The 60,948-nt window shown below is 47.7% G+C and overlaps 1 protein-coding gene across 2 annotated transcripts; it reads right to left on the bottom strand.

The window, feature by feature from the left end:
- Positions 1-1,614: 1,614 nt before the first annotated feature.
- TBC1D24 (TBC1 domain family member 24) lies at positions 1,615-14,795 on the bottom strand. 2 transcript variants are annotated; one of them, XM_080618697.1, is made up of 7 exons: positions 13,673-14,795; positions 11,840-11,857; positions 6,862-7,020; positions 5,827-5,890; positions 3,630-3,725; positions 2,808-3,042; positions 1,615-1,832 (listed from the first exon to the last, which is right to left on the bottom strand). In XM_080618697.1, the coding sequence occupies exons 1-7, from the start codon at positions 14,629-14,631 to the stop codon at positions 1,678-1,680; spliced, it is 1,686 nt and encodes a 561-aa protein (XP_080474823.1). In that variant the 5' UTR covers positions 14,632-14,795; the 3' UTR covers positions 1,615-1,677. The 2 variants fall into 2 exon arrangements, with proteins under 2 accessions (XP_080474823.1, XP_080474824.1); XM_080618698.1 differs by lacking the exon at positions 11,840-11,857.
- Positions 14,796-60,948: the final 46,153 nt, after the last annotated feature.

Below are 60,948 nucleotides of genomic sequence, written 5' to 3'. Positions count from 1 at the left end.
GTGAAACAATCTAACTGCAAATATATGTGGTGCAAAAGACATCTTAAACTGTTATATGTGCAGTTCAATATTTCAAAGAGCTATTCTGACAAAAGTTTAAAATGTCACCTGAAGAAGAAAATCACATTTTTTGCCAAGTTTGTTCAACTGCTTCACAAAAGGCAACACTTTACCAAGATACTTGGTGTTTTCACTGATGGAAAGCTAAACAAGCCAACACAAGACTCACATCACCCTTCAATGCTGATATGACCCTGTCCAGCCTCACTGAGATTTTATCACTATAAATGAACTTCAAGTAATCACATTTCCCCCACTCTAAAACAATTTTTTAGGCTGAACTGCTGAAGGAAAAAAAATAAAAAACTCCTCCTTCCCTTCATTTCACCTGTGGTGGTACTAGCAAATTACCCACTGAAGATTTGAGAGCATCCTGCTGTATGCTCTGGACTACCATCGATGTTTATGGACTTGTGCTTTGGGTGGGAGTTGTTCTACAGCAGATACCACAAGTTTTAAATGAAGACACAGGGCTGTTATCCACAGACATCCCATGCCCAAGGCATGCTTGAGAGAGCTGTATGAACTCTCAGGAATGAGCAAAAGCCTCTCTGAATCATCCAAAACCTGCAGAACATTGCTGCCAAAAGTGTTACCTTTTTCAGGATACCATCACTGGGAAGACTCACGATATAGAGAAACAGTGTCACCTAGAGTTATCCTGGGAAGCCTGTCCACTTCCAGAACAACATTACACAGAGGATTTCCCTCCCACCTCCCTTCATTTACTTGTGGGGAGAGCATTAAGCTTCTGTACCACAATGTCTAATTCCCCAAACACATAGGGATATCAGCAGTTATTCTCAGATTTAAAGCTCTATCTCAGCTTCCAGGAAAGATGAAGAAAGAGAAGTTTCTGAGCAGTGCCTGGTACAGCTGCCTGGTACATTAGTCACTCTTGAAGTCACTATACTGATATGGAATAGAAATGTAAACAAAATCAAGCCTTCGAGATATGGTTGTCCAGTCTGGATTCCTTTCTCAGAAGCAGACTTCTCAAACAGATGCAACTGGAATGTGTCAAGGTTTCAGGTACAAGGAGGACAATGAGCAATCACGGTTCTTGTGGGAATTGAGGGCTTTCAGGACTAACAAAATGCTGCTGATTTGTCTGCCCAATCCCTACTTATAGTAGGGCAGTGATTTCATGAGCTACTGTTCTATATCAAATCGGAGGTCATCAATGTTCCCTGTGAGCAGATATTTGATAGTACTGGCTCAAGCCAGGTACTGGTGCCAGTGGCACATAGCTCTACAGTACACCTCAGCCAGCTCTGGGCCTCTGAGGAGTTGCATCAAACTACAAATCTAGTCTTTTGATAAGGACTTGTATCCATTTAGGATGGTTTAAAATCATTACATTTTCACTTTATCTATTAACAGGACCTGAATCCAGATCTTTAGAGGTAAAGAGCACAGGAGTTAATCAATCAGATATATTACTTCACCTTGACCTGTCTTAAACAAAATAAGAATAAACAACTAAGCCCTGCACTCAAGTGCAGTAATGGCTAAAAACCACTGACCCCAGCAGCAATTGCGTTCTAACTTAGCTCCTGCATTAGAATTTGCCTTGGGAATCCTAGATCAACTGAAAAATTAGTTGATTAACGACAGTCAACCATTCATGGTGTCCAAGAAGCCCCACACCTCCAAGAGAGAGATCTGGAAGCTTTCAGAGCACAACGGCTGATTATTGAAGGTATTGCAGTGGCTGGTTCTTCCGTGGTTCAGATCCGCATCGAGGTAAAGAGCCTGGCCATCACCACCTCCTTCAAGAAGACAAAGAAAAGTGTAAGCAGATCTCTGCGCTTCTTAGCACACAAAACTGCTGTAACAAAAAAAGACTTAAGTGCTTTTCTCATGGGAACAACTGGAAGCCCTAAGTGATGTTTGCTTCCCATCTCAGCTGTAACAGGTATGATCCAATGCACAGCTTTTATGCAATGCACACCATCAGAACTGGTTTTTTTTTTTAATAAAAAAACCCAAAACAGTAATGCAAGTCAGTAAGAACAAGACTCAAATGCCTGTGTTTCAGATTTGGTTTTCAGTGCTGGAGGATGTTGGAAGTTACCAACTGCGCATTTTCCCTCCAATAAAGAAAAAAAAAGGAATTGTGTTGGCAGTCAAAAATCAAAGGTGAGAGAAGAACAAAATCAGCACAGGCTTTGTCTTCTAAATTACTGCAAACCACGTCAGAGTTGATTAGAGCATATGCTGCTTAAATGTGAAATCAGCCAACACGATGTTAGACGAGATCAGCAAGGCTAGGTGCTGTTTCAACAAGTGTCAAGTAAAGCTTTTTGGGAAAAGGACAACTATGATTTTATACCCATTCCTTGTAAATCCCATTTAGGTGACCACATTACTGAGCAGGCTTTTGCCAAAGTCAGCAGCACCACAGATTCAATAAAGTTCCACAAGTATGAACATGTTCTATAGTTTACCCCATGTTTCAAAAGCTTCAGGGCAAAGTAAGTTCCCCTTCAAAAACTATTTCTCATCATGAATTAGGCAGTGTGAAAGTACGGCTCTGCCCAAAGCTATGAGTTATTACCTTCCTCTAAAGCTCCTGATATACAAGTTTTCCCACAGAAAATTTCTGTTGGGTAATAATACCAGGTTTTGGCCACTTTTATCTCTAACTGTAGTGATCTGAATTACACATATGGCAGATACAGGTGAACTCTTATATCTAAGGAAGAGCTGGTAGGACATATGCTTAAATTCTTACACTGACTTACCTATAATGATGCATTCGCTGCTGCCAGCCATGAACATGGAGGCTGTTTTGGAAGGCAACTTGAAGTGCCGAGCCGATAAGAAGGGAGAAAGGTGATCTGAGGAGTGTGATGGGGCACTGGTGGAAGAGAGGGTGCTGGAACTTGGTGAGGTGTGATTTTCTGTCTCTGACCCAGGCCTGGCCAGTTCTGGGTGTTTTATGATCACCCATTCGTAACGTTCCACTTCTGGCTTCAGCTGCATAGGGGCAGAGAAAAGCAACACTAAAGTTAGTGCGCATGCACTACACAGAAAGCTCTGCACAGCAAAGTACACTCAAGCCCCTCAGACTCCACTCACACAATTAGTAGTAAAGATTGGATCAAACTGGGATCCCTCATCCGTGGCAGCATTCAAGGCCAGGTTGGATGGAGCCTGGAGCAACCTGGTGTAGTGGAAGGTGGCTCTGCCTGTGGCAGGGGGTTGGAACTAGAGGAGCTCGAAGGTCCCTTCCAACTCAAACCAGTCTGGGATTCCATGAAACTGCCTTTTAGGGCAGACTTTTTTTCTTTCTTTATACCTTTGCTTTTTAGGTGACTGAAGGCATGAGGCAGTGTTTTCTGAGCTACCTTATTACATCTTTTAAGAAACCATTCTGTGCAAGGGAAGAAAATGGGTTACAGAAACATGAGAAGATTTTCTCCTTCATATTAAGAGTTCAGGAGACTTTGTAAACTAGGAGGGCATAGAATCCAGCCTCTTCAAGTGGAAGGGAAATAAGAGTTACTCACACCATTATAGCGGCTCTGCTGTGCTACTGGGTAATTCCATGAAATTTTACTCACCCTAAACACAAAACATTCCCCAGTTCCGAAGAAACTCAGCGTGCTCCCTCCTCGCCTGCGCTCGCTCCAGTCGGTGGACAGATAAGCACCACAGACCTAGCACAAACAGCTTGGTCATGAGGCTTTTACTGAAGGAGAAAGTCTGGTAAACCAACTGATGCAAATGTTTTAGAGTCTAGAACTGAAGGTTTGATTTTAGCTTGATTTTCAAAACCTCTGTATCAGTGGATTAAGCCAGCACAAGTACTTATATCAAGATAGATTTAAACTGCTTTAATCCACTGGTGGGTACTCTTAAATCCTAGAGTTTTATAAATTACTTCATATCTCTGAGGCCTTAAAGGAGAAATGATCTACCATAATGCCAGGTACCAAACCACAAATGACTCCAAACTTGTGAGGCCTGACTCTACTTCCTCAGTTTGGCGTCCAAAGCAACAGTACTGTCACAAGTTACAGTATGAGCTGTTCTGCCTGAATATTTTCTGGTCATAAAAAGCAGTCCTGGCTTTCTCCAAACTGGAGGTTATAACCAGATTAGCTAAGCCAATGCTGAACTAGCTCACGTATTTAAAGCAGCCTATTCAGACAGCATGGGGCTCACTAGTTTCCAATAAAGAAAAACAGCTTCGGAGGGCTGAGCTTTTCTGTGGAGTCTTTTGTTTGCACTACAAGGACTTCTTGCTACCAGCAATAAGCATAATTGTCAAGTAGACACAGACCAAACAAGGAAGCTCTGAAAATGGGATGAAAGCAACCCTGCAGAAGGGTTCTTTTACAGAAAAACTGGTTAAACAGAATTGTTCTCAAGCACATTTGCTGTTTAGCCCCCACCAGCTTTACAAGCAGAGCTCCTAGAACAGAATTACTGAAGAGCAGGTTTTTCATAGAGGAAAATCGTGTGCATAAACAAAAAAGATGCCCAGAACTCTATTTGATGAGATATGCCTGAGCACGTGAGAGCTGGAAAATGTGACAGCAAATTTTATTCTTTCTAAAAATGTAACTACAGGCATATAAATAAAGGGTGAATGTAACCCTTTGCAAAAAACCAAAACTCACAAGCAAACCCACCATATTTTTCTTCGACTTTTTTTTGTTTGTTTGTTTGGAGTATCTTTGGTTTTTTTAGGAGTAAGAAATGAACCACACTATAAAACCCAGCACCACTTACAAGGCTGGACTTTTGACGGTCTCCAGGACAAGAAGCAAAACCATAAATAAATATTTTCCCTTTTTGTAAGTCACTGGCATGTCAGCGCAGGCCTGGGATGACCAGAAACTACACATGAGCCTATGAAACAGTCTGGAACATTAGCATTAGGTAGATGCAAGTAAGACTAGAAACGGGCTTGTTTCATGGGCAGTGATCCTGCAGGAACATAAGCAGAAATATAAGCCCAGAGGCTGCAATAAGAGCCTGAGGTTATACACAGAACATGTGGAACTCATGCACAGTGGTGCAGACAACCAATGCTCATTACAAGCAGCCCTGGGCACCTCTTGGGATGCTCTGCGAAGCTTTCTTGATTTTTTTTTTGTTTTCTAAAGAAGCATGAGATGAAGCTAATGTTTTACATTGTGTTGTCCAACACTGTCACGCACAGCAGAGCAGAGAACCAACCCTCATTGAACCAACCCTCATTAGATAAAGCACATGTTTGCACTCCTCAGGTTCTCAGAGCTTTTGTGGTTTATTTTGTTTTTTCAAACAAGAATAAGATGAAGCTAAAGCTTTTGTTTCCTATTATGTAGTCCAGTATTATTCATACTATTTAAATGTGGCTACTTTCTCTCCTCATATCCTAGAGAAAATGAAAACATCTTCTATGAATCACAAGTTTCTTAACACAATTCCTCAGCCTCTCCCTCTGAATCTGCAATTAAGTGTCTGTCCAAGAGCAAAATGAGTTACTCTAGTCCCTCCTCTCACACTGCTTACAAGAAAAATAGCTGATCAAGACCTTGTTTACAAGATTTACCCATGAAAACATAGTCCCATAATCAATAAATCACTTAAATATAAGTGATAAATCAATAAATCATAAATATTGTTAAAAAACCCCAAAACAACCCCTTCCCTTCCCCGAGCAATTTCAGGTCTCTTGCTTCTTCATTTTAACAGTGGTGTGTTGCAATACAGCATTAAATAAGTGCCTAATCCCTAATTGAACCAGTTGTCTTTTATCTCACTTACCTCTTTTGCTGTGGTCTTGATGAGGAGAAGAGTTGGTTCATGTCCCTCGCTGTGAGAATAGAATCTGAAGTGCAGAGTTCATGAACATGAGCACTCAACTACCACCACCTGCAGTTCTGCTCTTCCTTAAGGTCATGCACCTCCTCCCCCTCCAGCTGATGACATGGCAAGAAAGCCATCTGAAAACTAAGCATGTTTCTGCAAATGCTTTCTACAGTCCCCTGTAAATATGAGTTGAGTGTAAACAAGTATTATCAAGTAGTTCTCCTCTACTTTGTTCTCTGTACAGTTGTTCATGCCTCTTGCAGAATAACTTGAAGACTATCTATCACAACAGGCATTTCACAGTATTTTGAGTGAAGATAACCTAAAGGAAGTTGTGTCCTGAGGACTGATGGCTGTATGTGAAGAGCTTCCGGCTTTCACAGAAAATAATTATGATGTGTTCTCTTTGCTTGCTTCTGGTTTTTCTCATAGGCACATGGGGATGGCACAGAAGACCACTCCCCACCTCAGCACCTCAGCTGCAGATGTCAAAGTCATTATTAGGAGCTATAGGATTACAGTCTTCTGTGTCAAGTGCAAGGAGAACTCATACCTAGTTTATCTCACCTCAAAAATAACAACAAGCCGATTCATTGGTAGAGGAACTGCCAGTTTCCACTTCCCTTATTCTCTGGATCAGTTGTGGTTATCTATCAAAAGAACCTGCTAGCAGCTGCTGAATTAAACCATTCATACCCAGTGGGGAATGAACCAGTCTCAGACCAGCACATTCTGGGAACCGATGGAGGTTCGACTCTTCCAATTGGTCCTGGACAGTTTAAAATGAATTGCTGTGGCCTGCCATATGAAGTACCCTGGTCAAATGCTGCAGCCAATAGGAGGAATTTGTCACATTTACTTTCTATCTCAAATAATATTCACTAGATCGAGTTCTGATGAGGCATGGCCTTTTTGTAAATCTGGTGAACAGTTCCCCTGTTGCTCTTTTTTGCCCTACAGTAGAGAAGAATAGGGAAAGGTTTTCCTTACCTGCTCAGACTACAGCCATGTTCCAAAGTGGTGAAAAGCAAGAGGGGCTGGCAAAGTGCAAACCGCTCTGGGATCCATGACCAGATATCTCGCATCTCTTTCACGCTGACAATTCCAGACTTGAAGTTCTCGGCATGAACTGCTAAATGCACATTCTGCCTGAGAAATACAACACAAAACATTGAGAAGCAATAATTTATCAACAAAACAAGTGTCAAACTACTGACCAATAACACACAAAGACATGTTACACTAAATGAATGCTATACGAACACTAAAATGTTCACTACAATGAACACTGGAAGACTCTAGTAGATATGCTGTTGTTCAATGCTCCAGCCCATGGGATTAGAAGGCCATAACCTAGTGAAGACAAGAAACTACTGCAGTTTAACATAATCCTCAAGTGATAGTGATCTGGCCCTAATGAAATATCTAGAGCATTTCCTCTGTATGACAGCTATGGCTTGTACCTTTTATAGAGAGGACACAGAATCCCATACTAGTTTGGGTTGGAAGGGACCTTAAAGCTCATGCAGTTCCAACCCCCTACCATGGGCAGGGACACCTTCCACTAGAACAGGTTGCTCCAAGCCCCGTCCAACCTGGCCTTGAACACTGCCAGGGATGGGGCAGCCACAGCTTTTCTGGGCACCCTGTGCCAGCACCTCAGCACCCTCACAGGGAAGAACTTCTGCCTAAGAGCTCATCTCAATCTCCCCTCTGTCAGGCTAAAGCCATTCCCCCTTGTCCTGTCCCTATAGGCCCTTATAAGATGTTCACAATGGTGAGAAAGCAAACCCCCCCCTGCCCTGAGGGGTCCAATACAATTGTAAGAACTGTTTCATGGCTTTTAAACTTTCATTATTACTTGAAGGTAATGATACTAATCACCATCATCATTTCAACCAGCCTTCGTTTCTCAGATTAAACAAGCACAGATCCCAGAGCCTGGGGATTACACCAGTGTTATTGCAGCCACGGCTGACGTTAAAAGACATTTAAAATGCGGGAGTGACAGCCAAATAAAAGTGTAAGTGACACAGGAACTTATGCAAGACACTAAATTACTGGGCAGCTGTTAGTTACCAGAAGCTTTAGGCAGCTTGCTCTGCATGCAGGGTTTCATCTTCCAATTTATTTTTTCTTTAGTTTTTTTGACAATCACACAATCTTTCAGTGTTTGACAATATTTGACAATCTTTCCTCTAAGTTTCACAGAGTGTAAAGAGAATCTCAATGCTACATATCTGCATGTATCTGAATTGCTTAGCTCACTCCCCAAAACACACAAACTATACGGGTTTTATTATCTTTCTTTTCTGTAGTACCAAGAAATCAGTGGCATTTGCACTGCTCTTGACTGTGGTTCTTGCCTGGTGCTACCTTAATGTCAGCACTGCTACTGAAGTGCCCCCTTAGGTCACTTAGGAAAAAGAAGAGAAATAAAATGACTGCTTTCTCTAGCAAAATGAACCAAACCACTGCTTGCATTGCTGCCCCGTGTTATTTAATTAGCAAGGAACTTATGTGGACACCTATTTAAGCAAGCTGCAACTACTTTAAAATACTTCAACTACTTTAAAACTTGCATTATCACTACCTAGGACACTATTTGTGCAAGCAAATAAGCCTGTACAGCAAGCTGAAGGATCAACCGAACAAAGTAAGAGCCAAGACTTGAACCCACATCTTCAGAACCTTACTTCAGGTCTCAGCCCTCCTGGTCCTGTCTGGTCTACAGTTAAAGGCTGGCGGCACTAAGGAACAGAGCTGAGAAACAACGCCTTGATTTCCATTCATCAGGAATTCTATTTTTCTCACATTCAAGGAATTAATAAACATTCAGGGCAGTCAACTAGTTTATTGCAGTGGCTTTCTGGAGGAAAAGTAATGATGATAAAACAGGCAAACCTCGTAATTATTTGTATGCTTGCTCTGCGCATTTTCACACTGACATGATCTGTTTAGGCAACTAAACTTAAGTACTTGTTCCTAAAAGGCTCTCAACCTCAGCGTACCTTTTCTTTTGCCTCTGTTCCTTCTCCTGGCTACTATGAACTGGATTTAAGGACTTCCCTACCCAGACCCCACTCAAAGCCTGTGTTCAGCAGCATTCATAGTAACACATCACCTTCAGTACCCTGTGTCTTCCTACAACTTTTCCTTGTGGGTAAAGTATCACAGAATCATAGAATCAAAAAGGTTGGAAAAGAACTTTAAGATCATCAAGTCCAACTGTTCCACCAGCACTGCCAAGGCCACCACTAAACCATGTCACTAAGGGCCTCATCTACATGGTTTATGAATACTTCCAGGGACGGTGACTCCACCACTGCCCTGAGCAGCCTGTTCCAATGCCTGACCGCCCTCTTTGCGAAGAAAACTACCTCTCAGGTAGTTGTAGAGAGTGATAAGGTCCCCCCTGAGCCTTACCTTCTCCAGACTAAACTCCCCAGTTCCCTCAGCCATTCCTCATCACACTTGTGGTCCAGACCCATCACCAGCCCCATTGCCCTTCTCTGGACCCACTCCAGCACCTCAATGTCCTTCTTGTAGTGAGGGACCCAGAACTGAACACAGGATTTGACATGCAGCCTCACTAGTGCCCAGTACAGGGAGATGATCACTGCCTTGGTCCTGCCTGGCCACACTATTTCAGCTTTATCAGCTATAGCTTTTTCAGCTATATCAACTCTACAACCAGATCTTTTGAATCAACTAGAAAGCATTTATCATGGTGTTGGCCATTTAAGACTATTCCTATCCCTTGGATGTCATGGCAAATCATTTATATTTAATGTCACCATTCAGTTAATAAACGCACACCATAGGACATGAAATAAAATGACATGAAATAAAATGACCTGCTATTGGCCCAGGCATAAGTCACAGCTGCAAGTGCTTGTGACTAAAACCTGTGTCGAGACCAGTGTCAGCACAGCCTGCACCCACATCACACCAGACTGCTGCTTCACAAAAATAGCAGGGTTTTTTTGGACAGGGGTCAGAAAATTGCAACCTGAGTTACAAGTGTCTAACCTGTATCCATCCTTGCATTTTGGACAGTATTTCTCTAACGACACTGAAAATCATCTACTTCAGTTGGGTAGCTGCTATTCAGAGTAGCAAATGAGTGAAAATGAACAGCACAGTCTGGCAAAGAAAAAACCGCAATGTTCTGGTTAGTATTTGTTAATGAAAATTAAGTTTAGTCTTCACCACTCCAGAGGCCTTTAAGGGTTCTCTAGTAAGAAACCAGCACTTGGATAAATTCGGACTGGCACTGCCACCGAAAAGTCCACCTCTAGAACTGAACAAAGTCACTAATGTTTTACCCTGCATTAGTGTTTTCCTCAAGCTCTTCATGGTGGCTTATTGGGACTGGCATGACAACTTGCTATCAAGTGCTGATGCTGGAAAGATGTGCAACTTTATTATCCCAAAGGAAATTCAATTTAGAGAAGAAGCACAATTTAGAAGTTTTATAAAGCAGCTTATTTGCTATTTTCATAGGAATGTTGTTTTTTACATCTATATCATAAATATAGATGTCCAGAGACCTCAATGTTCCTGAAGATAAGCCAACGCTGCTGATGTGCGGTAGCTGCTGTCACAGTGGATATCTCTGTGGTATGCCAAGACAACAAATACCACAGTCAAAGGTCTGACTCACTAAATTTCATCTTCTTGCTCTGTTTTGTTTTAGGTTAAATCTGATCTGGTCAGCATTATCTTTAAAATCCATTATAATTTCAGTTAGAGCATAAATACGTGGTACAAGTGATATGCTGTTTCAGTCACACATGGCAATAGAAGCCATACATGGTGCATAAGCCTGAAACATAATCCTGTGTTGACATCACTGTCAACAGACACCCTGTACCTAAGTCCCCCCAAAACTGTGTGCTTCCTCACAGAAATCAAGGCTTTCTGCTTTCAGAACCTTGTAACTGCAGTAAAATAATACATGGGCACTGAAGATTTGCTTGGCTGGAATTAACAGCCTGCTGATTTCTTAGAGGTAAAATCCTCAACACACAGAGTATGATACAAAACGTGCTCTGATAAGCCTATTAAGGTGTTATTTCAGATATGAAAACATGAGTAAATTAATTCCAATTTTGATTTTACAGATTAGTACAAGTGTTAGTGTGCATCACTCACTGAAGTTAACTCAAGGCACCTGCAACATGGCCAGGATATTCTCAAAGGCATTAATTTAAAACAATACACCTGTGGTATTTCAGACTCACAGGGCAGTCTTTCTGCTTTCCAAGTTCTCTGCTTATCAGGTATCACAATCCACTGGGTTTTGTTCTTTAAGATTTGCTTGTCAGGCCAAGACTTGATGAATGACTTCATTAACCACTAACGCTACATGGCTGAGTAACTCTGACCTTCTTGACACCGGAAAACGATCTTGTCTCCTTGCCTCTAAAACCCCTACCTACTTAAAAATAAATATAATCTAGTATGATTAGAGACAAGTGACTTGTAGGAGTGTGCCAAGTTGGGTTCAGTCCAACATCTTTCCAATTAACCGCAGAAAGCTTGCAAAGAGGAAAAAGAAAGCTGAGGATGTTTCACATCTACTGCAACACCATAAACCATGTTTGGATGTGTTTCTGAAGACATCACTTGAGATGTTTTAAAGCAATACTTTTTCTTCCAGTGTGGAAAGGACTTACATCCCACTGTTAACATTACTCTTTTCCACTCTGGAAAACACAAGTTTGTTGCATGGAAGCACTCTTGTCTGGCTGGACCCAGGATCCCTTATCTTACATCTTTGCAGGTGCTTTGAACTAACTTTTCAGGAGTGCACTCAGGAGGTGTTACACAGCAATCAGATGCTAGGATTGCTGCGCTGCTTCTCCTGCCTCAGCAGCAGCCATAAGGACAGCCTCGGAAAGAATAACCAGCCAGAAAAACCAAGAAATTAGCAAAGTGCAAAGATTCAAGTGGTTGAACCTACCTTCTGGGAGATGCAATACTGCAAACAGGAGGGGTGCAGTGGGTATGGAATTGACAGAAGGAGAATGTGTAAGGAGAAAGACAAAAAAAGAAAAAGATAGAAAAGATCAGTGATTTCCTACGTACATGACAAAGTGAAGGAAAGGAGCCTGGAGAGAAACTAACACAGTGAGGTTTGATTTGAATCACCAGGCATGAGAAAAACAGATAGGTTAAAATATTTCTTATTTCTGGGTTCTTCTCCCTCCCCCCCCCCCCCCTTTTTTTGCTATCTGCTTGTAGAATGAACAATTCATCATCTCCTTGCACAGGCCAAACACATCTGGACAAGAGAACTCACATCTAATTGAGCACCAGTGCTGATCTGAACTCTACCCAATGTGATGTTCCAGGGCCTAATGACCTTGTAATATTTGAGACCAACAGAGTCTCTTCCAAGAGATTAGCAGAATAAAGCACAAGTTAATTGTAAATCAAACTGTGAATCTAAATATAAACAGTTGGAAAAGAGTTGAGGGAGCTTTACATGTATTTAGGCATATGGAAGAGGTTCAGCTGACATTTACCTTATTTTATAGGCTGAAGTCTGCTACATATATATCTCCATACATATGGTATCTGCTTGGAACCACTGTAACTAACTCAGCAACACAACTGGCTGTAAGATCCTAACATATCACTGGCTGGTACCTTTTGATTTTTGAAGATTTGGAGAAAATGAAACTGTCTCTCTAGAATACCAAGTTCCATACATCACACCCACTGACCCCAGCAGATTTCCAGAAGTCATCCTCCCTTCAGAGGTCAGGACAGCTGATAAACTGTTCAACACTTCAACTTTGATTTCAAAAACAGCTGGGAGAAATCTTCTGCAGTCACAGAAGGCCTTGGGAGAACCAGAACATCTCTACAGCACCAGCATTTACAAGCATGTACATTTGCATTTGGCAAGATGCTGATTTTTGTTTAGGTTAATGCATTCCTGCCTTTCCTATCTACATGGAGATGTCTTTTACTATCACACTGGAGCAGGATGTCATTTACTGGCTTCACAGCTGGTTTTTCTTCCCCTCATTTCTGAAAAGAAATTCTGATCATGCAGTCACCTTTTGAATCACTATCCTCACTCTTCCATGGTTCCTTCAAAATCATTATTTCTAATGGTACAGGAGCCTGTCACAAAATAGGACAACTCCTGCGTACAATTAATATACTCAGGACTTTCAGCAGGCCTGCAGCCAAACTGATTTTCAAAGTAACCTGTAAGTAAGACTTATTTCTTCCTTGCTCTATTAAAATAACTCCCTAGTTAAGCAAACTTTTCCCAGCTGACAGTGTTTGCCTACTTACACTGCAGAAGCTGCTGAATTCACGGTCCTGGGCAGAACAAAATTGACATTTTATACAAATAATCTCATATTTAAAAATTATTTTTCACATTTTTGGGGTACTTTTCCTCTGAGTACACTATCAGTGTTTCCTCCAGCTTCGCTAACACATCTTTTAGTTAAAAAGACCTTGTGAAAGACACTTCTGAGATCTAAAACTTGCAATTAACATGTAGCTGTAAGAAGCAATTATGAATTAATCACTAAGCTATGAGAAAGTGTGTTGTTTCTCTTGTATCACAACATTTCAGTTACAGTTCTTGTTACAATTCTTAATTGTAATGCTTAATTTTCCAGCTGCAGATTCTCCTGCAGAGATCAAAGATCAGCAGATACACCAGCACATATTGTGTCCCCAGCAGTCACCCAGGGCTGAAGTGACCAACTGCTCACCACGCTGGGCAGTCTCCTGAGGTCACTTGGGCTGTCTGCAGCGAAAGCCCTACCTCTTCTGTTTGACTGTGATGCCCTTCTGCTGCAAAGCCTTCTCATTGGCCATCTGCAGCAGCTGGATCTCCTTCCGTGAGAAAAGGCGGACAGCAAAGGCCTTTTCCAGCAGCTTCTCTGGAGGCACTGACTTGGCAATGTCCCTCACAAACACTCGGATGTCCTGCTGTATGCTGTCAGACTTCATGGGCTGCCCAGCTCTGACTTTGCGAAAAAACTTCAGAAGAGCCAGTGCCACACGATAGAGAACTTTGTAGCCTTCCACCAGGAACACGTCAAAGACCCGAGCGATATACACCATGGGCAGCTCTCCGAAGAGCCATCGCTGCCAGTCAGAGTATACCTCCAGCACGTCCTCGGACACTGCCACCATCAGCTTATGCGCCGCCTGACAGTACTTGTTTGCCAGGTCTCCAAAGGTCATGCAAGATGACTCGAAAGCCAAGAACGTCTGGTCAATGAGCCGCTTGGACGGGTCATTGCAAGCAAGGATGCGACAAACGTGCTCAAAGCACTCAGCCTCGTCCTTGCTGTAGTGCAGGAGCAAAGCAACCACCGAGGGCAGCGCTGGGCAAAATGAGATATCTGGGAACTGATTCGCAATGCATAGGATGATCTTCCTGACCGCTCCAATACCTTCTGTGTTCAAGCAGTACGTGGGGACCAGGGTGTCATCCACGAACTCTGGCAACGGAAGGGAGCTACCACTGCGCTTCCCAACGATCTTCACTACAATGTCTCGGTACACGTTCGCATCCGGGGTGACTGTACGGCATGGGATATTGCTGAGAAGCTTGTGGTACACTTTGGCTCTCAGGGAGTGATTCTTGGCCCAGTAGCCTTGGCGGGCCAGCTGCTTGAGCTCTGGGAGCTCGGGGCAGGTCAGCTCCTTCATGTCCTGGCTCTGCAAAGAACTGTCCATCTTGTCCCAGTCCACAAAGCGGCTGTATTCATCCATGGCTCCAGGAGAAGCAAACCAGAACTCACGAGAATGGAGATGCTATTTAGTCATCAAACGACTTGCAGCTTTTGCTGCAAAAGTAAAAAAAAAAAAAAGAGAGAGGTTTGACTAACAGGTAATCTCCCATTTTCTTTAGAAGTACACACATACATTTAACTTGTTCCTGCAATGCCAAAACTGTTTTCTAAAGCAAAAAAAGTTAAAGATACATGCCCTTTTATTTTTTAAGTCAAGTTTTACTTCCATTCCTCCAGTAACACTTAAGTAATTTATCCATGGCAACCTAAAAGGCTGATGGTGAGGACACCTCCCCAGGAAGTGAATTCTGTAACTGAAGGTCCAAGCTGAGACATAGATCTTTATGTTAACTTCCCACTTTGAGAACAGAAGACTCCCACTTCCAAAATACCTATTGTAAAGTCTGTTCTATTTGCAATTGCTCCTCCTAATTCTCTGAGGGAAGTAGCTGTTACTTGTAGTACAAGGATGCAGTCTCACGAGCAGCTTTCACTGTCCTAACATGGTGTGGCCAGTGCCAAGAAACATTAGACCTCCTGCTAGCCACAGCCATGTGTTCTTGGCCATTTCTTTGCGCTGGTGCTAGCATTTGTGTGGCCACATAGTCACTGAGGTCATCAGTCTGGTTCAGTTTTTCTTTTCCACTGGATAAGATGCACAGCTGTCTGGTCAGCCAGACCATGGCATCTTCCTTGTGACTGCTTACAAATGTGACTGAAAATATCCTCAGTTATCCCTCTTTCCTGAAAATCATAGCACTGAGGGGTTAAGAATTAAGTATACAGTCTTTCCAATGGAAGGCTCCTAGACCTATTTATATCAATGCAGAAACCAAAGATATCCAAACCTGAACAATACTTTAGGAAAGAGTTAAAAATGAACCAGACATGACAAAAGTGCCTGTTCCAAGGCCAAGCTAGTAGTCTAGTGGACAGTATCCCTGCCTGTGGCAGGGGGTCGGAACTGGATGAGCTTTAAGGTCCCTTCCAACCCAAACCACTCTGTGGTTCTGTGAAGCAGACCACCTTTTCTAGCTGTAGTACAGGCTCGTCAGCTTAAAACAGTTTCATTAAACTGCTTCTGGTCCTGCGCTTGCACACACACTGATCAAACCACCCTCTAGAGGGCCTGCTGCCACCACAATTAAATCTCACAGATTCACACCTCTGCAATAGCACCAGCAGCTGAAAGATCAGATTCTGGCCCTCGGTTCCTCAAACCGCATGTTTACATGATCTCCTAGTTGGCTCCAGCTTTAAAGTACACCTGTGTTCCAGCAGAGAGAAGGACTCCAACCACTAATGGCCACGAATGAGCTACAACCAAGTCAGTGCAAAGCTAGAAGAGAGATTCAAAAAAAGTGAACAAATAACAGCAAGCAACGGGTCTACCCACTGCTGGAACATCAATGCCAACATGTCCTCAGAGCCAGAGTAAAGCTGGGAAGCACAATGTAGCTGATGCTTCACACTCTGCAAAGGCTATAAACCTATAAACCACAACTGGCCTATAAAACTGTTTTGTGCAATTAAGACATTATATAGCAAGGTTAAATCAATAAAAACACACACTGAAATGCTTCTGAAGAACTTTAAGTTATTCTTGTGTCAACAGACTGCAGAATGCATGGCCTTGACATTTATCAGACTGGTCTTTCATACAAGAGGTGCATTAGAATGATTTGAAACTCATAAGATAGATATCCTCCCTACTTCATTGCAGGAGACTAAAACAAACATTTCGTCTCAAGCAGACAGAAATTCATACACATACAACTAGCATTAGCTTGGATGGTTATAGATTTAATCAGGACAGTTTAAGATTCTGACTAAATTTTAATCTGGGTACTTTGGAATCACATGCTGAAACTCCAAAATATAACTCATCACTTAAAAGGCTGGCAACAACACACATTTCAGTTAACTTCTGAATGACTCTTCTCTGCCAAATATCTACTGTTTCTTTCTTATTTTTTTTTTTAGTTCATTTTTGTACCAGTCAAGAGGAATACAGCAATGCTTACCATGCTCACCATTTCTTTTTGGTGTATTCCTCCATATCTGAAATGACTTTTCAAACTGCAATTAAAGGAGGCAGCACATTGTTCTGACTTCAGTTCTAGTAGTAAGATATGTTAGGATGTTGAGGAATGATGCCTCTCAGTATGAACTGAGAGCAGGTGTTCAGGATATGCAGACAGTAATGGCAGGATACCAGTTCTTCGCAGAGTCAGTGTCAGCTCCATGAAAGTTAACATTCTTCTGTCATTCTCCACCTGGGAATCATAGGGAAACACATGATTTTGAATTCGAATTCTAGAATAAGATCCTTGTGAGGAAGAGAAATTTAACTGTATTTAGCAGTGGCCAAAGCATGGAGAGATGAACCATTCTGTTCATGGCCACTTCAGTATAAAAACTTTCCATCCTAGGCTTGCTGTAGTCTTCACTATGCAACAGTTTCCCCCTTCTGCCATCATCCCTTGGGAACTGCTTATATTTGTATCAAGGAGGGTTAAGAAAAATGTCCATCATATGAGACAACTTCTAAGCTCCTCAGTTACATCTCCACTGTGCTTTTCCCTGTAAACCTTTGTCTCCCTCCTCCTTACTCTTTCCTATTTTCTACCATTCAGAGTCACAAGCATTCTTGAAGTTTGTATTTAGAGTAATTTTTCCCTCTGGAAGTTATTGCCCTCTCCAGAAACTAATGAATTTGAAGAGTATGTGCTCCTCAGCAAGCTCACTGAAGTCTGTGAGCTAGAGGATGGAAGTCAGACTGCCAGAACTTTTGATCTGAGCTTACAGTCTTCCACAGCTGGGTAAGTGTGCTGGGCCTGCTTCTGCTGGGTCTGGCTGCTTCTGCCTTTCAAAGCTCTGGATGCTGCAAGACAAAAATGTCACCAAAGCAAATGGGCATTGCCAAGGTTGCCAGAGCATGACCAGCTCTTAACTGTGCTTGCAAATCCAACAGAATTAGTGTGCTTCAGTGTAATGGTGCATAGCTCCTGACTCTCCACCAATAGCTACTGTAAGCCAGCAGGCCTCAAACAGGAAGTATTTACTTAATCTTGTGTTGGTCTTTATCTAGGAACTGGTTACGGAGCTATATAGAATCATAGAATAGTTAGGGCTGGAAAGAACCTTAAGATCATCCAGTTCCAACCCCCCTGCCATGGGCAGGGACACCTCACACTAAACCATGCCACCCAAGGCTCTGTCCAACCTGGCTTTGAACACCGCCAGGGATGGAGCATTCACAGCTTCCCTAGGCAACCCATTCCAGTGCCTCACCACCCTATTTCTTCCTTATAACCAATCTAAACTTCCCCTGTTTAAGTTTTAACCCATTACTCCTTGTCCTGTCAATCACTACAGTCCCTAATAGAGAGTCCCTCCCCAGCATCCCTATAGCCCCCCTTCAGATACTGGAAGGCTGCTATGAGCTCCATGCAGCCTTCTCTTCTCCATGCTGAACAGCCCCAACTTTCTCAGCCTGTCTTCAGACGGGCGGTGCTCCAGTCCCCTGGTCATCCTCATGGCCCTCCTCTGGACTTGTTCCAACAGTTCCATGTCCTTTTTATGTTGAGGACACCAGAACTGCACACAATACTCCAAGTGAGGTCTCACAAGAGCAGAGTAGAGGGGCAGGATCACCTCCTTTGACCTGCTGGTCACGCTCCTTGTGGTGCAGCCCAGAATATGGTTGGCTTTCTGGGCTGCAGGCTCACGCTGCCGGCTCATGTTCGTTTTCTCATCGACCAACACCCCCCCAAGTCCTTCTCCACAGGGCTGCTCTGAATCTCTTCTCTGCCCAACCTGTAGCTGTGCCTGGGATTGCTCCGACCCAGGTGTAGGATCTTGCACTTGGCATGGTTTAACTTCATAAGGTTGGCATCAGCTCACCTCACAAGCGTGTCCAGGTCCCTTTGGATGGCATTCCTTCCCTCCAGCGTATCAACCAAACCGCACAGCTTGGTGTCATCGGTAAACTTGCTGAGGGCGCACTCAATCCCACTGTTCGTGCCACTGACAAAGATGTTGAACAAGACTGGTCCCAACACCGATCCCTGAGGGACACCACTCGTTACTGGTCTCCAGCCGAACATCGAGCCATTGACCACAACTCTTTGCGTGTGGCCATCCAGCCAGTTCTTTATCCACCGAGTGGTCCATCTAGCAAACTGATGTCTCTCCAATTTACAGACAAGGATGTCATATGAGACTGTGAAATGCTTTGCACGAGTCCAGGTAGATGACGTCAGCTGCTCTACTCCTGTCCATCATTTCTGTAGCCCCATCATAGAAGGCCCCTTCTTGAAAATGGGGGTTATATTTCCCTTTTTCCAGTCATTGGGAACTTCACCTGACTGCCATGATTTTTCAAATATGATGGGCAGTGGCTTAGCAACTTCATCCGCCAGCTCCTTCAGGACACATGGATGGATTTCATCAGGTCCCATGGACTTGTGCAAGTTCAGGTTCTTAAGATGGTCTTGAACCAGATCCTCTCCTACTGTGGGCCCAAGGTCCTCATTCTCACAGTCCCTGTGTCTGTCTGCCTTCCAAGACTTGGGTGGTGTGGTCGGAGCATTTGCCAGTGAAGACTGAGGCAAAGAAGTCATTAAGAACCTCAGCCTTCTCCAAATCCAGGGTAGCCAGTTCTCCTGATAGTTTCCCGAGGGGGCCCATGTTGTCCCTAGTTTGTCTTTTATTTGCAGTGTACCTATAGAATCCCTTCCTGTTATCCTTCACATCCCTAGCCAAGGTTAACTCTAACTGAGCCTTAGCTTTCCTAACCTGGTCCCTAGCTTCTGGGACAACATCCCTGTATTCTTCACCAGCCACCTGTCCTTGCTTCCACCTTTTATAAGCCTCTTTTTTCCATCGAATTTTCCTCAGCAGCTTCCTCAGCAGCTCCTTATCCATCCAAGGAGGTCTCCTGACCCTCTTGCTGCACTTAACTATCTTCGTCTTTCACAGTATCACAGTATCACAGTATGTTAGAGATTGGAAGGGACCTCAAAAGATCACTAGTCCAATCCCCCTGCCGGAGCAGGAACACCTAGATAAGGTTACACAGGAATGTGTCCAGGCGGGTTTTGAATGTCTCCAGAGAAGGAGACTCCACAACCCCCCTGGGCAGCCTGTTCCAGTGTTCTACATATAAAGAAAGGGTAAGACATAGGCAGAAAATACTTCAGAACAAAATGTTTTTATAAAGACATGTATAAAGATGAGCAGAGACCCATTTATACAATCTTGTTGCAACAAGCTCTCTCCCTCTGGCTAAAGCAACTTTACAGAAGTTAGCATCATGCTGTGGGAAGTATCTTTCAACTGGACACAGGATCAAGAGTATGGATCAGCACCTGAACTGCACAGAACTGAAACTCTTTCAAGTACCTGTTAGAATACAACTATACAGGATTGTAAAATTAGCAAAAAGTTTAAATGTAAACTTTTTTTTTTTAATGTACTCATAACAATAACAAAGCTTGAAAGTTTGTGTACCTTGCTTAAGGGGAAGCGGTTATTATCGTTTCTGATCAGACTTACAGAACAGTAGGGATTAACACAGAAGAACAGAACCAGGAGAAAAAGCTTTTTTTCTTAAGAACCACTACAACATTTTGAGATTGTCAGGTTTACTGGTCTATAATGGAGCTCTTCAGTGTAACATAAATAACAACCCACACAAGTGAGAAGTAGAACTAGAAAAATGCTATTAAAGATGTCCCAGAAACAGCTGCAAAGCAGGCAAGATTTCTCAAGGTTAAGTTTAAACTATGAAGGAAAGCAAGTAATCACAACAACTGAAACCCAAGCAATGGCCATGGCAACTGAACTGGCAGGATTTCAAGTCAGTGACGGAATCCTTAGGAAATATTTAGCTTGCTAGAATGGCCACATTTTCCATTCCATTCCCTTACTTCTCCCCATTGTCATTTGAGTAACTTTCACAAGACAGCCAAAACTGCATTGAATTTGTAGGGAATGTGCAGCAGAAGCCAGGGTGAAAGTCAAATTCTGGTACTGCCTGAGATGAAAAACTCTATCAAAGTGTCCAAAACTATACCAGCAGGAAAAGAGAAGATTTGAATGGCAACTTACCTTCATTATGGGGAATATAAAGCCATAGTTTTATTGAAGATAACATGGCTAGGGACAACTTTCATAATTTTTTTTTGCTTCCCAAAATGCAGGAATTGGCCAACTGAAATACCTGAAGTACAACTCCTCAGAGGACAGCTGTTGCTTTCAAATCCAGACTACCTGCAGCACCCCACAGTAGTGAAATATCTACATCCTAAACCTAAAAGTAAATTCCAACTTTGGTAAAACCTGAGATTTGATACCGCTTTTAATAAACACAAGAGAGTTTCCTAAAAAACCAGATCACAGAATCCCAGACTGGTTTGGTTTGGAAGGGTCCTTAAAGCTTACTCAGTTCCAACCCACTGCCACAGGCAGGGACACCTTCCACTAGACCTTATAATTAGTCAGGAAAACTTTGTCCCCCGTTCCATTTAGGTGCTCTTGGAACTTTGTGTCCTGGAAGTTTGACTAGAGATTAACAGCTTATTAAGATACTTATGCAAATCTAGTGTAGGTGCTCTATAACAAGAACCCTAAACCTTTGAAAATACCATTTACTCTTACCCATGGACAGTTACTTTGGATGCAGGTATTTGTACTGTACAGATACAGATGGAGACTGACAACCAAATGGTTGGCATGCATTTTTAAAAGGTCCTAACAGAAAGCAGGTGTCTTCTTTTCCTGCCCTACAAATCAAGACTAATGCTGAAATCCCAGACCTGCAGGATACCGTTTGCTGTTTATACTGTCAAGCAGTGATGCAGCCAGGGAAAAGGCTCTCATCTCCTCTTTCATAACCTCATTAAACTAATCCTTGCAGAAGCCACATAGATAATTAGAGCCGCTTCCTCAAGCCTGCTAGCTATTAGTCCTCATCGCAGCAAAAGAAAATGAAACCCAAACCTGAGTAGATGATTCCTCATCCTTGAGGAATACTCAGTCATGTCCGAGATGTTTGCCTCATACACCAAAGAATCTGACAGAAGAACAAAGCAACACAGCAGGAGAGTAATAACTGTAGAATAAAAGACAATGAGCAGACAGTTCCTCCCTTCTCTCCCAGTACTTGAGTTCATTCTGCAGTTCTCCCTCAGCTCAGCCCTACAGCAGCACACCTTGACACCTCTGCTCTATGGATCTGGAAACACAACTGGACACCATGGTGTTGTCCTCCCTTTCCCAAACACCTTCTGACTGGAAGTGTGTTCTGTCATATTTACAGCTCCAGTTACCTCCCATGCCACGTATCACTGAGGAAGATGTGTGCATCAGAGCCAAAGTTAAGCACCCCATTTAGCACCAGAAATAGCTGAACACAACTACCTCATTGGGTGTAGAAGAGCAATCTGGACTACACTGATGCATTCCCGAGTGATAATTGTTTTTGGTAGAGCACACAGAGTTCATGGATTGCTTTTAATGCCATTAAATGCAGTTGGATCCCTAGGATTTGCCTTGGGCACTGTGTGCAGCACAAGCTGGGCGCCAGGAATACGATTCTGGATAATGTTCCAATACTAATTTACCAATAACAATGGGGGGGTTAGCTCCTGCTCCCTGCTGGGCTTTTTAAATATTCTTATGGGACAAAGTTGAGAAACCTCGCCCTTTCCTGAGTAACTGGTAAAGGCCTGATATCAGAGTATGCTACAAGGCAAGACATTTTAGGCATCTAGATGATTTATCTTGGGATATCTCTGCTGCATATGAAGGCCTGTACTAGAATCCCATGCTTTCATTCTTAGGAAAGTACAATTGTCTTCTTTAAGCATGGTCTTTAAATCACCTGTGATTAATCTATCATGCACTTTATTACAATCAAAAGTTCAGACACACAAGGAGCTCTTCTCTGCAGGCCACATAAACAACAGTAGCTTATATTTAGGAGACTCTGTATCCCTTACATCTGCAAGCACTTCAGTAGAAAGCAGCATCCCCTCCTCCCCATCCCCTGCCTTGGGATGACATGAGCACTTCTGGGCATAGAATCATAGAATAGTTAGGGCTGGAAAGGACCTTAAGATCATCTAGTTCCAACCCCTCTGCCATGGGCAGGGACACTTCCCACTAAACCGTGCCACCCAAGGCTCTGTCCAACCTGGCCTTGAACACTGTCAGCGATGGAGCATTCATGCTCAATTACTGCAGATCCCGTAAGCTGTAGTGACCATTGAGATGCCACAGAGGTACCAAATACACACAAAGATCCCAAATAAGATAAAGTCTGGGGGAAAAAAAAACCCACCAAAACAACCAAAAAACCAATCAACCACAAACCCAAAATGCTTATTGAAAAAAACAGAAGAGAAAAGAAATGGTTAATGGTTCTACAAAGGGCCAAAAAGGCTAAAGAACAGAGCACTGTAAGAGGATACTGGGTGGCAAATACTATCAAAGACATAGATCTGGACCTTTTTGTCCTGTCTACATCTTAAAACCCCCAAGGATCAACTAGTAAAATTAAAGAGGAGAATTTCTTTCTTTCTCCCTTCCAAACAAAAACACCATTTCATAATGAAAAAATAATCAATGTAGAATTCCAAACTAATCGTCCATTATTTTGACTACAATTTTTAAATCAAAACGCCTTCATAATAACAGATGTGCTGCTGAGGTTATAATCTTACTTTTAGTGTATATTGCTAATCTCTAGTCTTACTGGAGGGGAAAGACTTTGGGAAAACTAGTTCTATTAGAAGGCCAGTAAGATAGTTAAGAGCCCAGAGCGCATGATATATAAGAAGGGGCTTACATATATGCTGATGGGGTTCTTCACCCACATGCCTGTTCTGAGTAAACCTAAAAGGACTTAATGTACTTGACATGCCTACTCCTCTGTCTAGTGTCACTGCACTGGCTGATGGATTCAAAGCCTCTCAACTGGAGGACAGGGCTCACAGGCATATTGAAACGTGAAGCAGGGGCAGGAATCTTGTCTCCATACAGAATCAGACTACCAAAACCTATCCAAACAAAACAAAGAACTCCAACGGTCCTCCACAGCCCCCATATTGACATGCCTTTATTAATCCTTACCTTAAGACTAGTCCTTGTATAGATCTTCTTATGACTTACTCCCTTCTGCTGGGCCTGTTGGTGAAAAACATAAAAATCAGACTGTTTTTAAATAGTGCATGGGACAACATCCATGTGCATTGTGCACCTCTGACCTCCACACCTTTAAAAAGCCCGAAGGCTGCATGGCTTCCAACCTCCATACTTGCAATCGTGGTATACAGAACAAGATGACAAATATCCTCACAATAAAGAGCAGGTAAATAACCATGTTATTGAAGTGCTTACACACAAACAACTGATTTCTGTCTCTACAAACACATACAGAATTATTACTTGTGGCACCTTTGTCATAAATACCTTTAGCTAATATTCTCACTGTAACTTACTGCTGTGTTCCCCTCAGTTTTACTGTGAAGTAAACAACTCTCATTAAACAGGCAGCTTCTGGAGCAGGTCTCTCCTCCTGGGACTAACAGGGGTATCTGCTGCACAGTGAGGGGATTTCAGACCCCAGCTCTGCAGCTTTCACTATTTAGATCCCCAGTTATGAAAAAAACCCCAACAACCCAACTATATTCTGAAGATCTGCAGTGGAGAGTGGATTTAGCTCAGCTCAGTTGCTGAGGGGATAAAACAGGCCCTTGTCCTGTTAGGTAGAAATGTTTGAACTAATTTGATGAACATTATTTTTCTTTGCAAATGAATGATATTCAGTTCAGCAGATTTTGAAATAACCTGATTTTAGTTTCCTGCAAAATACAGTCATTACAACTTCATGTTAATTCTCCCTTTAGTTGTTTTTCCCTGAAAAACGTAACAAAGTAATTTGCAATTGGTGCAGCTACACCAAAGTACATAGACCTCACAGCAGCTTTCCAATATCTGAAGGGCCCTAGAAGGGTGCCAGAGAGGAACTCTTCATCAGGGACTGTAGGGATAGGACAAGAGGTTTAAACTGAAACATGGGAAGTTCAGGTTAGATATAAGGCAGAAGTTCTTCCCTGTGAGGGTGGTGAGTGCTATCACAGGTTGCCCAGAGAAGCTGTGGCTGTCCCATCCCTGGCAGTGTTCAAGGCCAGGTTGGATGCAGCTTGAAGCAAACTCCTCTAGTGGAAGGTTAGTGGAAGATGTCCCTGCCTTTGGCAGTGGGGTTGGAACTGGATGATTTTAAAGTCCCTTCCAACCCAAACCATTCTATGATTCTATGGAAGTTAAACCTATGGGCTAACATAATGTAGACCCCAAGTACAATTAAGCATGTTCATTAATACAGACACTGGCAGGCTATGAGATTTGAGTCTCCTTCCTGAGTCAGTGAGAATAAATAACAAGTGGTCTTTCGCGATGTGTCTAAAAGCTCAGGTAATTCTCTTCTAACTTTAAAAGTTATGCAACAGGAGAACGAATGAAATATGGTAAAGCCTAAAAGTATGAACACCACAGCTAGGAACACTTTCATATGTTAATCTAATTTAAAACAGTTGATTCCACAGCTGGACATCTCCAGCACATACTTCTACCAATACACATGGACTTCAAGCAAGTCAATCATTAATACAGCGCAATTAAATCTATTTTTTATATCAGAAAGAGCGCGTGACTGCCTGGGCAAGCATTAGAAGTGCAAATGGCTGGAGATCAGCATCAACCAGCCAAATACCACTGCACCTCTGCCACAACACACCGCATGCAAATGGATACTGCAAATTAAACCTGACAATAAAGGAATCCCCAAACAAGCAGACATTCAAAAGAAACTCTGGTTCTTCAGCTCTCAGTCACAACTCAAGGTTATGTACAGATAGAATAGAAATAGCTATTTTTCTTTCAAATTATTAATACAGTTTATCTATTTTGAGTGTTACCATACAGCATGCATCCAAGACAGCCATACACCACTGTTTTAACAGCTTCTCCAACCTAACAGGTAGGGCAGGGTATATCCTAAAGAGCCAGAAGAACAGCAAGGCCTAAATCTGTGGTCTGTTGCCAATAATTTGCTTCCCACTAGCTCAGCTTTGGCAAAGGCGTTATGACAAAGGCAAATGACAAGCATTTGCTTGTCATTAACTCAGCTTCGGCACTGAAGCAAAGGCACTCAGGATGTAAACAAATGCCAGGGTAGCAGCATCAGATCGCAGTAACCTTGCTGTGGGACATGGGGAGAGACGTGCAGTGTGGACTGTTTTGCTTTGCTTGCTTGCAGAGTTGTTATAGTGCAAGACTAGCTGGTGTTTTCATTTTTCTTTACAGCTTAGATTATAAGCTTTTCTTTACAGCTTAGATTATAAGGCTGGCCAGTGAAGGAGGCTCTGCAAGATTTCAAATGAACAGAATGAAGAAGCAAAGACAGCCATGGGAAGAAAACAAATGCTGCAGCAAAATGAGAGAGCTGGGAAGAGCCCAGGTACTTAACTACGTGATGGATCCACAGACAGCCTGCTAGAAACATTTACTTGGCACCATTTAATTATTAACAGCAAAAGAGAAGCAGTAAGCTGCTTTCCCTTGTGTTCACATTCTAGCTGCAAGAAGACCTGCAAACTTTCAAATATTAATGACAGAAAAGACATTCAGTACAAAGATTCCTAATCATGGTGCAACACTATCTGCAATCATTTGCAGATTACAAAGGACATGTCATGTATTGCTTGGGAGCAACAAAGAGCCAACATAAAATGTCCTTGGATTAGAGTTATCAGTGCTGTTCCTACAAAGTAACTATCTTTGAGAGTAGTGTTTTGCAACATGGCCTTAACTGCTAGTGACTGCACAAAGAAAGAAATTCTATCAGGGAGGGAATTCCCTTTTCGGGGAATTCAGAGCCGTGGATGTGATCCACATCATTTCTGTGCTCTGGGTATTCCTGGATAATCTGACAACACTACTGGGATTTCCTGTGAGCCAGAAAAGCTTTCAGATGCTTCAGCTTCCTGCAGGAATTGCACATAAAAACCACAAGGTTTTGAGACAATACAGCGCAATATGGAACCACCCACTTCCCTCTCATCACAGTCCCAGAGCACTGCAAGATTTCATCCACCCAAGGGGCTAGACTCAGCCATGCACATAGCATCTTCGCAGTTATTTCTCTACAGTTCATGGGCCCAGAAAGGCCAAGGAACATTTCAGCAACTTCTAGCTAACCCCTAAACACTGTGTTCAGCTGAGAAACATTCCAGCAGCCCCCATATCCCAGCAGCAACCTTCTGCTTCAGGATGTGCTGTACATATGTACATACTTATGTTAGAGATAGGCTGGAGAGTATGGAACTCTGTCTGGGGACAGTTGATCAGTCAACAGAGAGTTTGTGGGTCAGGGTTAAAGGGAGAGCAGCGATGGGAGACGTTATTGTGGGGATCTGTTACAGACCGCCTGATCAAGAGGAATCTGTGGATGAAGCACTCTATAGACAGATAAGAACAGCCTCACGCTCGCAGGCCCTTGTCCTCATGGGGGACTTCAAACACCTCGATATCTGCTGGAGGGACAGTACAGCCCAGAACAAGCAATCCAGGAGGTTCCTCGATTGTGTGGAAGACAACTTCCTTCTGCAAGTAATAGAGGAGCCGACAAGGAGAGGTGCCATGCTTGACCTTGTGCTCAACCAACAGGGAAGGGCAGGTTGGAAATGTGACGCTCCAGGGCAGCCTCGGTTGCAGCGATCATGAGATGGCCGAATTTGAGATCCTCAGGACAATGAGAACAACATGCAGTGAGCTCACTGCCCTGGACATGAAGAGAGCAGACACTGGCCTCTTCAGGAACCTGCTTAGTAAGGTTCCATGGGATATAGCCCTAGAGGGCAGGGGGCCCAACATTGTTGGTTGGTATTCAAGGATCACCTACTGCAAGCTCAGGAGTGTTGCATCCCAACTTGAAGGAAGTGCAGGAGGAGGGCTAGGAGACCTCCTTGGATGGATAAGGAGCTGCTGAGGAAAATTCAATGGAAAAAAGAGGCTTATAAAAGGTGGAAGCAAGGACAGGTGGCTGGTGAAGAATACAGGGATGTTGTCCCAGAAGCTAGGGACCAGGTTAGGAAAGCTAAGGCTCAGTTAGAGTTAACCTTGGCTAGGGATGTGAAGGATAACAGGAAGGGATTCTATAGGTACACTGCAAATAAAAGACAAACTAGGGACAACATGGGCCCCCTCGGGAAACTATCAGGAGAACTGGCTACCCTGGATTTGGAGAAGGCTGAGGTTCTTAATGACTTCTTTGCCTCAGTCTTCACTGGCAAATGCTCCGACCACACCACCCAAGTCTTGGAAGGCAGACAGACACAGGGACTGTGAGAATGAGGACCTTGGGCCCACAGTAGGAGAGGATCTGGTTCAAGACCATCTTAAGAACCTGAACTTGCACAAGTCCATGGGACCTGATGAAATCCATCCATGTGTCCTGAAGGAGCTGGCGGATGAAGTTGCTAAGCCACTGCCCATCATATTTGAAAAATCATGGCAGTCAGGTGAAGTTCCCAATGACTGGAAAAAGGGAAATATAACCCCCATTTTCAAGAAGGGGCCTTCTATGATGGGGCTACAGAAATGATGGACAGGAGTAGAGCAGCTGACGTCATTTACCTGGACTCGTGCAAAGCATTTCACACAGTCTCATATGACATCCTTGTCTGTAAATTGGAGAGACATCAGTTTGCTAGATGGACCACTCGGTGGATAAAGAACTGGCTGGATGGCCACACGCAAAGAGTTGTGGTCAATGGCTCGATGTTCGGCTGGAGACCAGTAACGAGTGGTGTCCCTCAGGGATCGGTGTTGGGACCAGTCTTGTTCAACATCTTTGTCAGTGGCACGAACAGTGGGATTGAGTGCGCCCTCAGCAAGTTTACCGATGACACCAAGCTGTGCGGTTTGGTTGATACGCTGGAGGGAAGGAATGCCATCCAAAGGGACCTGGACACGCTTGTGAGGTGAGCTGATGCCAACCTTATGAAGTTAAACCATGCCAAGTGCAAGATCCTACACCTGGGTCGGAGCAATCCCAGGCACAGCTACAGGTTGGGCAGAGAAGAGATTCAGAGCAGCCCTGTGGAGAAGGACTTGGGGGGGTGTTGGTCGATGAGAAAACGAACATGAGCCGGCAGCGTGAGCCTGCAGCCCAGAAAGCCAACCATATTCTGGGCTGCATCATAAGGAGCTTGACCAGCAGGTCAAAGGAGGTGATCCTGCCCCTCTACTCTGCTCTTGTGAGACCTCACTTGGAGTATTGTGTGCAGTTCTGGTGTCCTCAACATAAAAAGGACATGGAACTGTTGGAACAAGTCCAGAGGAGGGCCACGAGGATGACCAGGGGACTGGAGCACCGCCCGTCTGAAGACAGGCTGAGAAAGTTGGGGCTGTTCAGCATGGAGAAGAGAAGGCTGCATGGAGCTCATAGCAGCCTTCCAGTATCTGAAGGGGGGCTATAGGGATGCTGGGGAGGGACTCTCTATTAGGGACTGTAGTGATTGACAGGACAAGGGGTAATGGGTTAAAACTTAAACAGGGGAAGTTTAGATTGGTTATAAGGAAGAAATAGGGTGGTGAGGCACTGGAATGGGTTGCCTAGGGAAGCTGTGAATGCTCCATCCCTGGCGGTGTTCAAAGCCAGGTTGGACAGAGCCTTGGGTGGCATGGTTTAGTGTGAGGTGTCCCTGCCCATGGCAGGGGGGTTGGAACTGGATGATCTTAAGGTTCTTTCCAGCCCTAACTATTCTATGATTCTATATAGCTCCGTAACCAGTTCCTAGATAAAGATCAACACAAGATTAAACTCGTAATAAAATTTTACGTTTGTAAAAAAGATTTCAAAATATTCCAATTTTTGTGCACTCCCAATCACAAACACAGGCTGGAGGAGACTGGATGGAGCAGCCCTGAGGAGAAGAACTTGGGGATGCTGGGTGAGGAGAAGCTCCCCATGACCCTGCTTCAGTGTGTGCTTGAGACCAGAACATCCCTGTGTCCTGGGCTGCATCCCCAGAGCGTGAGCAGCAGGTCGAGGGAGGGGATTCTCCCCCTCTGATGCGCTCTGGGGAGACCCCCCCCCTGCATCCAGCTCTGGGGCAACAACACAAGAGGGACATTGAGCTGTTGGAGTGAGTCCAGAGGCCATGGAAATGCTGGGAGGGCTGGAGCAGCTCTGCTCTGGAGCCAGGCTGAGAGAGCTGGGCTTGTTCAGCCTGGAGAAGAGAAGGCTCCTTAAGGGGAGACCTTAGAGCAGCTCCAGTGCCTAAAGGGGCTACAAGAAAGCTGGAGAGGGGCTTTGGACAAGGGCCTGTAGGGAAAGGACAAGGGGGAATGGCTTTAACCTGACAGAGGGCAGATTGAGGTGAGCAGAAGTTCTTCCCTATGAGGTTGCTGAGGCACTGGCACAGGTTGCCCAGAGAAGCTGTGGCTGTCCCATCCCTGGCAGTGTTCAAGGCCAGGCTGGACGGGGCTTGGAGCAACGTGGTCTAGTGGAAGGTGTCCCTGCTTGTGGCAGGGGGTTGGAACTGGATGAGCTTTAAGGTCCCTTCCAACCCAAACCAGTCTGGGATTCTATGAAAACACTCGAGGAAGAAGCCACAGACCAGAGGTGCTGCGTTTTGAGAGTTCTTATGTGAATAAAACCCGCTCCTGTAAACGGCACCAGCTGGCAAAATGTAGCTGTGTGTCTGGGCAGCCTCATCAGCACCCGCAGGATCCGCTGGTGGCTCACCCGGGTCTTGACCTATTTTGCAGCAGCAGCATCATGCGCTGCGGCACGCCACGAGCCGATCAAACACCTCCCCGGATCCCCTCGTGCTGTACGTCCCGACGGGCAGAGTCCGGGACACACTGGCCCAAGGAGATCGCACAGCGCCAGGGGCTGCTGCCACTGCCCACAGAACAGCGTCTCGGGGCCGCGCCGCGTCCCGCCCCTCCCCAACAGCTTTCCCCTCCCAAAACACGGCGGCGACCCTCAGCCCTGCAGCAGGAGAGAAGCCGAGGGCGGCGACCGCGGAGATGGCCTGACCACGGCAGGGCCCGGGGAAAGGCGCCCTCCGGTCCTGCCCAAGGCGCCTCCGAGGTCCCGGTTCCCAATTCCTCTCTTCCCTTCCCCAGCCATGTCCCAATGCCAACGGAGGCCTATCCGCTACGTCCCGCCCTTACCGGAGCCACCTCAGCGCCGCGGCCACTGTCTGGAGTGGGCAGGGGGGGAGCGAGGAGTGGGCGAGCAGGGGCCGCGCGCATGCGCACAGGGCACGGCGGCGGGACGGCTGCGCGCATGCGTTCTGCTGGGTGCCGCGGGCACGTGTGCGGCGTGCCGGTGTTGAGGGAGAGTGGGGGAGGGGATGGGTGGCGATTAAGGATTACATGGGGACTGTGAGGGATGACATGAGGGGTGACAGGGTGTGAGGGGTGACATGAGGGGTGACAGGGTGTGAGGGGTGACATGAGGAGTGACATGAGGGGTGATGTCAGTGGTGACATGAGTGCCTATGAAAGGTGATGGGAATTGCGACGACTGCTGGGTGTGCTTTAATGGGTTCAATGGTGATGGGGGATAGTGAGGGGCTGTAAGGGATTGGGGGGTGTGTGGTGAGAGGCAATGATGAGGGGCTCTAAAGTGTGATCGTGATGGGGGGCTTTGAAGTGTCAGTGGGGTGAGGGGGATGGGAAGTAAGAGTTACAGAGACAGTGAGTGGTGACAGGGGCTGTGAAGGGTGATTGTGAGGGGTGATAGGGGGCTGTGTTGAGGGGGTGGGAGGTGAGAGGCAGTGTGTGGATGGTGCTGCACTATGGGCAGCAGGGCTGTGAGGTGCAGCAGTGCTGGGTGAGGAGGCCTCAGGCTTGTGAGTCTCTGCTGGAGGCTGCACTGTTCACTGACCCTGCAGAGCTTCAGGTAGAAAACAAAGTGAAAAAGAACAAAACTGACAGAGGGGAGATTGAGATGAGCTCTTAGGCAGAAGTTCTTCCCTGTGAGGGTGCTGAGGCGCTGGCACAGGTTGCCCAGAGAAGCTGTGGCTGCCCCATCCCTGGCAGTGTTCAAGGCCAGGTTGGACGGGGCTTGGAGCAACCTGGTCTAGTGGAAAGTGTCCCTGCCCGTGGCACGGGGTTGGAACTGGATGAGCTTCAAGGTCCCTTCCAACCCAAACCATGCTATGATTCTATGAAATCCATGGTGCAGTTGTTGCTTTAAGAATATTTTAAGATCTGGATAGCTTTGTGCATAGTAACAATGTGACTGTTTTTTTTTTTCTTTTGGAAGGCCTGAAATGGGTAGGAGAGAAATGGGTTCATTTCAAAGATGAAGGACTTCTGTAGTGTTTATTTGACTTGACTTGGCAGTGGTGTTCTCTTTATGGCTGGATAAATAACTGCCAGATTAAAGATTATTAACTAGGAATGCTTAAGTGACCAATAAAGTACTAATCTTTTATATGGCGGTGTAAATGTACACAGCTTGGTAATGCAGACTTTTGCCAAACAAGATAACAAATCCTTTACCCAGAAGGTTTACAGTGCAAAAGAAACCACAAAGGACCACAAGGAAAGTACAAGACATGATAATGAAACATAAAACATAAAGCACAAAGAGGAGTTGTAGCCATTGCAGCTGGATTTTAAACAGGGTCTTAAGGGTTTTTTTCATATTTATCTTAGTTACTGGGCAGGGGCCAGAAGGGAGGTAGACACAGCCTCCATTGTGCCACGGACAAATAGTGAGCAGGGTTGTGGGCATTGGTGTGGCTGGGCTGGGTACCCTATCTCTTGCTGAAGGCTGGTGCTGCAGGAGGCAGGGAAGGCAGTCCACTGTTCCGAAGACTGGCTACACTCGCGGTGTTTTGGAAGCGCTAAGCAGGGGAGGCCACAGAGATGCTGTGAGGGCTGGAGCAGCTCTGCTCTGGAGCCAGGCTGAGAGAGCTGGGCTTGTTCAGCCTGGAGAAGAGAAGGCTCCTTAAGGGGAGACCTTAGAGCAGCTCCAGTGCCTAAAGGGGCTACAAGAAAGCTGGAGAGGGGCTTTGGACAAGGGCCTGTAGGGAAAGGACAAGGGGGAATGGCTTTAACCTGACAGAGGGCAGATTGAGATGAGCTCTTAGGCAGAAGCTCTTCCCTGTGAGGGTGCTGAGGCGCTGGCACAGGTTGCCCAGAGAAGCTGTGGCTGCCCCATCCCTGGCAGTGTTCAAGGCCAGGTTGGACAGGGCTTGGAGCGACCTGGTCTGGTGGAAGGTGTCCCTGCCTATGGCAGGGGGTTGGAACTGGATGAGCTTTAAGGTCCCTTCCAACCCAAACCAGTCTGGGATTCTATGAAGCCTGTATTAAAATGTGCTTTCTCCAAGGCTTCTCTCTGACTGGCTGGTACTTCTGTGAAGAGCAATGAACTCGTGTTGCAAATGCACAGGACAAAGCCATTTCCAGAAGCTGTGCTGAGGAATAATTTGTTTATCCAAATGTATTTGGAGATGTAATGCGTTATTTTGCTTTCACTTGTGTTTGGTTCTGTAGGGTCCTAGAGAGTACTTAGACACATGGGAAGGATTATGTTCCGTATGCTAACCGAACTTGAGGTAGCAACAAAAGCATGTTTAGAAGAGGATGAAAGTAGATGAAGAGGTGTGGGAACAGAGTTAAGTGTGGGCAGTATTTGAAAAGGTTTTGAAATTAAAAGCTTCCATCTGTCTTCAGTATTTATTGCATCTCTTCACTGTAGTATGTGTGTTCTCTGTATATTTGGGCTCATGGTGCCCCTCTGAGGTAAAGCAGTGCTGATATTCCCATATTTCTTCAGGGAACCTGCAGCAAAGAGAAGGTGTTCACAAAGCTGAGGACTGTCAGGCTTCAGAAATCAAGACCAGGCACAGAGAGGGAGTTTGTACTTAAGGAATTTCTCTGCTGAAATGTGAACTATGATTTGAACTGAACATTATCATTTAGCTAAAGAGCTGTCCGCAGTGTTCAGAAAGTAGAAATAATTGAAGGTTTTCTCCAAACCTCTGTACTGATACTCAGCAGTGTGCTGTCAAGGGATATTTTAGGTATATAATGGTGGCACTCTTGCCACCCAAGTCTCTGTACTGCCTGATGATTTTACCAGTCTGTAACTCAGGTGACATAGGGGATGGAGTTCAAGGAAGCACAGCCTTGCACAGCGGGATGATCAATGCAGGGAGATCTTTCAGGAGGGGACCCTGTGTGATGGCAGAGTAAAAGAAGACAGGAGCCTGTGAACTAGCAGAGGTTGAAAAAGTGGCAGATGATGGTGACATGGTTTAGTGTGGGGTGTCCCTGCCCATGGCACGGGGGTTGGAACTAGATGATCTTAAGGTCCTTTCCAAACCTAACTATTCTATGATTCTATGACAGAGTGGATGTTGTGTGCTGTTTTAAAACTTTGGAGAGATAGCTCTGTGAATAATCTTCACTATCCTGGATTCAGGCTGTTGCAATGTGTGTGAGGTGAGAGAGAGCATGAAAACCATGTTTAACTAGCTGGTTGATGGCTGATGGGAAACATGACTGAATGCATCTACTTTTGTTCCCAAGAAAGGTGTTCATTGCTGGCTGCTTTACACGAGCCAAGGAGCTCTAAGGCTCTAAGTATTGAACCCTGCAGCGGATCAAATAAAGAGGAAGACCTCGTGACCCCCTGGACACTGAAGACAATGTGCCTGCAGGGGCTTTCTAGGGATAAATAAAAGATGCCTTCATAGGGCTGCAAATCAACAACTTCCCTGAGTCTTGGAGAACTTTCTTGTGACATGGAAGTAGGTAGTTCCACAAGTGCAGTGTTTGGTGAAGCCTGTTTCCTGTGGGTTTGTGTTTTAGGCTTCTCTCTATTCTCTGAAGACTAATAATGGGTGAGCTCATACTGATTTCTTTGTGTGGCGATGCTATTCCACCTAAGCATTCATTTCCCTAAAGTGTATTGCAAAAGAAATTTCTCCAGTACATGCAATTATGTACCTCATTTTCTTACAGAACCAGGCAGAGTCATGGTCCAGGCACTGGATGTAGTGGAGTCTTTTTGGCAGGGGCAGTGGAGGAACTGGAAAGCTGGATTGGGAATGGACATGAAAGCAAGAAAAGGAAAGAGAGTGAGGAATGGCTGAGTGGGTGGAATGGGCTATCTGAGAGAAAAGCTGTCCATATGGGTGTCCAACAGCCTTGGAAAGGTGGCTAGCACTCGTAAGGTGGGCTGAAGCGTGGCTGGAGGACCGGTAGAGAATGCCAGATGCACGCAAGGGACTTAGGCCAAAACCTGAGCTAGTGAAACTCTGGCTTTGCTGGTCCACGTTTGTACTTGTTTGTACAGGGTTGCTTGAATGGGAAGCTGGTAAGCCTGGCAAAGTGTGACCTCCTGTGGGTAAACCCGGGAATTACCATGGGATAATTAAGTAAATCCTTTCCTTATCACGTGCCAGCATCTTACTGGGAGGTTTGCCCAGTGGTGTGGATCACCTCTTCCACCTGCAGCAGCCAGACCTGCATCTGCCCTGCTGGATGAGCTGCTTGTGTTCCTCCTGGCAGTGAGGGTGAAGCTAAAGCCAAAAGCGCCAAAACTGGGAGAGTGCCGCTGGATGACACTAAAAAGAACACTACTGTGAAGGCAGCCATGTGTTTCTCTGGGACTCCAAGAAGTGCTCCGCATACCCTGTGTTATCTGTTGGGTTTGATGGGTTGCAGCCAGCTTTTCCTCTCTCCAGCTCTGGTATCTCCTGCCTTCTAGAGGCTAGCTGTCATCTTGTTGTACCATGAACACTGTGGGAAGAGTTGGCTTTTGGTACTGTGTGATTCTCTTGGCATGGACAAGGGATTTGTTAAGAGGGAATTAGCATCCTCCCTTCTGGATGACTTTAATTTCCCTTTTGCATGAGGGGACCAGGACATAGCTGTGTGCTGAGAGTATAGTTCACTCTCAGCGTGTTGGGTCAGGTACTCCAGTGTATGATGATTGCCAGTTAGCACCCGGCTTTGGCTGCAGGTTTTGCTGTCACATTAGATACCCAGTAGGGTCAGGTCCACAGAGATCCTTTGCAGCTTTGGAGCACTCTTGCTAGCTCCTCACTGGGTGGAGGAAGAGCTCATTGCAGAGGGATTTTGCACATGGCAGTTTGCCTCCGCCCATGGAGTCCTGTCTGGTGACCTGCAGGATCTCACGGAATGGGTTATTTTCCCAGGACTTTTCCTGAGAGGCTGATCTTGGAAGAGTTTGGTTTATTCTCAAGTGCAGGTGTACTCCAGGGACCGTTGGTGAGTCACACACTACAGACATGTATGTACGTATGTATAACTATATGCTGCTTGATTTATGCCCTGTGCTGTCTTTGATGTTGTCTTGGTCCCTTCTTTCCCCATGTTTTCCTCTGCAGCAGCCCAAACACAGTGCTGCCTCTTCTTAGGGAACTTACTGGTTTTCACCAGTCAAAGCAGGATCTGTTTTTCCAGGCACTGATGTCCCTCATAGCATTGTGCCTCTGCCTGGGCAGCTGGCTCTGGCTCTTGGGTGCAATTAGCACAGTGGGATGGAGTGGGAGAGGTGAGGGGCCTGCAGAGTTCACAGCAGAGCATACAAGTACAAAACCAGGTTGCGTTCAGACAGATTTGCTTTCTGGAGACTTGAGAACAGGCTGAGCCCACCTGGGTGAAGGATGAGAAGAGGGTGTCATGCCCAGGGGGCCTCTGGCTGTAGTGGGTCTGACCCTGTGCCAGCCAAATGGCCAGGGCAGGTCCCTCACTCATCCTGTCATGTGAGCTTTGCACCAAACCCACGGCACTGGGCACTCTCGGACCTGTCTGTGTCTCCCCTAGGGCAAAGCAGAACCTTCAATTAGTGTTTCCAAAAGGTGTGAGATGGAGCCAGAGCAAAAGCGGGCTCCGTGGGTGCTCTGACCCAGGCCTGGTCCTCACACCTGCACCAGAGCATGAATCGCTGCTCTGTGCCGCTGACCTTCACACCGCTGCACACTGTTTTCATTAGTGTGTGCTCTTGGGTTAAGAACCGGTCTCACTTCCAGCTGAACAAACACCTTCCATTGCATGTAAAATCCAGCCTGGTGCTAATAGGCGTCTTCCCCCGCCTCCCTCCCTCCCCTCTGCCACCTTTTGTGCAGTTGGCAGAACAAAAAAGTGGTGCTATTACCTGACTTATTATCGGCACGGGACTGTAATTTATGGCATATGCTTGGTAAAGTGCCATGCTGAAAACATTTATGGCCCACTTAGAGTCCTGTGGGGTGGTGGGGAGGGCGAAGGCTGCAAAGGGGAAGGCAGTTGTTCCACCCTTGCAAAATACTGCACAGCCCAAAAGCTTCCTCTGCCTTCTGACAGCAGCGCTGTGTGCAGGCAGGCTCAGTGCCCCTGCCCATGGATGCCAGACCAGGTTGAGAGACTAGTGCCCCAGGCAGACATAAGGCCTTGTCCTTAGAAAATATACAAATATACAGTTGTTGTCTCCCTTTGGGCGTTTATCTAATTTCCCGTCTTTACTGATTCTGGTCCTGTACAGTCTCACCCCTCAGGCCAGCATCTCAGACCTTGCCTTCCTCATGTTCCTCATACATGTGGGCACCTCCTCCTTCCCCCCAGGCTACAACACCCTGTCCTCTTGTGGAAGACCAAATGCCGGCCTGCCGAAGCTGCCCCATGTGCAGCAGATCAAGAACAGGAGCTGTGAATGACTCCTCCTAAAGGCAGGCATTAGAGCACGTCAGCTGCTCTCCAGCAACCAGGTTCATGCACTGTCTGAAGCAAACAACCTGATCATTTAGTTTGCCACGTTTAGATTTGACCTGGAAATGTGCTGTGGAGAGAAGGGGAAAAATGAGTTGTCGTTGCTGTAGGTGGGCTGGATTTGAACATCAATCTAGGGGGCAAGGGAAAGTCATTCCTGGCAGCAGTGACTTTTCCAGTGATTGAAGAGACTTGTGAGAAATGGGACTTTATGCCCAATCTTGTGACGTGTATTATGAAAATTTGGCATGGAAAAGTGTTTTTGACACTGGGCTATTTGGTGATTACTGAGAAGTTAATGTTGGCTGCTGAGCTTCTCTCAGGAATCATAGAATCATAGAATAGTTAGGGTTGGAAAGGACCTGGAGATCATCTAGTTCCAACCCCCCTGCCATGGACAGGGACACCTCACACTAAACCATGCCACCCAAGGCCTCATCCAACCTGGCCTTGAACACTGCCAAGGATGGAGCATTCACAACCTCCCTGGGCAACCCATTCCAGTGCCTCACCACCCTCTCAGTAAAGAATTTCTTCCTTATATCCAATCTAAACTTCCCCTGTTTAAGTTTTAACCCGTTACCCCTTGAACCCATCCCTGTCACTACAGTCCCTGACGAAGAGTCCCTCCCCAGCATCCCTATAGCCCCCCTTCAGATACTGGAAGGTTGCTACGAGGTCTCCACGCAGCCTTCTCTTCTCCAGGCTGAACAGCCCCAACTTTCTCAGCCTGTCTCCATACGGGAGGTGCTCCAGTCCCCTGATCATCCTCGTGGCCCTCCTCTGGACTTGTTCCAACAGTTCCATGTCCTTTTTATGTTGAGGACACCAGAACTGCACACAATACTCCAAGTGAGGTCTCACGAGAGCAGAGCAGAGAGGCAGGATCACCTCCTTTGACCTGCTGGTCACGCTCCTTTTGATGCAGCCCAGGATACGGTTGGCTTTCTGGGCTGTGAGCGCACATTGAAGCCGGCTCATATTCATTTTTTCATCGACCAACACCCTCAAGTCCTTCTCCACAGGGCTGCTCTGAATCTCTTCTCTGCCCAACCTGTAGCTGTGCCTGGGATTGCTCCGACCCAGGTGTAGGATCTTGCACTTGGCATGGTTAAACTTCATAAGGTTGGCATCAGCCCACCTCCCAAGTGTGTCGAGGTCCCTCTGGATGGCATTCCTTCCATCCAGCATATCAACCGAACTACACAGCTTGGAGTCATTGGCAAACTTGCTGAGGGTGCACTCAATCCCACTGTCCATGTCACCGACAAAGATGTTGAACAAGACTGGTCCCAACACCGATCCCTGAGGGACACCACTCGTTACCGGTCTCCAGGCGGACATCATTGTTCATCTTTTAAAGGTATTTGGAGCTTGGCTGTCTGCCCTGACCAGTTGTTCTGATTCAGAGGCTGGGGAAACAGAGCATTGTCCAACCCATTTCACCAGCTTCAGGAGCACACTTTTCCTGAAGCTGCTTGGTTGAAGAGAGCATTTGCTTGGTCTGCAGTGAGCCAGGCTCTCTGTACACCATGGGGAAGGACCACATGGCAGTTTGTCCTTCGGGTTCAGTCTTTGACAGCTACTGGATGAAAAGCAGGTCTTGTGGGCCTTCTGCATCAACAGTGCTGTACGTGCATCTGTGTGCTGGTGCTAAAGGAGATGTTCTGGCTGTGGTTATGTTGGTGGTGAGTCTTGGGTGCTCTCTGCTAGTTGCTCTCTGAAGGTTTACAAGGTAAAACCTTGGGAATTGGATGAGGCAAGGAGTTGTGTCATGCCCACAATGCCAAGCTAATGCCACTTCCAAACAGGTCATCACCCCTAGCTGCTGTTATTTGCGGACATCCTATCCAAAGGGTCCCAAGGTTGAGATTTTGGTATGGGAGAATGCCTTAAGCTGGAGTTGCTTCACTCATGCTGTTGGTTGGGCAGAGCACATGTTTTGAATGGCATTCATTTCGTCAAACAGTAGCTGTCTAGAAGTTTGCCATCTGGTGTAATTTTGTCCTTTAAACTCCATCTGTGCTGTGCAGTGCAGAGACTGAAGCCTCCTGTGTGTGAATCAACTCATTTGTCTTAAGCACTGTTGGAGGGAGCAGGTCGCCCTGGAGCTGCTTCTATTATTTCTCACTAGAACTTAGATATTCAGGTGCTAGACTGGATGTTAAAATCAGAGAAGAAAGCCACCCCTTGCACTTTTTGTACAAACAAGGGATGGTGGGAAGCTCATATTGTGTGGGGCTGAGCCACATTTTGGCCTTGTTCTGTTGACTGACTTCCAGACTTAGTGCCTGGGTCAAATCTCCACCCAGATCCTAGAAAGCCCCCGCTTCCTCAGGCTGTGTGAAGTGAATGGGTGGCACAGCTAGGGTTGGATCCCTGTGATAACAGAGAAGAACCGTATCTTGAAACGCTTTAGTGTGTCCTGAAGGGTGAAAGCAGTTTGTCTGATAATAAAACCTCTGTTGAATGTGAGATTATTTGATGGGAAAAAGGGAGGGAGGGGGAAGTGGCAAAATAATACTTGTCTTAAGAGGTTCACTGTATGTGCGCCTGATAAACATCATAACATGGATCAACTTTCTTCTCTGCTTGCTTGGCTTTTGGCATGCATAACCAAGCTCTGGCAGGCAGGGCAATTTCCTTCTCCCCAGGGTCTTTAAAAAAAGACTATTTCCCCATTTAAAGAGCAGGAGAGAAGTGGAGATGGAAAGGGAAGCAGAGCCAGGCAGTGGGCTAGCCCTGCCCACGAGCCAGCAGAGCCTTGGCTGTCCCACCCACACTGCTCTCCGCGGCGTTAGGCACGTGGGATAGTGAGGGCTGAATGGGTATGAAAGCAAACACACATCTGGAAGTTCCTTCAGTTAATTGGGCAATTATTCATACCACTCGTGCTGGAAGGAGCCTGCTACTGCGGAGCCAAAACCAACAACAGCCAGTGGGCATGCTCCAGCCCTCGCGGGGCTCCGGAGGGCAGTCTGGGCACGGAGGGCAGGTCCCACTCCCGGGAGGCTCAGCCTGGAGCTGGAGGCTGGTGGTGAGGCACCCTCGGTGCAGCGGAGTGCTGGGGAAGTGTGTGTTCACAGCGCATATGGGCCCCAGGTGGGAAGTGGGAAGCTGCCTCCCTGGAGCACCACGAGAACCCAAGTCAACCTGTGTTGGGTTTTATTAGGAGCTTGGCAGGCCGTGGTGTTGGTGAAGGTAGACCAGGCCCAGCTGTGCTCTGTAACACTTTACTCCTCATAAATAGTGGACCCACTGCCATTTCTGCCCAGCTCCCACCTGAGCAAGGCTCTGGCAGCCCATGTTCACCTTTTCCATCCCTCCTCCTTCCCCTTCTCACATCCCTGGTTCCTCCTTAGCTTGACAGCAGTGCCACTGCATGTCCCCCTCCCCTGCCATCTCTGGTAGCAGTGCAGATGAAGGAGGGAGTGTGAAGCTGATGGGTCTTAGCTTTGGCAGTTCATTCCCTGTGATGTGCCTGTAGGATGGGAGCTGGGTGGGAATGTGTTTTCTCAGTCTCTGACTGAGATGGTTTCCCTGTGGCAGAGTTAATGGGCCTCAGCAGATCCTCACGGAGATGATGTGCAGGGGTACCCTGGACACAATCAGCTTTGAAGCATTGTCCCTCCTTCTTCTCATCTCTAAATCCGGTAGGTTATGGGGTTGCTTCTGAGGCTGAATTCTCTGAGATTGCATATCAGTAGGACAGACCACATCTTGAAAGCATTTCTCTGCACTGTGGCTGACTGCTGTTTGAGTGCTTTGCCATTCCCTCCTTGCTGCCGAAGCTCACAGGAAGCCTACCCCCTTCCAGCAGAATGTCTGTTACTGATAAAACCGACCCCCTTCTCCCAAGTTGTGCCTGCTGCATGGAGGTGGGGGTGCCACGTTCAGCCCATCCACTTCCTGCTTTGCCTGAGAGCACATCTCTGGCACTGGGAGCTATTGTGGCAGCCTCAGAAGTGCACGCAGCGCTGGGCTCCACCAGCATAATTGGAGCCAGCTCCAGCTAAGCCCAGCTGCAATGTGAAAGGAAAAGAGTATCCGTGGTTCCCTCTTTCCTTGTCTTTTTCCCTCTGCCGTGAGGTGGGTCTTCTGCAAAGGGCTTTAGTGCCATTAACTCAAGATCTTCCATTGGATAATGTGAATCAGACAGACAGTTTGTCTCCAGAATGAATGTGCGAACATAGGCAAGGCTGTACTTGGTCACACCCTGGAGCTGTCTTAGTGCAGGATCTTGTCCCTATCATTGCTGGAATCAGTGCTTTAGGAAAGGGCGTAAAACAATGCATGCATGGCGTGTGTTGTCCTTCCTCTTCTCCAGCAGTCCATACAGGTGATGAAAGGTTTATCTGGTGGGTGATCAGCTAATATTTTGCATCTTTGTCCTTTTTTGAAGTGTTTTAGAAGCAGCAATGGTGCTAACTCAGAAAGGCTTGGGGATGTAAAGTTCTCTGTGTGAGATTTAGTAGTGGTCTCAAAAGTGCTGTGAGGACATCTCACCATCAAGAAAACACCGGAAAGAGGGGAGTATGATTCCCAGTTTTACAGGGCAGAGCAAAGAAGTTAAACAGCTTATCTGAAATCTCACTGGGAATCCTTCACAGAGTGTGGTGTTGAAACCAGATTCTTGGACTCCTGTGACTATCCAGCCTTCCTCTTTGATAATAACCCACACAGAGATCTAAGTTAGGATGGGAACTGATTATTGAAGAACTAGTGCAGAAATAAAACTAACTGAAGTGAAAGCCTTCCTTACTGTCATGATGGATGGCCGTGCTGTAGAAGGAGGATATTGCCCAGGTGGAGAAGCCAACCAACCAAACTTGCTTTGTCTATGTTTAAACACTGGAAATGTTGCTAGGGTCCAGCTGAGTAAATATGATGCTGAAGATGCTCAGAAAATCAAGGTATGGAGTGAACAATGAGAGCAGCACAGCCTCAGGGAGCAAGGAATGAGTTTGGGACAGGATCTGTGAAGCAGCCAGAAGGGACAGAGTGGAGGCACCAGCCATGTTGAAAGGATGGGAAAAGTAGGAGGGTGTACAGAGATGGGCATTGAAATGGAATAGCCAAGATACTAGCACCAAGGGACAGCTGTCGCTCTCACTGAAATGAATGGACCAGCTCCCATTGACGTCAGTGAGGGTTCAACTGGGACCCTTGCAGGAAATATATTGAACACAGACAAATCCAGCAAAGTCAAAACAGATGATGCAGGCCGCTTAATACAGTCACAGGGAGCCTGTTGCGAAACCTCCTAACAAGGCAGTTCCGTCAAGCAGCCATCTCCAAGCCCAGTAGGCTCCAGCGTAGGAGAGGAACGTGGGTGGCTGTGGTCCTGGAGAAGGCATGCGCAAGATGGAAGGCAGAAATGGCATGAGGTGCTTCCTCATTGTGCTTGAACAATGGCAACCTTGTTTATGTGACCTCCATAGCTACCTTGCCATACTCTTTGGTCCTTTTCTTGAGGCTTCCCTGTCCCACTGATGAAGCTTTTATGAAGCTGGAGGCATAGACAGACTGGACAAGTTACCACAGGAATACGCTGCTGTACGTCGGCTGACGGTGGGTGGCATATGTGTGCACATCCTTAATCCATGGCACATTCACATGGCAAGTGAATCCAAGTTAGCCAATGTGACAGAACTGCATTAAGCTGGCTGCAATGACTGTATTTGCATGAACTAAGCAAATGCATGTGGACTGTAACGCTGACATGCAGTAACCGATTACCACGTGATAGCCTGTTCCCGTGTTTGCATTCAGCCTGTGACTCATTGCCCCAAACTCTTCCCTTTGCTGTGCTTCTCAGTCCCTTGTTCCAGGTTCCCAGTAGCTGGTTTTCTCTGTATTAGGGATGTCTGCGATCCTACCCCAGCCCCTTGTCTCTCCAGAGTGTAGTTTTGGCAGCTCTCCTGCCCTGCTCCATGGAGTCACAAGGATCTCCTCTGGGGACAGGCTCTTCTAAAACTCTCTGCAGCCAAGGGATACTCAGGCAACCAGCTCCCTATGGGGACCTAGGTCACAGCTCAGAGCATATTGACTCACTCCACAAATGCCTGTTCCTTTCCAGCCCAGCAGGCCTCCTTTGGCACCAAAATCTGCCTCTCCTCTGTCTTTGCTTATTCTCTAAACTTGGAGAAAGCACGGAGTCAAGACAAAATGCTACCCTCTGAAAGCAAGAAGATGCGAAGCACCCTACTTAGGTTAGTGGGGAGATCGTAGAATCATAGAATCACAGGGTGGTTTGAGTTGGAAGGGACTTTAAAGCTTACCCAGTTCCAACCCTCTGCCACTTGCAGGGACACCTTCCACTAGACCAGGTTGCTCAAAGCCCCAGAATCTGGGGTTGCCCAGATCTGGGCAGTATCCTCTCTTTGGCATAGTGGGAATTTGGAAAAGGCAAAAGAGTTGAGAGGAGAGGCAAGATGAAATTAATAGTATGGATTATGAAACTGAAAGGAGACAGAGCTGAGTTTCTGCATGCTCCTGAGAATGTGGGCCTCTGAAAGTGACCTTGCGCAAGACCAAGTCCTGGTTCAGGCTGACCAGCAGAGACTTCAGTGAAACCACACTTACTCTACACCATGTTGAAGCAGAATCCAGCCCTGAAAGTCCCATCTCCCCTAATCCTGTTGTCCTAGCTTTGGTATGAGAGAGGGAACAGATCTAAATCAACTGGTTTTCAGCCAGAAAATTCAAAGGAATAGGAAGAGAGCACTGGGATGGAGACAGGCAGGGGGCATTGTTGCTCTTAAAATGGTTCTGTGCTCTATGTGCAGCTTTAGATGTTTTGGAAAGGGTGAAATTTCACCCTTGAGTCCCCTGGATAGACTGGGCTGCAACTTTGGCTTCCTTTTCATCCTGGATCCACTGAAATGGCAGCATCTTGGACAGGGACCAGCTTCCTTGATGTCAGAGTTGTGTGCTGGGGAGGAGCCCAGAGGGGACTCCTGAGCCTCAGCAGTGGGAGCAGGGACAGGCTACTTGCAGTGGACATGGAGGCGTTGCCTGAGCTTTCAGGAATGGAGTGAGGAAAGCCAAAGATCAGCAGTGCTGGAGCCAGGAGAGGTGAAAGACCAAGGAAAGATTGGCTTGCTGCTTACTGGGACAGAGGACCTAGAAAAAAGGGATGTGGAAAAGGACAGATACTCAATGCTTTTTAGACACTGAGATCAAGAATGTTTAGTGTCTTTATTAATGAATTGGAGTCCAGTCTCAGTGAGCTTACAGATGATACTGGATTGGGGGCAAGCAGTTGACATGCTGGAGGGCACAGATGCTATTCAGAGGGACCTTCACAAGCTGTGCTCTGGTTTATGCTGTGATGTGCATTTCAGGCTGTGGCCTGGCTTTTCTCAGCAGCCTGTGCTCCTACTTTTCCTTATTTATGGGCATATCATAGAGTAAAGTGTAATTATTTATAAGACTGTTTTTTCTCTCTCCCTTGCCTCTCTGTAGCAAATACTATTGCTGTCCGTGTTCCACAACCATTTATTTCTTTCAGATACCTGCATGGGGATGTTTATTGACATGACAGCATGCAGCAGGCAGTGCTGCCAAAGTCAGTGCATCCTGTGTTCGTTTAGGGCAGGCTGGGGCTGTCAGCTTTGTGTCTCCTGAGAGATACCAACACTTTTTGTTGACTTTGCCCTTGGCCGGTGTTAGATCAACAGTGAACTGGTATCATTTTTGTGCTTCTTCCTATGAACTGCTCAAGTGCTGCAGTGGGCACATCAGTCACTGACGTCAATTGTTTCCCCTGGATTTTGTTCTGAGTCTTTGGTGAGCCCTGGAAAAAAACCATCATCATCTTTAAAACCTGCCTGGAAGGGTGAGAAAGTAGTGGCCCTTCCTGCTGTTCTGGGGCCAGGGCATGGTTGGTGCTGCCTGGTATTTTTGGGTGCTGAACTCCCAAGGCAGGGGGCTGCTTCTTTCCATCAGATAATGGCATTCTTGGTCATTCTGTTTCTCAGCATTAACCTGTCTGTCTTATGGTAGTGGCAGCCTCAGTGCTAAACCAGAGGCAGCAAGTCTGAGCAGTCAGCTCAAGGAAACCTCCTCTCTCAGGGCTCTGCCTTCTCTGGTGGATCCTTTGTTGTCCTGGGAAGTGTGGGTCCTGCCTAAAGCTTCTGTATGAGGAGGACTTAGGGGAAGCTCTGTGTGCTGTTTTCTGGTGTCTGATAGAAGTTGAGCTCTCACAGCAGCTTTCAGTGTGGGTTCCTCCCATGCAGCTGGTAGGAGAGAGGGATCTCGTGTCACGAATCAAGTCAGACCATTAGCTTCTTGACGCCTCTATCTGGATTTGGGTAAAACTTGCCAATGTGTTCACAAGTTGTTGGGGATGGATGAACAAACACAAATGGTGTGATTGCTTAAGTTTTGTTTCTATTGAAAACCACGCTGAAACGGCCAGCTCCACCATTCCCTATGGGATAACTCTAGAACAAAAGCATTGCAGGGGGTAATGAGAACAATGCTTCCTGGTTGCTGGACAGGACCTTTTGCTGGTGTAAGCTAGTTCTGTGCCACTGGAACCAGCTTACAGATGCTGGTCTGCAGCAATGGGACTGAAATTGCAGGTCCTGCTGCTCCAGGGTTCCAAAGAAATTTGCTAAGGCATGAACAGGCAGCCAGAGGAGAAAACTGGGGTAAGACACACTTGATTTTGGTCTGGGGTTCTATTAGCAAGCCCCACTAAGCACAGTGGGGATACAGAAGCGATACCAGTCATTTTCCCAGGGATGGAGTCTTGTAATGAAAAGAAGGGAAGGAAAGGAAAGGAAAGGAAAGGAAAGGAAAGGAAAGGAAAGGAAAAGAATAAGGAAAGGAAAAAGGGGGGTTTAGTCTGGAGAAGAGAAGGCTCAGGGGGTACCTCAACGCTCTCTACAACTACCTGAAAGGAAGATGGAGCCAGGAGGTGGCTGCTCTCTTTTCCCAGGTAACAAGCAATAGGACAAGAGGAAATGGCCTCAAGCTGCACCAGGGGAGGTTTAGACTGGATATTAGGAACAATTCCTTCCCCAAAAGATGCTCAGGCATTGGAACAGGCTGCCCGGGGCAGTGGTGGAGTCACTGTCCCTGGAAGTGTTCACAAACTGTGTAGATGAAGCCCTCAATGACATGGTTTAGTGGTGGCCTTGGCAGTGCTGGGGAACTGTTTGACTTGATCTTAAAGGTCTTTTCCAACCTGGCTGATTCTACAACTGTATGAAAGGGAGTCATAGCAGAGCAGAGTGGCCTGAGGTATGTGAGCTTGCTCCAGGCAGGTCCTTCCCACTGGACTCCAACCAACAGGAGGATGAAGATGCTGGGAGAGGTGTCCCAAGTAGTTTTTGGTCTGCTCAGCTTTCCTGGCTACCTGGGATTTTGGTTTGCGGCAGTAAAGTAGGAGGACAGCCTATCCTGGCAGCACAGAACTAAGCTTTGTTTCTTCACCCTACAGCAATGAATTCTGACTAATCTGCGGGATTAGAGCATGTCATAGTTCCCTTCCAGGCTGCGTGTCCAGCTTTCCTTCCCACAGAACTCAGCAAAGGAGAGGGCAAATCAAACAATCTGTAGCTGGTGTGAGTGATGGTGAGCACAAGCAATGTATTATAACCACAAAAATGGTGAGCGCAGTAGCTGCTCTGGGATGATTCAAGGCTCTTAAGAAGAACAGATGAGATAAGAAAAACCAGGGAAAGAGTCCTTGGAAAGATAAACAGAAAAAACAAAGCAAGCTACAATTGTGTTAGGAAGAACAACTGCCAAGAACAGCAAGGGTATTTCTAGACAAAGAATTGCAAACATTTTAAAAGGGAGCCAGATTAGAGAAACCAGGATCAACTGGGCAGGCTGTGCTCTCCACTGAGCTTGAAGCAGGAGAGCTGACAGAGCTACCCAGCACATCATCTCCACATTCCTGATCCTCTGCAAATGGTCTGCCCAGTACTTTGAGGCCTTATTAAAAGCAGCATGTATCACTGCTTAGGCCTGTGTGTGAATCCAGGACAGCATGTGGACTGCTCAGCTCCTCATGCCTTGACTGACTTTGGCATCAAGAGTGGGAGGGGTGACAATGTCATCCTGCTATGGAGCTGTGATGTGACTCGATTCCCATCAAATACTGGTGCTGAAAGATATTCCTGTCGTGCACTTACAGAGAGGCAAGTTGCTGTCTCTCTGGACCATCTCATACTTCTGATGCTCAGCACTGACCCTTTGGAGGTAGCAAAGATAAAGAAATGAAAGACCTTATTTTTAGATTACCAAGAATACTTTTTCTGGCTCCTTGTTTCCTACTATGGCTGGTCACACTGCCTATCTTCCTTTCCCTCTTCCTCTCCCACCCTCAGTGCCCATTCATTGCCCTTCTACCCCATCCTTCACATCCCTCCTATGGCCTCCCTAATGCTGTGATGCCAAAACAGCAGGTATGGTGTCAGAGATGGAGATGGCTGCTGCTATGCTGCTGCTGTGAGCTGGTTCCTAGCAGAGTTCCTGGCATAAGTCACAGTGTGGCAGCTCTATGCACTGTGCTCATGCAGCTGTTTCTGGCTGTAGCTCTCCATGCATTTTCCACTGCTTGCAGTGCCCGTGCAGTTATGGATGGCATCTGACATTAATGTGCTAAGCAGCAGTAATGCAGTTGCTTGTGAACAGTCAGCATAGTGTTGTGGTGGTTCCCTGTGGACCTGTCAGCATAGCTTTGCCCTAGATATCTGTGCTTTTTCACGTGGGCCTCCCTCCTCTCAGATTCCCACCCCGAGGGGGCTGGCAAAGTGACCTCCAGAGGTCCCTTCCTGCCTCAACCATTCTGTGATTCTATGAAGTGAAAATTGCCCATCCATAAGAAAGGATGTGCCTGTTCAGGGTGGGATGTACTGGGTACATGGGACCTGTGCCCATGAGGTGATGCTCCCCAGGTAGGGCTGATGTTCTTCAGTACTGAGAGTCAAAGAGGAGAAGTTAAGTGAGTCTTTTACCAGGAAATGAGCTCAGGGAATGCTGAATTCAAGTGATATATTGTTCAAGTGTGTAGTGGTGTGTCTTGTGCCCCTGTGCAGGAGCTGGCCCAGAGATCAAGAGTGCTTTAGAAACAAACAACACAGGAAAGATGTTATGGAGCCATGGAGCACAATCTCGAGCATCCAAATGTTTGCCCTTGTAATGCTGCTCCAGGAGCTGTGCCTGTTTGAGGAGATGGTGTGTGCCTGTTACCTCACCTGGGCAAGCCCAAACACACAGACTGTCAGATTTTTTTTGCAGAACCAACCTGAAAATCTTTCTTGGAGGTTGTGTGTGCACCAGCCTCGCATGGCTGACAACTATCCATTTATAAAACTGTTTTGGAGGACAGTGGAAAAGAGGTGCTGAGGTAACTCAGGTATAGCTGGATGAAATGTGTTCCCCCTCTAAAGGTACTGCCCTGGCTGTGGGCCTCAGGCTGTGCTGGACCACAAAGGTTCAAGCTGCTCTCAGAATCCTTGCTCTTCTGTGGCTCCACCCAAGGCCACAATCTTGACTTGTCCTCAGCTTCAGCATGCCTTTTGATCCCTCCTATCTGAGGACGTGCACTAGCTGGCTCCTACATCATCTGCAGTTGCTCTGTAAGAGATAAAGGAAGGAGATTGTAACTAATGGGACAGAAGTTCACTGAGGTCTTTTCCACCCTCCAGATAAAGCCACTGAGGCTGGCTGGGGTGTTTTACTGTTTGAACAAACTTCTGCAGCAAGTGGCAAGGTGAGGTGAGGGATGCCTGAGTACTTCTTTGTGATTTCAGGTCAGAGCACAGCGAGCTGTGTGCATGTCCAACAGAGACACCCCTGGAGCTGACCCTGCTGCAGACCAGCTCTCTGAAGGTGCAGCACAGAATCATAGAATGGTCTGGGTTGGAAGGGACCTTAAAGCTCATCCAGTTCCAACCCCCTGCCACGGGCAGGGACACCTTCCACTAGATCAGGTTGCTCCAAGCCCCATCCAACCTGGCCTTGAACACTGCCAGGGATGGGGCAGCCACAGTTTCTCTGGGCAACCTGTGCCGGGGCCTCAGCACCCTCACAGTGAATCCTACCAAAGGGAAGGATAGTATCCTGATGCTTTGCAAATGCTTTCTGTTTGGAGCTGAGGACAGCCAGAGCTGAAATAGAGGGATGTCACAGTTGTGCCATGTGCCCCAGGCTAATGCTATGTCAGGACCTGACCCTGCCATCCTGGATGAGCTCTCTGCCTTCCGTGGCTGCTCCCCTGGCTGCAGCAACCCTGCTCTGTCTCAGACACAATGGCCTGTGAGCAGGCCCCACTCAGGCCCACTGCTCCATCAACACCTCCTGTGCAGGGTTTGCATCTGCCTGGAGCCAGGTCTGCCTGGGGGAGCTGGCTGGGATGAACACACACAGCACCAGTTGTCTGCAGCCCCTGGCTGCCGCCATCCTTGACACGATGCCCTTGCTTTGCTACCAGCAGAGCTGGCCTCTGCCCCCATGTCCTCATGAACTGAAACATTAACTGACTCACACTGATGAGATGAGCTCAGCAGCAAGAGTCAGCAAAGGGTGTTTTGTCTGTTCATGCAGGGCTTGGGTTCCCACCATGCTCGCACACAGCCGTGTTACGAGCAGGGAAGGGGTACGGCATCAAGAAGATGAGGATCACCACTGACACGGAAAACACTGGAAAGCCATGGGATGGTCCCAGGGCAGAGAGAAGCAAATAAAAGCTGCAGAGAAGACAGTGAGGATCTGCTTTGGAGGAGCCTCCCACTGAGCTGCCAAAGCCTGATGCTTTCTGGGCCAAGTTTTCAGCCAGCGCAGATGTGGGCACTGAAGCACTTAGGATAGCCATGAGGGTAGCTCCCACAGACCTGCACTCACAGGGGAGTTCTGCAGCCTCTGAAACACACTCCTGTGAAGCTGTGCAGCCCTCATGGTGTACCTGCCCAGGGCCAGCCGGAGCAGAGGTCCATGCTGGTGTAGGAGCGGGACCCCAGGAGGGAGCAGCATCCCAGCCACAGTGCTGCTGGCAACACAGCCTGCCAGGGAATTACAAATTAATGTGGAACTGATCTGAGATGAAACACTTTGGATCAAGACCACAACCAGAAATATTTCAAGTCAGATCAAACTGAACCAAACAAATCTGTTTGTTTCCTGCTTTCCCAGCAGACAGTCTTAAAGGTCACAGAGCTGAGAAGCATGGCTGGGTACAAGCGGATATTCCTTTAGGCAAATTACAATGACAGAAAATTCCTGACCTGCCCTAGTGGTGAGGAAGGGGGGAGTTCATGTCTCCCAGTTTTAGGCCCCCCTTGTGAGGAGCTGAGATTGGGAGCCTTAGGAGGGAGAGAGTTGGGCATCTCGAGAGGGGAGCTGGCACAGAGGTCCCATCTCCCGAGGGCCCATGGTCCTCATGCTGGTCCCTCTGCATCGCCCTGCATGCTGAGTGCAGGCTGGGACTCTTCAAAGCAGCTCTGAGCTGTTGACTCTTGGGAAGTGGGAACCTTTCCAAACCCTGGGGACTGTGTCAGCATGGCATGAAGGTATGCAGACAGGTCTAAGCAGACAGGAACAAGAATAATGAGACTTACTACTTTTGACAGCTGTTTTTTTGATAACTCCCTGCATTGTTAGCCCACATCAGCCAGTGACTTGGAGATCTGCAGTGACAGACTTGTAACCATCCCAGCTGCTGGTCTCCTGTTATCCCGGAGAAGCAGGGCCCCATACTCTGATCAACATTCCTGCTTCCAGCAGCACAGCTCCACTATTGCTGTGGGAGCCCAGCTCTCACAGGCAGGTGCGTGTGAGGGAGCAGGACCAGGGATGCTACTGCTGGAGGAGCAAAGCAGAGGCCAGACACGTACACATGGAGCAGCTGCATGCATGTACAGATGTGGGTAAGAAGATGCTGGGTGCACTCAGCCTGCGCCCTTCATCGCTGCTGGTGTGCTTGTGTCTGATGCAGTCTAGTTTCTAAACTAAGCACATGCACTTTAAATTTGGCAATGCCTCTTTAATTCAAAGAGCAGTTTTAAGATGCTCAGATGTATTTGGCAACTGTGGTCTGTTTTTATTAGTAAAATGATAGCATATGATATCAAAGCCTGTTTTCATTGCCCTTGTTAAAAGAGATGCCAAATGCAAATGCATTTAGAGAAGTGAATCGGATTTATAAACTTCCTTTTGCTGTGCCTATTACACTGGTGACAAGCTGGAGCTTCTCTCATTTTCCAGGCTGGGGTGCTGGGCGTGCAGCAGCGCCGGCCGGAGGCACAGCAGAGGGTGCTCTTCCTCTGCCCAGAGCTGCCCAAAACACAAGCCTTGCCTTGCCTGGAGCCATCTGGAAGAGGAAGGGAACAAAGTGCTAAGCCTTCAGGAGTGGGTCTGCTGGAGGTGGCAGGAAAGGAGCCCCCTGATGCCTTCTGGTTCTATATGATCTGGCTGTGCCAGGCAGAGAGCTGGGCTGCCTGAAATGTGGGAGTGTCCCTGGGGAGAGTCCTCCCGGGGACTGGAACTGACTGCACCCAGCTCTGGGGTCAGCAACACAAGAGGGACATGGAGCTGCTGGAGCAAGTTCAGAGGAGGCCAAGGAGATCCCTCCAACTCGATTCTGTGATTCAGGGAGGCTGGGTACAGCTCGGGGTAGCAGCCTGCTTTACCTGGTGCCTGTTAATGGGGGTGACCTGGCCCTCAGGGCAGATGCTGGTCCTGACAGAGCTGAGAGCTGCCCTTCTCCATGGTGTTGTGCCCTTGCTGCCTGTCCTGCAGACAATCAGGTACATCCCGGGGAGCAGCAGCTGGCAGTTCCCAGCTGAAAACACATGCAGAGGGAAGTGATTCACTCAAAGCACCCAGTGAGTCAGCGGCAGAGCTGGGAATAAAGCACAAGTTTTCTGCTCAAACCACTAACTCAGGCAGCAACTCTGGGGAGGTCATGTGGATTCGAGGGGACCATGAACTACTCTCTCCCCTGCTTCAGGAGTTTCCAAGGCATTGGGGCTGCGGAAATAACCCTCCTGAAATAACTCTGCTCCAAACTGCACTTTCAGTATTGGTTGTCTAGCCGAAGAGGCTCTTGCTTCTGCCAGGGTGGAGCACAAGGGGCCTTGCATAGTGGGAAGGGTTGTGAGCTGGGTGCGGGGACCCTGTGTCCAGCCCTTGTGCAGTTACAGGAAAGTTGTGGTGTCCAGGGGCTTCCAGCACAGGCTAGCAGAGCAGCCGCAGCAGCTTATTTATGGAATCACAGGCTGGTTTGGGTTGGAGGGTCCTTAAAACTCATCCAGTTCCAACCCCCTGCCATGGGCAGGGACACCTTCCACTAGACCAGGTTGCTTAATGATTTACTGCTCTTCATCTTGCTGCCATCCCCATGTGCACTTGGCCCCACACTTGTCGCAAGGCTGGCTGTGGTGCAGAGAGGTGAAACTGTGCTCCCCAGCCCATCCTAACTCCCTGCTCCCACGGCTGCAGCAGGTGCTGCACACCAGGGCCTGTGGCTGGGTGCTCCTGCTCACATCTTGGGGTGTTTCCCTTCCCTAGCACCCAGAGTTGGGAGCTGCATGCCCAGGGCTGTCTGCAACCTGGGCAACATGCAGCTGCTCCACCACCTCACTGGGATTTGGCTGTTGGAGCAGCTTATCTCTGTTTCCAGTATGCATGCCCAGCCAAGATAGACATGTTTCTTGTTTGTTTGTTGTTGCAGCCGTGCCAGCAACGGAGCCCGCAGTGACCGCAGGGGTGGGCCTTGCTGAAGCTCTGAGCCCTGCTGCCAGCGCAGCCCTGCCAGCTGAAGGCAGCTGCAGTGATGAGAGACACCAGCCCTGGAGAAGAGGCTGTTTGTTTACCCTCGGCCACAGTCTGCAGGGCATGGGTCAAGCCGCAGGGTCTGGCGAGGGACTGCGAGAGGAGGGAGCTGTGGTTTCTGCCAGCAGAGGAGCTGCTGCATGGCTTTGGCGTTGGGTCGCAGGAGAATTGACCCCTGGGTTTGGAAAGGAGGGATGGGGAGTGCCCTGGCTCTCTGCGGTGCGGCTGGGCTGCTCTGCTTGGATTTCTAGCAACTGCTGCAGAAGTTGCTGTCACGTCTGTTCTCCCTCTTGCTCTACACTGATGGAGCATGGTGGGAAGCCAATGGCTCCTGCTGCTCCGCACAAGGGGCTGGGAGGACCTCAGAGGTGCTGCTCTTGTGGCTCATCGCCAGCCCAGTGAGCTTTAGCTGTAGCCGTGTGGGTGCTCTGCCTGCTCTGTGACCCTGCTCTGCATCCCAGGGCACACGCAGGATGGGTAGCTGGATGGAGACGCCACTCTGGCACAGGGACAACCATCACCACTCTGGCCATCTGAAATATCATAAGGTCTCAGGAGTGACCTTGTAACATTCTTGCAATATGCAAAGGGGCCAACAAGAAATCTGGAGAGGGTCTTTGAAAAGAGCCTGTATGGACAGGACAAGGAGCAATGGCTTTAACCTGCCAGAGGGGAGACTGAGATGAGCTCTTAGGCAGAAGTTCTTCCCTGTGAAGATGGTGAAGTGTTGGAACAGTGTCCTGGGTTCAGCAGTAGCAGTTATTTTTCTCCTTCTTAGTAGCTGCTGCAGTGCAGTGTTTTTGACTCTCAGCCTGGGAACAGCGCTGATAACACCAATGTTTTTAGTTGTTGCTAAGTCATGTTTACTCTGACCAAGGATTTTCTGAGTCTCATGCTCTGCCAGGGAGGAAGGGAAGCCTGGAGGAAGCAGAGACAGGGCACCTGACCCAAACTAACCAAAGAGGTATTCCATACCACAGCAAGTCATGCCCAGTATATAAACCAGGGGCAGCTACCTGGAGGGCCCAGATCACTGCTTAGGTCAGGCTGGGTATTGGTTGGTGGGTGGTGAGCAATTATATTCTCTTCCCTTGTAATTTCCCTTATTATTATTATTATTATTGGTGGTAGCAGTAGTGGTTTGTGTTATACCTTAGTTACTGGACTGTTCTTATCTCAACCCATAGGAATTACATTCTTTCTATTCCCCTCCCCATCCCTCTGGGAGTGGCGGGAGGAAGAAGGAGGGGAGTGAGTGAGCGGCTGCGTGGTTCTGGGTTGCCAGCTGGGCTTAAACCACAACACACAGGTTGCCCAGAGAAGCTGTGGCTGCCCCATCCCTGGCAGTGTTCAAGGCCAGGTTGGACGGGGCTTGGAGCAACCTGGTCTAGTGGAAGGTGTCCCTGCCTGTGGGAGGGGGTTGGAACTGGATGAGCTTTAAGGTCCCTTCCAACCCAAACCAGTCTGGGATTCTGTGATTCTATGAAATAAGCTGGCACATGGCTCATTTCTCCCTTTCCAAGGGAAATCAAAGCACAGCCCATTGCCAGTGACTGCAGTGATGTTTGGATGGAGACCCTGGTGAGATGCTTATGACAGAGTTGTTCATCTCCCACCTCCCTGGTTTGAATTTCCTTCTGGTCATCAGGTCAGGCTGTTTCCTGGACCATGCTGAGGAGGGTGGATGGAGGAGACAATGCAGTGCAAGGAGCCTCAGACGACCCAGGAGGAGACAGAGGTCAGTTCTGATGCTGCTGGGACTGGGGTGGACTCCTCCATCCTGCAGTAACCAGAGCCTGGTGCTATAGGGTCAGACTGGTTTCCTGTGGCCCAGCACCCTGACCTGTACCCTGCATTCCCTCCAGCAGGCACAAATGTGCTTGGTCTCTGGTGGGGAGACATGGAGGAGTGCAGGGTCAGCCCACTGCTGCTCCGACACCCAGAGAAAGATACTGGGGCAGCTGTGGAGGATGTCTGCAACCTCTTCTGCATCTCATTAACAACAAGGCGTCCCGTGTCACCAGCTCTCTGCAGAGCCCCATGGGAAATCTCACTCCCCTCTGGCTGTTCTGTCCGTTCTTCTCAGCACTGCTGAAAGCACCAGGGGGTTTGCTCAGGGCTCTGATGGCTAGCAGTGAGTGGGGAGTGCTCCAGCTGGCAGGCTGCAGTCAGCCCCAGGCTCTCCAGCCCTCTGGCACAACAATCCCAGCAGGAAAATTATTCCCACCCAGGCAAGTGATGAGAAATCAGGGCCAGGCTCACCCTGTGTGCACTCTGTGTTGGGGTATTGTTACTGTCACTGCATGAATCGTGCTGCCTTTGAGAGCAGGAACATGGGAAGGGAGAAGGCTAGAGAGATCCCTGTACTTCAGTGCATGATCCGGAGTGAGGCAAGGAGACCCTAACCTGCCAGCACAGCCCCCAGCCCTGTGTCCAGGCCCTGTCCAGGCTCAGGAGCCACAGTGCAGAACTGGACCTGAGCAGCAACGAAGCTCAGCCGGACTGAAACATTCCTTGACACTGCTCGGTGTCAGGTCTGGCATCTCCTGCCAGCAGTCCTGCTGTGGTGGGACAGGATGCAGCAGCTTGCCAGAATGAATGATCACCCTGCAGCTGCTGATGGTGGCAAGACCAGCACTGCTACATCTTCCTGACATGTTACACCAACTTCATGCCTTGGGTCTGCCCGTGATCTGCCCTTTTTCTATAGGGAGAATAGCATGTGAGGGGCTTCTCCACCCGCAGACCCTGGCCTGCTGCCACTGCCTTCAGAGGCTATGTCAAAGTCATGCTACACTTTAATTATATCAATTAATCCCTAATTTCCAGCCTTACTATGGCATAGGGCAGGCCGGGGGGGTTCTTGGAGCTGGGAGCACAAATGGGCCGCTGTATTGTCTTCCTGTCTCATTGCCTGCCAGGTCCTGCTGGCCTGGCACCACACTCCAGAGTGCTCCAGCATCCTTGTGGCCTGCCTGAGGCACTTGGCTGTAGCTCCCCTCCAAGCTGGATGCCCTGGACCCTTTCTGAGGACCCCTTGTTCTGGGAGAAAAAGAGCTGGGAGCTGTCAAGTCGGGGAGGGCTGTGGTCCAAGGGGAATGGGCAGTGTTGTGCCCATCCCTGGAGCTGTGTCATCCACAGCAAGAAACAGGACCCAGAGAGCCAAAATGCCCTGAGCTCCCCAAGCTGCTCACAGCAGGCTGAAGACCACATCTCCTAAGCATGAGCATGAATTTCTTGGCCATCCTCCATGATCCTGGAGGCCTCACACACCCCAGAAGCACTGAGATGCTTTGCTCCCCACAGGGAAACCAAGACCCAGCCTTTGTCCTTGCCTTGGTCTCTGGGTGGGGGACACTTCCCAGGGTGGCAGGGTGACTGTGGTCACTCTTGGCAATGTCCCCACGGGACTGCCCACAACAGCCAGAGGTTATGTGACCCTGTGGGATTCGGTGAGTTCATTTGTGAGCTGGTTCCTTTGGCTCTGCTCTCCATCCCCATGGGACACCCAGACTCTGTCCTATACCGGTCTTGGTTTGCCTTGGGAGAGCAAAGGCCCTCAGTGCTTCTGGGATTTGTGAGGCCTCCAGAAGCATGGAGGATGGCCAAGGTCTTCATGCTTATGCTCGGCAGATGTGGTCTTCAGCCTGCTGTGAGAAGCCTGGGGAGCTCAGGGCATTTTGGTGAAGACCAGGAGAAAGGCACCTGAATGCTTGTTTAAACTCCTGGGTATAAACCCTGCAGCCACTGGTGTCGGTTTGCCATGGGGCTTGTCCTTTGCCCTATGCAGCCATTTGGGTGCTACAGTGCCCTCCTCCATCGTAAGTCCTGGAACCTCTGCTCAGAAATGCTCTAGAAGACACTGCTTGGCTCTTGCTGTGCTTCTCTTTTGGTCAGGGTTTGGTGTGGGAAGTTGCTCCTTTTGCACACTGCAATGGCTGTCCATCCCTCGGGCCTCCTGCCTGCTCTAAGACAACCAGGGCAGGGACAACCTTCAGCCTTGTGTTGCTTTGCACCAGGAAGCAAAATTTTATCTTCTCGCCGCAGAGTGAAGGCCACTCCTTGCCCAGGTGGATGCCCTTTTCTCTGATGACTTTTCATGCAGAGGTCTGTAGATGCCAGGGGTGGGCAGAACTGCCTGCTGGGTATTGCCTGGGCAGCTCTGCCAAGGCAGCGGCTGCTGGTGGCCCGGCTTCCAGCAGAGAGGAGAGCTCAGAGGAGGCAGCTCCATCCAGCCTATTGTCATGCTATCTGCGGGAGCACTCCTGCGGAGGGCTTCTGCTCATTACAGCCGAAGGCGTTTCCCAGCCACGGGTCCCTCCGCCCGACACCCGTGGGGGTGCTGCGAGGCACCGGGGGCTCTGGCTTGTGCTGCCATGTCTCTCCCGAGTCCTAATCCTCTATCCAGCGCTAGGGTGCTGCTCATGTGTCTCAGCCCTGCTGGCAAGTGATTAACGGCTGTGGAAAACTCAAATATTCTTTGCATGGACTGCATGCAGCTGGAGCAGAGAGGAGGGAAAGAAAGAGGAGGGAAAGGGGAAATGGGAGGGAAAGGGAAATGAAAAGGAAAAGAGAAAGGGAAATGAAAAGGAAAAGAGAAAGGGAAAGGCAAACAGAAAAAGAAAATGAAATGAAAAAGGAAAAGGAAAAGAAAAGGAAAAGGGGAAAGAAAGAGAAAAAGAAAAATAGTAATATTTAAAAATAGGAAAAAGAAATCCATAAGGAAGTAAAGAGAGAGAAGAAAGACAAAAAAAAAAAAAAAATAGGAACTGAGATGAGAGAGTGCCATAGGGAACCAGCCCAGGCATGTGTGGTGCCATCAGGCTTCCCAATGGGACAGTGCGACTGCAGGGCTGTCTGGAGGAGAAAGCCAGGCTTTAATCCTGCTTTAAGATCTAGGCTTCCTCCTGGCTGAAGTCTTTGGGATCAAAAATGATCAGGGGGCTGGAGCAGCTCTGCTCTGGAGCCAGGCTGAGAGAGCTGGGCTTGTTCAGCCTGGAGAAGAGAAGGCTCCTTAAGGGGAGACCTTAGAGCAGCTCCAGTGCCTAAAGGGGCTACAAGAAACCTGGAGAGGGGCTTTGGACAAGGGCCTGTAGGGAAAGGACAAGGGGGAATGGCTTTACCCTGACAGAGGGGAGATTGAGATGAGCTCTTAGGCAGAAGTTCTTCCCTGTGAGGGTGCTGAGGCACTGGCACAGGTTGCCCAGAGAAGCTGTGGCTGCCCCATCCCTGGCAGTGTTCAAGGCCAGGTTGGACGGGGCTTGGAGCAACCTGATCTAGTGGAAGGTGTCCCTGCCTGTGGCAGGGGGTTGGAACTGGATGAGCTTTAAGGTCCCTTCCAGCCCAAACCAGTCTGGGATTCTGTGATTCTTTTTTTTTCCTGCGAGGTGTTTCCTGGGAGCAGGGAGGTGGTGGGGTGCTGCCGCTTGGGTGAGGGTGGTGGGTGCCATCCTAGTTGTGATCAAAGCAGTGCTGGGCACCACTTTGCCCATAAAGCCACTGGAATCATACTTAGCAGACCGAGAGGGCAACCAGCATGTGACTAGTTCTCCTCCAAGCTTGCCTGGGCTCTTCCGTACACCACGGTGGTGCTTCGGAAAGGGGAGAGTGGTCCTCAGGGTGCTTTCCTGGGGCCATGGCAGCTGCCTGCAAAGGTGCAGTGTGAGAGCTTGCAGTGTGTGCAGAGGGATGGAGTGAGAGTTTGCATGTGTGTGTACAGGTGTGTCCCTGGGGAGACAGGGACAAATGGAACTCCAGTGCCTGAAACAAGAAGGGAGGATAATTTCTGCTGTGAAAGTGTTCCCTTTGCAGCAGAGGGTTAGAAAAAACAAATGTTCTTTCCAAAACAAATGGGGCTCATCAACTATAGTAATGGAGAGAGCTGCCAAGAGGCTGCTGGGTGGGAAAGGCCACACAAACATTGGTTTAACTCCTCCGTCCTCCTGCTGTCTGCAGGGATGCTCTAGCAGTGTCTCTGCCTCTTGCACCCCAAGATGCTGCAAGGCAACAGGGATTGCTCCTCACTCAGGGAGGCTCCTGGATCCTCCTCTCAAGCTCCTCCAGACCTGCCCTGCTGAGCAGTGGGGTTCCTGAAACATCTCCATCCTCTGCTGAGGGTTCGTGCTCCATTTGATGTAGGGCATGGGCAATTTGGTCATGCAAGACCAAATGGGAGAGTGCAGGGAAGATGCAGCTGGGGCTTCTTGAATCACAGAATCCCAGACTGGTTTGGGTTGGAAGGGACCTTAAAGCTCATTCAGTTCCAAGCCCCTGCCACAGGCAGGGACACCTTCCACTAGACCAGGTTGCTCCAAGCCCTGTCAAACCAATAGAAAGAGAGGAGGACAGGCCACAAACCCATGAGACCCTGCCTTTGGGAGCAGGAAGAAGGAAACATAAAGAGCCATTTATTTTAAGTAAACTATAAATATCGGACTAAACAAATGCATGTAAGGAAAGAAAAGTTGGTCTGAGTCCAAAAATTTCCAAGACGTCTTGAGCAAATGTGTGATTGAGTCTTGGCAATGTCATGTGTGTGCACGCCAGTGCATGTGCTAATCAAAGGCTGCAGTGCTAGATATGGCATCATCCCCCAAATTAAAACCAGAGCAGATGTAAAATCAAGACAAAAATTCTCCCAGTTCCACGGTCTGGTGATAAGATCAGTGTTTGTGGGGTGAGAGTCGGGAGAAGCTCACTGTGCCCTCATTGGGAGCACAAATGAGAGCACATCATCCCAGCTGGGAGAGGCACTGTGCTGCTGTGCCACACAATCCATCCCCAGCACTGCTGGTGGAAAGCAACTCGAGCTGTATAGATCATAAATCACAGAATTCTGTGATTCTATGATCCCATAGGTTTGAGTTGGAAGGGACCTTAAAGCTCATCCAGTTCCACCCCACTGCCACAGGCAGGGACACCTTCCACCAGACCAGGTTGCTCCAAGCCCCGTCCAACCTGGCCTTGAACACTGCCAGGGATGGGGCAGCCACAGCTTCTCTGGGCAACCTGTGCCAGTGCCTCAGCACCCTCACAGGGAAGAACTTCTGCCTAAGAGCTCATCTCAATCTCCCCTCTGTCAGGTTAAAACCATTCCCCCTTGGCCTGTCCCTACAGGCCCTTGTCCGAAGCCCCTCTCCAGGTTTCTTGTAGCCCCTTTAGGCACTGGAGCTGCTCTAAGGTCTCCCCTTAAGGAGCCTTCTCTTCTCCAGGCTGAACAAGCCCAGCTCTCTCAGCCTGGCTCCAGAGCAGAGCTGCTCCAGCCCTCTCAGCATCCCCATGGCCTGCTCTGGACTCACTCCAACAGCTCCACGTCCCTCTTGTGCTGTTGCCCCAGAGCTGGATTAGGACTGCAGGGGGGGTCTCCCCAGAGCACATCAGAGGGGGAGAATCCCCTCCCTCTCCTGCTGCTCACACTCTGGGGATGCAGCCCATGACACGGGGGGATTCTGGGCTCAAGCGCTCACTGAAGATGGGTCTCAGTGCTCAGAAGCTCAGGGGACCTTCTCCTCACCCAGCATCCCCAGGGATGCAGGCTGAGGGACCTGGGGTTTCTCTGGACAGAGTGCTTTGAGGGCTGCAGGTGCAACTGGTGCTTGCCTCCTTCACTGGTGCTTCCTGCCAGGACCATCGTGCGGGCTGCCAGGTTGGCTCTGGACTTGTACCAGCACTGCTGTCTTCCTTTACTAGT

The sequence above is a fragment of the Psittacula echo genome (assembly GCF_963264785.1).
Source record: "Psittacula echo genome assembly, chromosome: 5".
In the NCBI taxonomy this organism is placed as follows: Eukaryota; Metazoa; Chordata; class Aves; order Psittaciformes; family Psittacidae; genus Psittacula; species Psittacula echo.
Note: the sequence above shows the minus strand (reverse complement) of the source record. Positions and strands in the feature narration are given on the sequence as shown.

Excerpts from the sequence above, each read along its gene's own strand:
- TBC1D24 (XM_080618697.1), bottom strand. The coding sequence starts at position 14,631 with ATGGATGAATACAGCCGCTTTGTGGACTGGGACAAGATGGACAGTTCT. Across the intron at positions 3,726-5,826 it reads TCAAGACCACAGCAAAAGAG|GTCTGTGGTGCTTATCTGTC; the intron begins GTAAGTGAGATA and ends TGTTTGTGCTAG. Across the intron at positions 3,043-3,629 it reads GGGAATGTTTTGTGTTTAGG|CTGAAGCCAGAAGTGGAACG; the intron begins GTGAGTAAAATT and ends GCCCCTATGCAG.